General features: G+C 43.7%; 1 protein-coding gene across 1 annotated transcript; it reads right to left on the reverse strand.

Annotated features, from left to right (window-relative positions):
* Window positions 1-21,756: 21,756 nt before the first annotated feature.
* DIRAS2 (DIRAS family GTPase 2) lies at window positions 21,757-49,052 on the reverse strand. The gene is made up of 2 exons (XM_079995870.1): window positions 48,714-49,052; window positions 21,757-24,359 (listed from the first exon to the last, which is right to left on the reverse strand). The coding sequence occupies exon 2, from the start codon at window positions 24,317-24,319 to the stop codon at window positions 23,720-23,722; it is 600 nt and encodes a 199-aa protein (XP_079851996.1). The 5' UTR covers window positions 24,320-24,359; window positions 48,714-49,052; the 3' UTR covers window positions 21,757-23,719.
* Between the last annotated feature and the right edge of the window lie 23,037 nt (window positions 49,053-72,089).

The raw sequence follows: 72,089 nt of genomic DNA on the forward strand, positions 1-72,089 counted from the left end.
ATCGGTACATTTCTGCTATATGGGCTATGATCACTCTCTCGGGAGTAAGCCTCAAGTGAATTCAACGAACTTACTTTAGAGTAAGAATGCATATGAACGAGGCTCTTAATGCTGCTGCCTAACACTCATTGAGGCCATTATCGCAGCTTTTTAAAACCCTCTGACTCATATCTGTTCTTGGCCAAAAAAAAAAAAAAAGGATCCAAATAATTGATAGGAATACAGACATTATAAATACAAAATTGTGAATGTGTGTGTGTGTGTGTGTGTGTGTGTGCAATACATACAGTGCTATTAGGGAAGGAGGAAAAAAATGATCCAGTTTGCATTTAAAGGAGAATCTATCAAATCTACACTTTCCAAGACCATATTAGAATCGAAACATAGCCATCCTTCAGAATTCACCCTTCTTTGAATTTTGTCATATGGCTTTCCAACAAGTCTGTGTGTACAAAATGCATCTATTGCAGTAAAGTGAGCCTAAAATGCTTATATCTGTAGAAATAACATTGTGTGTTTGTTCCCCATTTTTATAATAATTTTTATTAAGTTTTCTGTTTTACATTTTCAAATAAACATTTTACAAACATTAAAATATCCAGTGACTTCCCATCTTCTCTTTCCGTGGTTCATTTTACATATCATACATCCTTGCGTATTTTACTATAACCATTCAAATCAATTTTCTGCATTTACATCCATCAAAAATTATTTACTCTGTTGAATTCATCTTAACGCTGCCAGCATTTTTAGCTGTATTCAGCTATTTCCCATATACTCAATAAATGTTTTCCAATCTTTTTAAAATATATGCTCTTCTTGCTCTCCTATTCTATACAGTGGTACCTCAGGTTGCGAACGGGAGCCGTTCCGGAGCCCCATTCACAACATGAAGGGAACGCAATCCACATCTGCGGATCGCGATTCGCCGCTTCTGCACATGCGCGTGACGTCATTTTGCGCATCTGTGCATGTGCAAGCGGTGAAACCCAGAAGTAAGCCTTTTCAGTACTTCCGGGTTGTCATGGGATGCAACCTGAAGTGAACTTAACAAGAGGTATGATTGTATGTTAAATCTGCAAGTTGTGCATATTCCATCAACTTAGTTTGCCAATCCTCTTTGGTTGGGACCTCGCTCACTTTCCATTTTGGGGCTAACAAAACACGGGCTACAGTCCATACCTAAATAACCTTTTCTGACACCTGGGAAATTCAGACTGGGCTATCCCCAACAAAAAGGTCTCTTTAAAAAAAAAAAAAATTCAATTCATTATAAATCATTTCCCAATACCCTTTTACTTTTTTACATTTCTACCACATGCTTGCTTGTTTCCTATACAGTGGTACCTCAGGTTAAGTACTTAATTCGTTCTGGAGGTCCGTTCTTAACCTGAAACTGTTCTTAACTTGAAGCACCATTTTGGCTAATGGGGCCTCCTGCTGCTGCTGCGCCACCGGAGCCCGATTTCTGTTCTCATCCTGAAGCAAAGTTCTTAACCTGAAGCACTATTTCTGGGTTAGCGGAGTCTGTAACCTGAGGCGTATGTAACCTGAAGCGTATGTAACCCAAGATACCACTGTACCACCCTTCATCAGAGGTTCACAGGGCAGTTTACAACATAAAAACACACAAAAAAAATGCCATAGTAACAAATAAAAACAATAACCCATACACACAGTTTAAAAGGCCATAGACAGTTTAATTAGACAAAGGCCTGGGAGAAGTGTCGTAAAGATATGCAATGAAGGTGCCAGGCGAGTCTCCCTGGGGAGAACATTCGACAAATGGGAAGCCACTGCAGAAATGACCTGTTCTCGTGTTGCCACACTCCGAACTTCTCAAGGAGGAAGCACATGAAGAAGGACCTCAGATGATAATCATAGGGTCTGGGTCGGTTCATATGAGGAAAGGCAGTCCTTGAGGTATTGCGGTTCTGAGACAAGGCTTTATAACATTAAACAATGCATTGCATTCTGGAAAATTGCTTTGAAAAACTGTGTATATTAAGAGAAAACACCTACCATATTTTTCGCTCTATAAGACGCACCAGACTATAAGACACACCTCATTTTTGGAGGAGGAAAACAAGAAAAATAATATTCTGAATCCCAGAAGCCAGAACAGCAAGAGGGATCTGGCTTCTGGGATAGCCTCTTGCTGTTCTGGCTTCTCAGATAGCCGCTTGAAGCCTCTTCAGGACAGCGGGATGAAGGCTCCCCCGAGAGCCACGCTCCCTTTAAAGGGAGCACTGAGCAGAACCTCCCGCCTGCATTCGCTCCATAAGACTCACACACATTTCCCCTTACTTTTTAGGAGGAAAAAAGTGCGTCTTATAGAGCGAAAAATACGTTATCTTCCAAACCTATTGTCAGGGAACTGACATCAGAGCGAGAGGCGGAGGCAGGGCTCCAGAGCGATGCCGGAGAGGGGACCAGCAGGGGGGAAGGAATTCAGCGTAACACCAGTAGAGAAGAGAGGGAGATGGAGGAATTGGAGACAGGTCTCCAGGACCCTTCACCAGAGACTAGTGGAGAGAGCTCTGACACGCCCCTGCCTTCCCCTTACTTGCGCAGACGAGTTCCGCGCAGGGAAAGTAGGAGGAGACTTGGCGTCAAACAGCTCTTATGCTGGAAGAGGTTCAAGAAACACCCACTGACGGATTCTGCAAGTGACTGACCGGCCACGGAGTGTGAGCTGTCAGCCAAAGCATGGTTGGCCAGGCAATAGAACTAAATCTGAAGGCAACTTACGCACAAGTAACCCCCCTTACAACTATTACACCTATCTATTTTGCTCTTTTCTCAGCAAGGTTTGTGTCCAGCAGGTGTATCAGTGGTGGTGAGCAGAGCCCCCCAAACATGTGAGGGTGGTCACTGGGACGCCCCCCGTTGTTGCCATGCAACAATACTACAAAACCTGGAAAAGAAATTGGACAGGAAAATCCACATTGCACTCGACAGGGTGTATTTAATATTAGCTTTGTAAATGAGGAGATGGAAGGATGCTGAAACCCAGGGAGTTCTTTCCCTCCCCCCTTCTTCTAGCCAAAAGGAAGCCAGAGAATGCAAATGCCATCTAACAGCAAAGGAGCCTAGAGAGATAACATATTGTAACACTGCAGGGGGCTTTGGTAATTTTCCTAGAACTGGGGAGGAATATTCGTTCACTCTTAATTATCTGTCTCTTTCAACAGCCACCCTAGAGTTTGGTATGAAAAGTAGTTCATAAAGCATGAGGTGTGAAAACTATTTTGTTAAGAATAGGGTGCCTCATTTGTGCACTTTGAAAGGTACATCTTGACTTCATCTCTTTTTTTAAACTTACTTTTTGGTTAGTTACACACTTAAGCAAGTCTGCTTTTAAAAAAAATCATTTTTATTTGATTTTATAAATGAAAAATTAATTGCGATGCCAAATACATATCCATAAAACGAGATTTCTCTGAATCTCACCACCTCATCCCTACGGGTCCTATTGTCAACATTTCCAACTGCATATTATTTCAAAGCAAGTCCCCTTTTGTACAAGTTGTTTTCCATTGGTTTATATTGGTTTACAACCAGTATTTTTACATCGCGGGACTCAGTAAGCTGAAACTGCATTATCCAAAACCTTTAATGTAATTATTTTAGGGTAATTATAGACGCAATATGCATAATGTCATATGCAGTTAAATATACAGAGTTTGCAACATGGCATAGGCAGTTCCTAGTTTCAAACTAAACCCATGTATTTTTTCAGTGATGCACTAAATGGTCTTTGTATTATTATTATTATTATTATTATTATTATTATGTTTTAAGTGGTCTCATTTCAATGATCACAGGTTGTAGTGAGCACCAAAAATTAGCAGATTTTGCTCTAGAACTGCTATCTATATTTATAAGTCTTGGCTCTCATTATTATCAGGTTTTCTTATATGGCCTGAGATCTCTCGAGTGTATTTTCACAGGAGTAAAACACTCATCCCAAAACCCTTTAGCAGTTTAATTTGTTAATGTGTTGTTAAAGCAGAGCCTGGGAACCTGTACCCCCATGCCACCCCAAGGAGTTGTTGGTCAACAACTCTCATTGTTCTGCCCGGACACTGAGGTCCAGTGCTGGGCCTTCTTGCGGTTTCCTCGATGCGAGAAGCCAAGTTACAGGAAACCAGGCAGAGGGCCTTCTCGGTAGTGGCACCCTCCCTGTGGAACGCCCTCCCACCAGATGTCAAAGAGAAAAACAACTACCAGACTTTTAGAAGATATTTGAAGGCAGCCCTATTTAGGGAAGCTTTTAATGTTTAATAGATTATTGTATTTTAATATTCTGTTGGAAGCCGCGCAGAGTGGCTGGAGAAACCCATCCAGATGGGCGGGGTATAAATAAATAAATCATCATCATCATCATCATCATCATCATCATCATCATCATCAGAGAGCCAGTGTGGTGTAGTAGTTAAGAGCAGTAGACTCGTAATCTGGTGAACCGGGTTCGTGTCTCCGCTCCTCCCCATGCAGCTGCTGGGTGACCTTGGGCCAGTCACACTTCTTTGAAGTCTCTCAGCCCCACTCACCTCACAGAGTGTTTGTTGTGGGGGAGGAAGGGAAAGGAGAATGTTAGCCGCTTTGAGACTCATTCGGGTAGTGATAGCTTCGGGTAGGAAAGCTTTTCTTTTCTCCCTCATGTGACTTCGCCAGCAAACACTTTTGTCTCTGTTTGATTGTTCTCGCTGCTAGGAAAGCAACAAGAAATGAGTTTCATGCATTTCCCATTACATCTGAACCAAAGTCTAATTTTGAGAAACTTTGGCATGGCTTCAACACAACTGTTCAGCCCTGCTAAAACTGTAAGGATTATCAACCAGTCTGAAAACCTTTCTAAGACTTCCCTTTAGCTCAACTCATTTGTTAGAATAAACGGTTCTCCAAGCAAGTTGTTCCATTTATATGATGCTACTGAGCCATGACTAACTCTAATTTCAGAATAATGCTTGGAAAGAATAAATCATATTGCTGTCTCATATTTGTTTCTTCTCCTTAATCTTCTATTGAAAATTGTATCTAGTGTATCTTAGTCTTTACTGAATTGAATTAATCTTTAGCAGGAATCGCAGTCTATGAAGTTCTTCATTTCAATGTTTCTGAGATCTAACAATAAATCTTTCTCTTTCCTCATCCATCTGAATGACAGGTCACTGCATATTATGAGATCTTGTATAAAACTAATATTTACATATATGCTGTGGACAGCAATGGGTATCAGGACCTATTAATGTCATTTTTAATTCCAACTGGCCTTCCCAGAAGGATAATTTTGGTCTGGTCACTGTTAATTTCAGAATAATAATATCATGTTATTTTAATAGGTTTCTATATGATTATTAATATATCCTATTTCTGTTTTGAACATCATTCTGGTTCATCTGCATCAATATTTTGGAAAGTTGTTTGCATTTGGATTAAGATATCATCGCCAAATTTTGCATGAAGGTTCCTGAGATCAAGGAGTTGGTATTTGTCTGTTGGCTACCAATTAGACAGCAGACTGACCCTTTCAAAACTGTACTGATTTTACTCAAATTTTGCTCTTGCAGGGCGCCACCACTGAAAAGGCCCTCTTCCCTTGCAGCCACCCGCTTCCCTTTGTTAGATGAGGAAACCGGAAGAAAAGCTCAAGGTCTTGAGAATTCACATACATATCTAGCAACAAATCTGCCTGTTCAGGTTGTGGACTGGAATAAAGGTAAAGGGACCCCAGTTGTGGATGACTCTGGGGTTTCGTGTTCATCTCGCTCTATAGGGCGAGAGAGCCGGCGTTTGTCCGCAGACAGCTTCCGGGTCATGTTGCCAGCATGACTAAGCCACTTCTGGCAAACCAGAGCAGTGCACGGAAACGTCGTTTACCTTCCCGCCGGAGTGGTACCTATTTATCTACTTGCACTTTGACATGCCTTCGAACTGCTAGGTTGGCAGGAGCTGGGACTGAACAACGGAAGCTCACCCCATCGTGAGGATTTGAACCACCAACCTTCTGATCAACAAGCCCTAGGCGCAGTGGTTTAGACTGGAATGCCGCAAGTCAATTTGCTTGCACCAAGGCCTACTAGCCTACCACTTGAAAGACTTGTCCACAGCTTCAGCAAAAGAAGACTAAAAACCTTCTGACTGTAAGGACATCCTTTTCTATACCCCTTTTAATTTGTGCACTCCTGAAAGGGATTTAAAGAGTATGCCTTCTTTTAAATCCCATTCAGGATATGCTTAGCTTCTTTTAAATCCCATTCAGGATATGCTTACCTGGCAATGGATGTGACATTCAGCACTGCCCAGGTTTCTTCCACTTGGAGGAGGAAAAGTGGTGAATGGCAGGAGGCAATCCTCTGGCAGTGGGATGCTAGGGAGCGATAATAAGGCACGTTTGCTTGCTTGAAGGCTGCTGGTATCTGTGATTAGAAGCTGGCAGACATCTCATGATGGACCTAACAGTAGCTTCTGGCACAATGGGACACCGTGACGGAAACCTGAGCACACAGAAAGGCTGTTTACCTTCCCGCTACAGCGGTACCTGTTTATCTACTTGTACTGGCGTGCTTTCAAACTGCTAGGTTGGCAGGAGCTGGGACAGAGCCACGGGAGCTCACCCCATCGTGGGGATTCGAACCGCGAGCTTCTGGCAATTTTGTTGGAAGATCAGCATCTCCACATCTAAGTTCTTTAATGACTTTTGGGCAGATGCCATATGAACTCAATGATTGGTTATTTTTTAAGTTTGTCAGCAAGGCCTAGAACTTTGCTGTTGTCAACAGTATTTGCCTCAGTTCCTGAGAAAGTTACAGGCACAGGGATCTGTCCTACATCTTCCAAAACGAAGATCCAAAGAATTCACTCAGTGTCTCTGTGTCTCCTTTTGCTCCTTTAACACACGTTTGACTCCCTTGCCATCCCTGTAACTCAAGGGTGGGGATCTGTGTTGTGCCATTAACCTAGTGACTCTCCTCATTTGGGCAACACCTCCATTTTCTGAAATAAACCTTCTTACCACTAACAGCTTTCCTGATTCTGCTTGTTTGACTACACTGGAATCTCTCTTGGCTTTCTGGACCAGGCAAACTTTCAGACAGAGGACTCCTTCAAGAAAGAAAATGGCTTTCTTCTCTACAGTAAGACACAGGGGCAGCCAATAGAGTATGGCTTCTTATTCTTAGCACAATTTCTAGCATTGCATTGGGGGGGGGCTGTTTTCTAACTGGAATTTACAGTGGTACTTCAGGTTAAGTACTTAATTCGTTCCAGAGGTCCGCACTTAACCTGAAATTGTTCTTAACCTGAAGCACCACTTTAGCTAATGGGGCCTCCTGCTGCTGCCGCGCCACCGGAGCCCGATTTCTGTTCTCATCCTGAAGCAAAGTTCTTAACCTGAGGTAATATTTCTGGGTTAGCGGAGTCTGTAACCTGAAGCATATGTAACCTGAAGCGTGTGTAACCTGAGGTACCACTGTATTTAGACATAAGTTTTGTTTATGTGAGTTTTGTGGCGGTTGGGACTGGAATCGTCACATGGCAACAGTGGTTGTGATTGTGTCAGAGGTGGCACACTGTGCTGTTATGCCCGAGTTCATCACACACTAAGATCACCTTCCAAGCCTTTGTCTTAACTTGTTTCGTTGAAAGAAGGAGCAAGAAATAAGCTGCACATAGTTATTCCATATGAAATTGTTTCACACACACACACACACACACCAAGTGCATGCCCATTCATAGTTCTATTTCGAACAAAATAAGAAAGGAGCCATTTCTTAACTCAGACAGAGAAGATTTCTGCAAATGTGTGAAGAAGGTTTTCAAGAAGGCACAGCAACCAGATGGGGGCATTAAAGCAGAACTTATTCCAGACGGCAGGGAAAACAAAAACAAACTTAGGAAAACAGGGGCTTGCCACTCATCATTATTTCAGTCATGTTAGGAGATTGAGCTCCTCCAAAACTGGTCTGCCAGAAGCAAATGCGAGCTTGCACCCATTTAAATGATTGAACATATAAATTTGTTCAAGTTTTGTTTGCTGTTTAAAATATTATTTTTTGATTTGTTTGGTATTGTTTTCAGAGGTTACCAAGAGTAGATCAGGGCAAAGAGACTTCAGGCTTATAAGATCTGCTTTGTTTTGTTTTGTTTTTTTCTAGATCGCTGAGACCCTCCAACTGGAGCCAGGTACAGAACAGGGGCTGGGGTGGGGGAAAGCGAGATGCAAAATGGAGGCTCATGGGAAACAGCCTGCTACAGCGAAATGAACTTCATATACAAGTATAAATCTCTATAGATATTACTACAGGCCATGGCTTTTAATGGCATAATTTGAGTGTAGGAGGAATAAGCCCTTTACCATCTGTTTCTCTGGACGTGAGTCATATAGACTGAACCTATCTATCACACTGGAGCTCTTTGAGGCAGAAACCCAGAACTGGGACCACCAGATTCAGTAACCTCCAAACTTGCATTTTCTACAAAACCATCCCTTTCCACACCAGGAACCCTTTGCATTTCCATGCCATCTCATCACTCTACCTGTAAGGTGATACAATACAGTGGTACCTTGGTTTGCATACGTTTTGGATTACAAACACGTCAAACCCGGAAGTGCATGTCCTGGTTTGCAAACATTTCTTTTTATTGCAACCCATTATTATTATTTTTGGGGATTACGAACAATTTTTTTTTGGGAGGCCCCATTGGCGAAAGCGCGCCTTGGGTTACAACCTGTTTTGGTTTACAAACAGACCTCCGGAATGGATTATGGTTGTAAACCAAGGTACCACTGCACAAGAAAATGAGTATCAAGTGACAGGCATGGTGGCTGCTCCTTTAAGCAAGAAGTGGACCTTGAAGGGGTGCTATGACCCTGCAAAACTAATTTCCATTCCTAAGCATGTTGGAGCCAGTTGCTATTTCGGATCTCTCTGTGGTGCCCTATCTTTCTTCTTGAGCTTCTTGTCCAGGATGTGGAAAGATGTGTCTTAAGGTATTGCCCTTTGAGAATTACCTATACTTTGGTGCCGCAACCCCTGCACCTACCCCATTGCATCAACCACAACAGAGAGATACAGTACTTGGAAATTCAATATCCTTACTCCAAACCAACCCACCCAGGAAGAGGTAAGAGCTTAAGTCTGGAGAAAGGGCAAAAGCCACATTAAATGTCTGCAAGAAACAGTCAAGATTATTGATCCAAACAGAGGAGATACTCAAACAAAAGGCTGTTTATGTGGGCAGTCTAGTACCCAGCAATCTATGACACAGTTAACAATAAAGAAAATGGATTAACCTGAATACACTTCTCTGTATGCTCCATAGCACTTGGCTTTGTGCAGCTGGTCTACTGAAAGTCTTATTGTGCTATGTGCAGAATCTCATTTAACAATCCAGTTCCAAGAAGAACTTAAAGGGAACATGGCTCCTGGTTCATGCTATGATTTAGCAATATCAGCTGGGTGAAATTCATATACCAAACCAGGAAATTAGGAACATCAGTGACCCCCACCAGTTTTATTTCTGGTAACAGAAACCGAAGGTTTTTGATAATATGGTTGTTAATCTGTGTGCATTTTTCTCCTTGGTGAACACATTCACAAAGCATTGGCAACTGATCAGCAAAGTATGATTGCCCCCTCATTGGCATTGCTTGTTGCATTTTTGCAACTATAGGTGTAATTACCCCTATAATTACATGCATTATAAATAAACGTATACTGAGCATAAATCAACAGCACAACCCTATGTATGTTATGTCTATTCAGAAGTAGGTTCAGTAGGACTTACTACCAGGTAAGTAGTAGAAGAAGAAGAGTTTGGATTTGATATCCCGCCTTTCACTCCCTTTAAGGAGTCTCAAAGCGGCTAACATTCTCCTTTCCCTTCCTCCCCCACAACAAACACTCTGTGAGGTGAGTGGTGCTGAGAGACTTCAAAGAAGTGTGACTGGCCCAAGGTCACCCAGCAGCTGCATGTGGAGGAGCGGAGACGCGAACCTGGTTAACCAGATTACGAGACTACCGCTCTTAACCACTACACCACACTGGCTATACAGTATATATAGGATTAAATTTAGGGCACAGAAACCCTGAAAAGAAGTTTTTACAATAAGCACTTACTATTCTTTTAATACTAATAATTAACACTCTCAAAGTTCATGTGCAAACTTAGCATAATGGATGGAACCAAAGTTTCGTAACAGAATTCACCACTCTTTTCAATTAGCTGATTATTCCATCCACTCTCTGTTGCAAGACTGTTAATCATACTGGATGGCAGGACCTTGTATAAATTGAAGCATAATATTGGCACAGTCATCTCATTCTTTATTGCAGGTAAAGCTACCTCAAATGCTTATTACACAGAAAAGTAATAAATTGCCTCCCCCTCCTTTATGCGGCTAAAGCTGCTGATGAGATATTTGTAATACAGAAATTGCTAGTTCATAAGACATGCTCAGCCTAGGTGAAAATTCATCATTTCTAATCTTGCAGTATTTCAGAACAACTTAGTTTCTGCAACCTCTGGGAAGTGTCATCCTGATTTTGAAAAAGCCTCGGGGCTGCTGTTTTTCATTTTTCTTTTCCTTTTTAGGGATTGTCAGAAGAAATAAGAGCACATTCCACAAGCCCTTCTAAAAGGAACCAGCTTCCCTGTGCTACTCCCACTCATTTTGATGAGGCTGGTAGCCCAAAGCTGGTGAGGTAGCCAGAAATGCCATTTATTCTTTCCGCCACAGCGGTACCTATTTATCTACTTGCACTGGCATGCTTTTGAACTGCTAGGTTGGCAGGAGCTGGGACAGAGCAATGGGAGCTCACTCCATTGCAGGGATTTGAACCACCGACCTTCTGATTGGCAAGCCCAAGAGGCTCAGTGGTTTAGACCGCAGCGCCACCTGCATCTCTTAGCACTGGAAAGTGGCTAATGTAACACAAGGCTGCTACAGGCCCTGACTCCACATCACAACATAGTCCTGTCCCAAACAGAAGGAAACCATTCAAGATTGCACCACCATCTTGCAGGCCTATAATGGATTAGGCTCTTCATGCCGTTCAGAGAAGTCTCTCAGATGCCTACAAAACCTCAGGCTTACCAAGTTAGCATTTTAATCTCTTCCATAGAGGATCTTGCTAATGAAATCATGATGTCACTATCATTCTCTGAAGAGCACCAAACCATAGCTATCAACCGTCTCTTATTTGGAGGGAAACTCCCTTATCCCAGTGCCGTGTCCCCCTGCTGTCGCTTATTGATGATGTCCCTTAAATTTCCTGGGTTTCAAAGGAAGCAGCTCCTCTCCCTCCCTCCCTGCCGGCCAGGGAGGAGGGATGCTCCAACTGTGTTGCTTGGCTACGTTGCTCACCCAATAAGGAGTCTAAGAATGACTGGGGGGTGGAGCTTGCATGCCTTGTGCCGATCAAATTCGCCGCGTTGCCTGGGGACTCGCATTTGCTCAGCGCTTCCCAGCGGAGAGGTCACAGTGGTTTTCCTTGCTGCATCCTCTTTGCCAGGTTGCTGGGCTGTGGGAACCACCGCTTGAGGCTTTGTTTGGCTGCTGGCTGGGCTTTCTGCCTTTGGCTGGGAGGGGCTCAGAGGTTGAACATACCTGTGCCTGGAAAATCCCTTATTTTGGCTGCTGACCCCTTATTTTCGAAGCTGCTGGTCCCTTATTTTCAAATCTGTAAGTTGACAGCTATGCACCAAACTCTGTATGGTGAAGTGTTGGAGGCCTTCCTGATGGTTTCCCTGGGAAGAAAAATGTGATTTATGAGGAAGCCACTTTGAACCTCGGCAATCAAGGACACTCAGAACCGATAGGCAGCTTTATGACATCATTGTACACATCAGCAGAATTCCAGTGATTTCAGCATTCTTAGAGAAGACCTTATCAAATATTGTTTCATAGCAGGTCTTCCCATCTGAGCAGAAGATTGGCTGGTGCCCCACACCAAGATAGGTTGTGTCCATGTTCCCAGGATGCTGAATGTATGAAACACATTTTATTACACTGTAGTCTGTATAAACAGGTTAGACAGCATCTAATCAATCCAATATTAACAGAATAACCTGGAATTGCTGATTCTTTTGATGTCAAGGTTTTTCTTGAGGATAAGGTTGAGGATGAGATTGATACTGTTACACTGACTGTAGCAAAATTCCTCTCGGAGGAAGAAAAATCAGAAATCAGTATGTACAGGCCAAAGCTCCTCTGTAGGAAGGCCGATCTTACACCTTATTTTTTTTTTAAAAAAAATATTATTTACGCTTTTCAGATTTCTACATTTCACTAATTTTACAATCATTTTAACATTTCAAAACTTGACTTCCTTCCCCCTCTTTCCGTGGTTCCTTAAATTTATTTTTAATACCTTCTGCATATCCAAATTAACTTAATTTGCTCATTTATTCATCTACTTTAAATATATACTCTTATAAAACCGCAAGTTATTACAGTAAACCTGCCAATATTCTTATCTGTTTACAATTTATCTTTAAATATTCAATAAACCATTTCCATTCTTTTATAAAAAGTTTGCTGTCTTGTTTTTTTATTCTTCCAGTAAGTTTCGCCATTTCTTAATATTCCATAATTTTTTGTATCCATTCTTCTTTCACTGGGACTTCTCCTTCTTTCCATTTTTGGGCAAGAAACATTCTTGCCACTGTAGTAGCATACACAAATAAGTTTCTATACAGGTTAGGTAGTTCTGTCCCTATAATTCCTAAAAGAAAAGCTTCTGGGTTTGTTTTTTTACAAAGGTTATTTTAAACATCTTTTTCCATTCATTATATATCATTTCCCAGTAATCTATAACCTTACTACAAGACTACCACATATGATAAAAAAGAACCTCCTTTGTATTTCCATTTTCAACACTTATTTGATTTAGATTTACACATTTTTGCCAATTTACTTGGTATTAGATACCATCAATATATCATTTTCATATAATTTTCTCTTAGCGATCCTACACCTGAATAACTGTTGATGTATACTATTGCTGTACTGTGTATTTTGGGTCTATGGACCGCAACAAAGCTGTTTGTGTGTGAAAAACTGTTGCAACAAATACAACCAGATCCTGCTTTAGCTTTAAAAAGAGACATTGCCAGGCTGAGATGGTCAAGCGGCAATAACTCATTAGAATGCAATTGGATGCCGATTGCAAATAAATATTTGGCGAGCTTGGCAGTTTCCGTGTTTTTAGCTTTGTTTACTTAGTACAAGTAAGATGAAACATGTTAAAGTTAACCACTCTTATAATTTTATGGCATTGGCAATAAAAAATAAAAAAATCTCTGGCAGCAATGAAAGACAATTGCAGTCTACCGCTGTGCTATTCCATCCCACACTTAAATAATATGTTTTAGGATAAATGTTTGGTGTAGGTAGAGATGCTCCCTTAAACCCGGTGCTTCTGAGATTAAGCTGCTAACAGCACTTGTTGTTCAGTTGTAAAACACCACCTGTTACATTCTGGCACAGGCTACTTTGCAGCTTTAAATGTCTATGATTGAGCTAAATCATGGAAGAAACTATTTATATATAAAATGATCGAGATACTGCATTACATGCCTCCTGATCTAGCACACATTGGACTTACTGTATCAGCATGAAACTTAGTCAGATGGGCGGCATACAAATAAATTATTATTATTATTATTATTATTATTATTATTATTATAGAAAAAGAGGTGCCAGAACTCACCATGAATACTTCCTTTGTTCTCTTATAATGTCAATGGCACCCACCTGAGAGGTGCCAGAAGTGAGTTCTAGTGCGTTCCAGCTGAAACAAAAGCCAGCCTTGTACCTTCTAGTCTTCAAGAAGCAAAATGGCTGGTTTATGCTGAGGTGAGGAACAAATGGAAGGACAGGTATGGCAATACGGATTACCCATCAAAACACCATGGGTTGGCATTTTGATGACGATGTCATGCCGATAGTGCAGAAATCCACATGCATGAACAGCACCAATTCTGCAATAAGAAAACCTTCAGCTATCTGTTTTGCAAGTTAACCATAGCAGCATTTGTTTCTCTTTGCTATCATGTCAAAGTTGAGTGTGACAAATCATCAGAATTACTAATTGATCAAGCTCGTCTGAGTGATTAAGCTACAGCACAACCCTTTTATAAGAGATGCTTCATTCATAGACCTCTTGCCAGACAGGATGTTGTTGCCACGTCAGACTGTGCCTAGGTTGCTAAAAATAAGTGTCTGTCAACTTCTGATTTGTACTTTTTAAGGCACAAAATACACATTATTAGGAGACATACAAAAATACAAAAGGAGACTTAAATTCAGTTTTGTTTTTCCTCACTTCCTTGTATCTCCTAGCACATGTACAGTTGCTGCCACACGCTCTGTGGAACGATTCTTTCAACAACATTTGATCAGACACAGATTGGCAGTGCCCATCCACCAACCCTTAATATGTAACTTTGACCTTAGCAGATGGCTAACCTCTCCACTCCCAAGCCATTTTTTCAGCAGAGTAATGGGTACAAAGACGCATATAATATGGTGTGCATTAAAAATAATATATTCATGAAAATAACATACAAGCATGATGTATATGAGGGGAAATTGCTTTGGGGGAAAATGTGTGTGAGACAAAATTGCATACAAAGTGTCTGCATTAGGAGAAATTTGCACTAAGATTGTGACGAATTTTCATGAGAGCTTATTTTTTATTTTATTTTTTAAAAAAGCAAGGTGATGTGTAAATGAGAAGTAGAAAGAAACTGAAATGGACAGATCTTCACATCCCTAGCCAGGGGTGAGTCAGGCCAAGAAAATCTGTTTTGGTATGGATTGCCCCTAGCGATAGGGCAATGATCTAGTCTAATGCTTTTCCCAGCTGTTCTTTATTCAGAAGGAAAGCCAAGCTATTCACTTCCCTAGTGGTTTTCTGCCAGTATGGAGAGACCTTTGTTAGGAAGGTCATTGGTTTTCAGTGGCTTCATTAAAAAAAACAAAACAACCCCACTGATCTTATTGATTTATCTATTTCTCCTTTGTTGCTTGTTTCTTCTTTTAATAATGCTGCTTCCAGTGTTTTTTCATTGTATTCAGTCGAGTGGAGGCCTCCACTGATGAAAGAAAAGGGAGCTAATTTTTGCTAATCCACACACAAATGTCCCTGCACCCCTAGAAATCTGCTGCAAATGCTTGAGGAACCCTCTGGAACAGCTTGGAAGATGGTGTGCCTCTTCTTCCATTAATGGCAGCTCCTCTTGAATAAAATATTCTTCCACAGAATGTCAATGATGGGTGCAACACATTACGCTAAAATAATTCAGTGCTCAAATACTGTATAAATAAAAATTAAAACAGCAGAAGCAACTTTACTGAGCATTCAAACCCCGGTAGATGAAATATTTTGGGGTTGGCATTTTCAACTCATCAAGCCAGGGGCCTGGTGTGCAGCCATAGGAAGTGTATGCCTTATAGAGGCACTATGGCATGCCAAGGCCCCGTGACTCCATTGCTCCCTATGTAACAAATAACTATGCAAGATAGCAGCATATAGATTTGGGTTCAAATAGGCCACAACTTGATTTGTGTGGACAGGCGGAGTCCCCCAAACCCTGGGCGGCCCCCATGTCGAATAATGACTCAATACAATGTCGCAGGTGGCGCTGTGGGTTAAAGCCTCAGCGCCTAGGACTTGCCGATCGAAAGGTCGGCGGTTCGAATCCCTGCGGCGGGGTGCGCTCCCGCTGCTCGGTCCCAGCGCCTGCCAACCTAGCAGTTCGAAAGCACCTCCGGGTGCAAGTAGATAAATAGGGACCGCTTACCAGCGGGAAGGTAAACGGCGTTTCCGTGTGCGGCTCTGGCTCGCCAGAGCAGCGATGTCACGCTGGCCACGTGACCCGGAAGTGTCTCCGGACAGCGCTGGCCCCTGGCCTCTTAAGTGAGATGGGCGCACAACCCCAGAGTCTGTCAAGACTGGCCCGTACGGGCAGGGGTACCTTTACCTTTTTACAATGTGCTATGGGATTAAAATTGGCCACAACTTTATTACGTTTCAGATGTGGGTAGACCTTGGCTCAGGCACTGGATGTTTATCCCTCCCAGTCCCCCGCCGGGGATCTGGGGAACATTAGGGTTATCCAGAGTGTGGGGGGGATGGGCTGGCTCTGGAGAACATATGTTCAAGCAGAGAGAGCCCTCCCCCGTTACGCCGCCGTCGCAGGGGAGAGCAATGACAACCTCTAGGCATACGGCAAAAGCCTCCCCTCAAGACAACCCCTTTAATGGGGAACCCTGGTATTGCTGCCGCAAAGAGAAGGGGGGGGGGTGCGTCACCGCTGCACACCCTCCCCCATTTAGGGAAGATATACTAAAGGATTCCACCCAAGGCCTGATACCGCCAAAGTTGTGATGTTTTGCTACAGGAAAGGCAAACCTGCCAATGCAGGAGAATTCCTTTCCGGCCCTTCAACAGCGACCTTGACGTAGCAGCGCCCACGTACCTGTGGAGAAAGGTGGGTAGGCTGGGAGAAGCTCTGGATTCCCAGGTAAGATCCTCCCCCTATTGTGTGGGCATGGTGGTCCCTCCCCCTACCTGGCCTGATCACCTTGGCAACGCCTCCCCAGGCGGGATTGAGCAACTGGCTGAGGTAGGTGGAGTTCTCCAGGTATTCCACCTGGGGAAGGCAAAGCCCAGCCTGTACTAATGGTGCTGCATAGGGTCCAGGGGGCTGCGCGCGACCAGGCAAAGGGTGCCCCCCATTTAATGTGGGGAGCGGTCATTGTTACAGATGTGAAAGGTTGGGCATAGGTGTAATGGGGTTTGGGGTTGCTTGTGCGTAAAGCGCAAACTGCTCCAGGCTGAGTAGTTTGGACAAAACTTTCCCCCCAGGCTGGACAGTCAGTACACCATGACTGTCTCAATCACTGGAAGAATCCGTCAGTGGGCGTTTCCTGAATTTCTTCCAACATAAGAGTTCTTTCACACCCAATCGTCGTCTCCCTTCTCTGCGCGAAAGCTGTCTGCGCAGAGTGGGCGTCCCCAGAGGAGGTCCTGTGCTCTCCCCGCTGGCTTCACTGGAAGAGTCCTGGAGCCTTCTCTCCGCAGCTCCCTCGGACTCCCCTTTCTCCCTGGTGTCACCTCTATCTCCTTCCCCAGCGGAAGCGTCCTCTCTCCCTTTGCTGGTTCCCTCTCCAGCATCATCATTAGGGAGCCTCAGCGCCACCCTTGGCTCCGATGGCAGTTCCCTGACAATAGGCATTGAGTGAAGCCCTTTATTCAGCCCATCTGCTGGGAGTGTATCTAAGGGTAGAGCACATTTTGTGGGGAGCCCTATGGCTGACATCAAATAGGGGTACCCCCAAGGGGTCCGCTTTGATGAGTGCTATGGCCCTAGCCCTCGCCTGGATGTTGGACGGAAACAACTCCTCACAGATCCCTTTAACAGGATACCATTAACCAAGGAGGAGCAGACAGAGGCTACAACTTTCCCTCCAGCCAAGACTTAGGCTTACCGAATGCCTAACCACCAATCGAAACAGTCAAGGCTTGATGCCAACCCCTTCACATCCCTTTCTGCCCTCGACTAGATTGTCTAGCCAAATCTGGTTGCCTAACTCAGGTAGATGCACCCCACTGTTATGCTATAAGGTCTCCTGGTTAAACAGGGAGCGGGTGGCGCTGTGGTCTAAACCATGGAGCCTCTAGGGCTTGCTAATCGGTAGGTTGGTAGTTCGAGTCCACTCAATGGGGTGAGCTCCCGTTGCTCTGTCCCAGCTCCTGCCAACCTAGCAGTTCGAAAGCACACCAGTGGAAGTAGATAAATAGATACCGCTGTGGCGGGAAGGTCAACAGTGTTTCCATGTGCTTTGGTTTCTGTCACGGTGTTCTGTTGTGCCAGAAGCAGTTTAATCCTGCTGGCCACATGATCTGGAAAGCTGTCTGTGGACAAACACTGGCTCCCTTGGCCTGAAAGTGGAGATGAGCGCCACACCCCATAGTTGCCTTTGACTGGACTTAACCATCCAGGGGTCCTTTACCTTTTTTTTCACCGGGTCAAATGTAATGCAGGGGTGCCAAATCACCCTGCCATTCATGCACTGCTTTCTTTCTGGCCCGATTAATGCCTGCTGGGTATGGACTCTTATGCCATTTCTGCCTCTCAAGCAAATTGGACCAAACAATGGCCACATCCAGGAATATTGTGAGGATCGAGGGCTTGGGCCGTGGCCAGGCCATAACACCAGCTGCCCAGTGAAGGTTAGAGAACCTGTCAAGGAAGTCCTTATCCCAGCCATCAACTCTGCCACTTCAGATATTAGGATACCTGGGGATTGGCCTCTATTGATGCTCTCAGCAAAGGGGCAATACTGGTAGGAGCTTCTGATTATTTTGATGCCCATGTCCCCAACTACTCCAAATGTTCAAACAATTCAAAAGACAAAGGCTAATATTTGTAACTTAAAACGTTTATTTTGTATACCTTATATACATAATATCACGGGAAACATAGAAACTTGTAGGCACAAATTACATGTTAACTGTGGCTGAATAAAATATTAGATATAATGAAACTGCAACAATAAATACATCTGAATGATAACTATATAGCTTAGCTTATGCACTTATATAAAATCCATGCTTTGTGAATAGCATACGTGTCCATATTATGTTTTCATGATGCTGAAATTCCTTGAAAGTTTTAAACATGTCGTTGTGTGTGTGTGTGTGTGTGTGTACATTTTCAAATATCTCATGTCTATTAGCATCACACTTGGAAATAAACCAGAAACTGGAATAAAGCTGTACAACTAATTTCCCCCACTAAGAGTTTCTTCCATCTATCAAAAAAAAAGTCCACCCCACCTTATACCAGTTATAGCAAAACAAATATTTTGATAAACTCACATGTATGTAAAATCTATTATAAATTACAAGGACAACGGAAGGGTACAATATAAAATATATCCACTTTAGAATTACTGGTCCAGGAATAAATATTGCTTCTATACTAGCCCTGCACAGATAAATGCAAGGCAATAAAACATAGTCATGGCTTATTATATTGTTTGGAGAGTGGGGTCAACAAGGAACAAAAAGATATTATCCTTACATGTAACAGTGAATTGTTTGCCAGAGCCTTATGTGTCTGAAATAGCTTTTTACTAGGCAAGTTAGATGTCTAAATTTGATTCTTTAGGTTTCATGGGTGCAAATGGATTAGGACTGCAATCACTGGCTGCATTTAGGGATTAGGCAAACCTTCCTTCACATTATATAATATAAGCTGCAATGAAGTTAAGAAGGCTTTGTAACAGCTTTCTCTTTGGGGATTCTGTGCATTTGTAAAAGGTATATATTACTGGCTGTTCTGGGACAACGGTATCCTGCAGGCTTGCTCTTTGTTATATACTTTCCATCCTTTTGATACTGCAAACAGGGGCATGTTTCTAATGCCCTGACTCCCATGCCAAGGATCACTGTCCAAACACCCACCTTTAGTTCTTGTCCCAAACCACCTGCCTCCAGTAAATTTAAAACCAGGAAAGTGTATGTTCATTTGGTTCAAGATATAAGAGAAAAACACAATTGCCCTACAATAAATTATCAGAAGTTCCAAAGATACTTCTGTTGCTGCAGTAGATGAAATGGCAGGCTGTACACTGTGTGCTCCCTTAGTGTTCAGGTGCATTCATTGCCATTAGATGTTGTGCATATATTCCCACTTTCTTGGGGGTTTTTTTCTTAGTTGGTTGGTCTGTTGTTTCATTTGCATTGTTTTGTTACTGCACACCCTCCAACATTTATCTGATGATAAGATAGGGACGTCCTATTCAAATAATAATAATAATAATAATAATAATAATAATAAGCACAACCGTCTCTATATGAAACCCAACCAACTAAGAACAAAACTCCCAAGAAAATGCAAATAATAATAATAGCAGCAATAATAATAATAATTTATACCCCAGCCATCTGTCTGGGTTGCCCTGGCCACTCTAGGCAACTTCCAACATATATAAAAATATACTAAAACATTTAAAAATTTCCCTACACATGGCTGCCTTCAGATGTCTTCTGAAGGTTGTGTAGCTACTTATCTCCTTGGCTCAGAGTTCACATAACTCCATACCCTCCAACATTTCTCCAACAAAAATAAGGATGTCCTACCATACCCTCTAGTATTTCTCTCGTGAAAATAAGGACGTCCTAAGGAAAAGCAGAACATTCTGGGGTCAGATCTGAAACCAGGACTGTCCCTGGAAAATAGGGACACTTGGAGGGTCTGTTGGTGCCTCCAACTTTCTTAGGCAATTTAAATGGGCAGAAGGCTTTAAAATAAATAGTGAAGAAATAAAACAGAGATAAGAAGCTGAAACCTGGAAAAGGACCAGGAGAGCAATTCAAACTAAAGGCAGCCTCTAAATTCATAAGAGGGGCATTGATTTACCATGGGAGACTTTGGAGCCCATGCAGTTTCCAAAAGCCGCAGAGTGAGATGGAATAATTTATCCAACCAGCTGCAGAGTCAGATGGAATACTTTATCCAGCTAGCTGCCTCTCTGTGGAGATTTTCATGATTTTCTATTGCTTGGGATGGAGAAAGTAAATGCTAGCAAGGAAAGGCCTCAAATGGTTTGGAGCTGGACTATTTGGCTTCCATGGACCTCAGTTAAGAAACACATCAGGTCCGAGTGGATGGCCACAGCCAGCCACAAGTGAATTCCCCTGGAGTTTTGATGCTTTTCATAAGTTAGTCCTGAGATTCTTATTCAAGATGCCCATTCACTTCAAAAGCTGTATATAGCCTGTTATTTTTTAACATCCAGCTACATGATGTCTCACATAATACGTCTTTCTTTTGGTTTGTCACTTTTCTTAATCGAATCCCAAATGGAAAAGATGAAAACCTTTGCCAAAGCGCTGGCTTGAAGGCAGAACAGACCAATTATGTGGTTACGTATTGAATTATTGCCTGGCTCAATGCTGTTGGATTTTCTGACAGCTAGAAAGAAGACTCACTCAGCAGAAAATAAGACAAACGTCTTGCATGCAATCAGAAATGGTTTTAAAATGCCTGCTTCTAGGAAATCAAGAGGGGGGGAGGGAAAAGGGGAAAGAAATTTGCTTTTGGGTACATTCTTTGGGTGAAGACACCCAAATGGATCTAGTAGTTTGCTTCCTCTGGAGAAGGAAACTCGTTGGATTCAACCCATCTATTCTACATGTGAAGGAAGCCATTTCAATAGACTGAAAACTGAAAGCAAATGCTTCAGATCCCACTGAATGGGTGTCAAAACCATTTGCATAACTCTTCAGAACCTAAAATTAATCTCCTGAAGACATTTAATCTGGAGCAAATACTGTACACAATGTACTTTGTGTTTATGTGAACATCAGCAAAGAGGCTGCACACCTACATGTGTATACTCTCGACAGATGTTCAGATTAAGACTGAGCTGACATTTCTCCCAGATTCCTGAAAATATTCCCGCCATTAAAACAGGGGCTAATTTTCTGCCACTGTCCAGGGGGAAAGTGGGAAAAAAGAGGATTTCCTCCAGACCTTTTGAGAGATAGCTGTCCCTTACCTTGCCGGCAAGATATTGTGGAGAAAGCCTTAGGCAGTTTCCCTCGGGCCACATTTCCCAGAATGCCCTGGGAGCGACAGGTTGTGACATGGCCTTGTTCCCAAGGCATTCTGGGAAACTGCAGAGAGAAACTGCACTTCTGTGAGTGGCACAGGGTTGGGGTCTTGTTTGGTTTGAAATTGATTCCATTGCCACCCAACAAACGATCGAAAAGAAATTTCTAAATTTTGGGGCACAGCTCTAGTTCAAATGGATGTGTGGCAGTCAGGTGGGGCCTGCTGATGTAATGCCACACCCTCTAAATGCACATTTGTTCCATAAGGGTCAAATGTCCATAAAGGGATTCTGTATTCACCCTTGGTGCATCAGGCCTTGTTAAGTCTCTCCTACCTATTTCTCCTTGGACCATGGAAGGTAAACGGGCATAAACTGTGCACTCATATTGCAGGCATCTGCTTGTCTGCAATTCTCTTTGTATTCAGGCAAGGGGGTGCAAGGATTAAAGGGTTCACAGCATTAAAGTATTTGTGAGCAATGCGTATTCCAATGCGAAGGATGCCTTTAAGTAGCTTTTGGGTGACATTTGAAATGTAACGTGCGTGCTATTTTTATAGACACTTAATTGCATTTTCCAGCTTTTGATACACACACTTGCCAAAATGTTAATATGTTCTGCTTCAAAGTAGCTCAATCTCTTCACGATGCAGCTTTTAGTTTAAAAACAACAGCAGCAACATCTTGCTTTGACTCATGTACGGTGGTACCTCTGGTTACGAACTTAATTCGTTCCGGAGGTCTGTTCTTAACCTGAAACCGTTCTTAAGCTGAGGTACCACTTTAGCTAATGGGGCCTCCTGCTGCCGCCAGCACGCAATTTCTGTTCTCATTCTGAGGTAAAGTTCTTAACCTGAGGTACTACTTCCAGGTTAGCGGAGTCTGTAACCCGAAATGATTGTAACCCGAGGTACCACTGTACTGTAATGAAAATGTCATTTGGCACAGAGGTTTTGCCCTGTCCCTTCAAGATTCGCAACCATACTAAGTCCATCAGTTGCCCTTCCTGAACCCACACCTGTCAGCATATGAGATGCAGGTAATTCTGTGCTACTCCCTGATGCCACAACTGACATGTGGGAAGGCTGGATTTGGAAACCTGTGTCTTATCATATATCCCCACCCCTCAGGGACTGTCCCCAGCCCTCCAGCTTAAAGGAGCAGGGCTGAGTGCTGAGATCAATTTTTTTCTGTCCTCACAGGAAATACCTGATTTCTCCTAGCCAATTTGCTAAAATATTTTTTTTTTGGGGGGGGGCTGTTTACAGGTGCATGCGACTAATTCAACTGATACCCATATCAACTATGAATCCTTTGGAGAGTCGAATGTAATGAGTCTACTTCAGTATTATAAGATAAAAATAAAGAAATATCTGGCAAGTTGAGTGTTACAGATTTCACCCCTGGGTCAAAAACATTTCCTCTCCCTTTGCATCCTCATACCAGATAATTCTCATGCTACCCAGAACAGCTAATCGATAATGTTAGATCTATTCTCAAAGGCCTTGATATTTCATCAGGGGCATTAGGAAAATTACAAAGGTGGGGGGGGGGACATCTTAGTTCAGTGTTCATCAGTATCATAAATGATGTGAAGAATAGAGCACAATTCAGTGTAGGAGAATAAACTTGCAATCCAGGAAAGCTATGTTAACTTAACCCTAAATTGAGTTCTACTTCCAAATATATATTTTTGTAGATAAATACATCTTTCATTAATTCTACATATAGCATTAGCATAAAATTTTAAACTAACAACTCCTCATCTTTACATAGTGGCAACGATACCGGCGGGAGTACTTAGTTGTGGATATTTCATTTTCTATTCTCTCGAAAAGAGATATCGCTCTTCTTCTGGTAACTGCTTTGCTGCCGCTGCTGTCAAATGTCTAATTTATAAAAGGGTTGAGAGGTTGGTGGTGCTTTCACCTCACACAACTGTTTACTTCTGGTATATTTTGAAAACAGCTATTAATAAAACAGTCTCACATGTTTGTTTGTTTTCCATTGTGTACAGGTCTGAAACATGGTACAGTCAGAAGAAGGAGTCTAGATGGCAGCTCCGAGATAGTGCTATTTTCACATAATGACACATTTGCCTTTCAGCTTCTCTTTCCTTTTCTGTTGCTTGCTTTTTTTGCCGTCAATCTGTAAGCTCACAGTCCTGCGTTTCTCCAAGTTCAGCAGCTCCTGGAACAACTCCTTCACGTTGTGGTTCATCTTGGCAGAGGTCTCCATGAAGGCACACTTCCACTTTTTGGCCAGGGCTTCTCCATCGTTGGTCTGTACCTCTCGGTTGTGGTCCTCGTCGTTCTTGTTCCCCACCAGCATGATTGGGATGCTGTCTATATCCCCTTTGATTTGGCAGATCTGTTCGTAGATAGGCTTGAGTTCCTCCAAGGACTGCCGGCTGGTGACGGAGTAGACCAAAATGAAAGCATGTCCTTTGGAAATAGACAAACGCTGCATGGCAGGAAACTGATGACTCCCCGTTGTGTCAGTGATCTGCAACGTGCATATGCTCTTATCGCAGCTGATCACCTGCCTGTAGGTGTCTTCAATTGTAGGGATGTAACTGTCTCTGAAGGTGCCTTTAACAAATCTCAGGACCAAGGAACTCTTGCCAACTCCTCCTGCTCCAAACACCACCACCCTGTAATCATTGCTTTGTTCAGGCATGGTTTTTCAAGCTTTGCGCTGCTCAACGAGGAAAAGAAACCTGCATGTGGGAAGAAATAGGAATCATCTATTAACAATTTGTGGGGGGAGATAGTTCAAAATAAATCCAGGACGCTAGAAATGGGAAACATGAGCTATGTTATCACACAGTGTGAAAGATGAGGCTCTTCCTTCTCAATTTTAGACGCCCATCTTTCAGTACAAAGCAGATCCGTAAATTTATATAACTCACTGTCTTTCTATGATTTTGAGACTCATGCAAAGAGGAAGTGTTCGCTATTGGTAAATTGCCACAGAGAGCAGCAGACACTGGAGGATAACACTCGCTCTACCTTTTCAAATGGAAATGGAGAAACCCTGCCCCAAATTTGGCCTGCCAAGCAGTTTCCCCCAAACCACACCCACCTGCCTCATGTCTGGCATCATTTGTGACATCAGGTGTGGAGTAAGAAGAGACATGGCACTAAGCTCCCCATTGCTTCCCCGTGTTGGTAATAAGCAGCAGCACTTAGTGTTGAGCAACGCCACGCCACCAACTTCTATCTGTTTACACCAACCACACATCTTTGGGTTTGCTGAAATGCAGGGGTGGCTCATAAATAAGGGTGAGCCTTCTAATTACATATACAGTGGTACCTCAGGTTAAGTCCTTAATTCATTCCGGAGGTCCATTCTTAACCTGAAACTGTTCTTAACCTGAAGCACCACTTTAGCTAATGGGGCCTCCCGCTGCTGCCGCGCCGCCGGAGCACGATTTCTGTTCTCATCATGAAGCAAAGTTCTTAACCCGAGGTACCATTTCTGAGTTAGCGGAGTCTGTAACCTGAAGCGTCTGTAACCTGAGGTACCACTGTAGAAAGTTCTCCAAGAGAAGCCAGCCAGCTCCTGCTAAGATGACAGTCAACACTAGACCACTTTTCTATGTGTAAGGGAGAATTCAATGCCATGCTTCCCATTGAAATGATTGCCCCTATCGTACCCCTGTAGAGTATTCTGGGGGGACAGGTTCTCCCGACACACACCCCCAAGCCAGTTTTGGGGAAGGGATCATGGAGACAAGGGGAGCAGAGAGCCCTGCTGCATTTCCACAGGGTTTTTGCAGATGGGATTCATTCGTGTCCATTCCTAGGCCTGTAAATATGGGTTTTAAAGTGCTGAAGTGGATTGGGTGCCTTCTCCTGCTAATCTTCTGCCCCCACCCCCTCAAAAAAGCACTGCAAAAAAGCCTCTGTGCATCCACAACCAAAAAGCACATTTGATAGGGTTGTATTTACAGTTGTATCAATATTATTTTGTAGCCCCTGTGGAGCTGGCTACGTAGAGACTGTGTCACACGTTCTCTTGTCTTGCTCCCTATATAAAGATCTCAGGGACGAGACCATCACGCCGCTCCTATCTGCCATCCCGGGCCGCTCTTGTGAAGCCAAATTGTTCTCACTCCTGGCCGACCAGAACAGCTCAACAACAGAGAAGGTTGCCAAATTTATCGAGAGAGCAATGAGACTGAGAGCTGCTATCTGAATGACATCAGTGTCGTTACCCGGATTCCTCGCCTAGGATCTTATTATTATAATAATTACGTTTTATGATTATTATTTATTACCTCTGCCAAGTTTTAAGTACTGAGATTATTAATTTATCTGCATCTGGTTATTATTATCTTTCTCCCTCTCCTGACCATCCCTCCGAGGTTATATTTATATTTATAATCTTTCAATTTGGCTGGTCTGTTTACTTAACCGAACTGGAACAATCTATCAGAGAAAAGGCCACCACCCATGGGACAGAGGGTCGTGGATGAATGATAATCCAGCTTCTACCTAGGGTTTTAATAGGTCATAAGATTTTATGGTAACTATATTCGTAATGTATTTTTGTCAGTGTTTGTCCTTTGATGCTATGGCCTGTCGGCTACGCAAATAAAGTCTATTCTATTCTATTCTATTATTTTGTAGTGTTAAGCCAATGCACAAGAACACAAGTATGCCTCAGTAAATCATCACCACGCAAAATGTGATACAGCCTAGGACTCACGTCCCTATGGGACCGCCTCTCCTGGTATGCCCCGCGGAGGACCTTAAGGTCCACAAATGACAACACTTTGGAGATCCCAAGTCGCAAGGTGGTTAGATTGGTCTCAACTAGGGCCAGGGCCTTTTCAGTACTGGCCCCGTACTGGTGGAACGCTCTGTCACAAGAGACTAGGGCCCTGCGGGACTTGACATCTTTCCACAGGGCCTGCAAGACAGAGCTGTTCCACCTGGCCTTTGGGTTGGACTCAGTCTGACCCTGATGTTTCCCTCCCCTTATGGTTTTGATCTATGGGCTACTATTAAAATGAGGCTACATTTTAAATTGTATTTTAACCTGCATTTTAAATTGGGTTTTTTTTTCTTTCTCTTCTCCCCCCGCCCCTTATGTTTTTATTGTAATTTTACTGGTGTTAGCCACCCTGAGCCCAACTTTGGCCAGGGAGGGCGGGGTATAAATTATTAATTTTATTATTATTATTATTATTATTATTATTATTATTATTATTATATATGGGCATGCATTTTGTGTGCCTTTTGTGTGCGTGCAGCATTTTGTCCACACACACTTGCAGACGAGGACGGAAAGAGTGGGGCAGAGAACATGCGAATAAAATGAAGGAGCAGGAAGTGCTTGCACGTTGCACATGCTCCAATCCTGTACAGTAGTACCTCGGGTTAAGTACATAATTCGTTCCGGAGGTCCGTACTTAACCTGAAGACCACTTTAGCTAATGGGGCCTCCTCCTGCTGCTGCGCTGCGCCGCCGCACGATTTGTTCTCATCCTGAAGCAAAGTTCTTAACCTGAAGCACTATTTCTGGGTTAGCAGAGTCTGTAACCTGAAGCGTATGTAACCTGAAGCGTATGTAACCCCAGGTACCACTGTACAGTGGTACCCTGGGTTACATATGCTTCAGGTTACAGACTCCGCTAACCCAGAAATAGTACCTCAGGTTAAGAACTTTGATTCAGGATGAGAGCAGAAATTGTGTGGTGGCGGCAGTGGTCCCATTAGCTAAAGTGGTACCTCAGGTGAAGAGCAGACTTCCGGAACGAATTAAGTACTTAACCCGAGGTACCACTGTAATTAATTTTAGAAAGTAAAATCAGAGAGAAGCCATGGAGGAACTAAGTAACGAAAGGAGAAAAACTCTTTCACCCCAATTTCCAAATTAAAATATTTCCCTCTGTCTCTAGCCTAATGCAGAAAAGCTGGAAGTGTTCTGGGCCTGATTCAAAATGTATCGTAAATGCCAAGATTCTGCCTCGTTGAGCCGTTAGAATGGGACTATATCTCAGCACAATATGGAGAAACAGGGATGGCATTACAGTTTCTCATATCCAATCGAAGTGTGAACTCCCCAGAGTATAATGTTAAAGACAAGTGGGCTGAGAAAATGCTAAGAGAAAGGATAAGAAAAGGCTCTAGAAGGCAAAGAGAAAGTAGGCGTCTAGTTCGTGTCACAATCCAGCCTACAGGAAGAAACAAGAGCGGAGGCAGTTAGAAGGAATTCCCCCCCCCCCCCAGAGGATAACACTGATTAAATCTATGAGACAGCTGCTAACTAGGGCTATGGCTTAGGCAGAGCAGTAAAGAAGAGCCGTGACGACGAATAATGTCGCAATCGTGATTACAGCTAAAAGGACAAGGCAGATGGGACAATGCATCTTCAGAGCTTGCCAGAGCAGGGTACGAATAGCACAGAGCCAAGGGGATGACGGTGTTGTGGTGATTCTCTGCATAGCTGTCAACTTTTCCCTTTTTTTGCGAGGAATCCTATTTGGGATAAGGGGATTTCCCTTTAAAAAAGGGAAACATTAACAGCTATGGTTCTCTGTGTTGAGCATTTTTGCTGGTCGATCTGCCCTTGCCCTAAAAAGGGGGGGGGGGCGTGCAATTATGCAATGATGTCCTCCAAGTCAACAGGAAACTTATTATTGCCATTAATAAATTAATTAAATGTAATGTAATTAAATTTATATACCACCCTTCGTCCAAAGATCTCAGGGCAGCCGACATGATGAAAATGTAAGGTAAAAACACAAATAAATAGAACAAAAACAAAACAAAACAATAACCCCCCTTCCCACAGATACATTCAAAAGGCTGTGGAATATTAAACAGCCAAAGGCCTGGTTGAAGAGGAACGTTTTCACCTGACCCCTGAAAATATATAATAAAGGCACCAGCCGAACCTCTCTGAGGAAGCCATTCCATTTGGAATTTGAAATCCCTCCCTCACCCCCGGTTTACTCTCATGTAAGAGTTTTGCCGTGGTCCTTGGCTTTTTATTATTCCGAATAAACTTAAGAGCAACATGCTGCCATTTATTTAATCGTTGACCATTTATTTTAATTGGCAAGTGCTGGAACAGAAAATTGATTCTGGTACCCATCTTAATCACTGATATTTTTGCCTGGGGAAAATAAATAAATAAGGAAAGTGAGGCTGCAAGATTTGTCAATTAATTGATTACATGAATTCATTAAAAATGCATTTAACTAAAAAAAAATTATATGGGAGGGGCATTTTTATTTTTAAAATTTTAACTATTTCTACAAACCACAGGCAGCATGTGCCATTTTTGGAGAGACATTGTACCTTCTCTCTAACACCCCGTTTATAGTGCTACTGCTGAACTACAGTACATACTGTACATGCATCATCTAAAAACAGAGGATGGGGTTCACCTAGTGAAGTCTGTCAGCGGAAGCCTTGCACAAAGAAAGAGGGTCACAATGTGGTTCCCCCTGATGCTCCCCCAAGATTGGCTCTGGAGTATGGTTGCCATTTTTCACACAATGAAAGTCTGGAGAAAAAGGTTGTTGAGCTTTTTCTGGCAAAGTTGTTGAGGAAAAACACCAAAAACGATACTGCCAACATGGGTTGCCATACATCCAAATTTTCCCAGACTCCCTCCCCCACCCGCAGTGGCGTAGCGTGGGGGGTGCAGGGGGGGGCCGGCCGCACCGGGCGCAACATCTGGGGGGGCGCTCGCCGCCTCCAGAGTCGCCGAAGAGCCTCGGGTGCAGGCTGTAGCAGAGCCCCATGTCTCGCAGAACCGACGAGCTGTGCGCGCGTCCGGGCTGAAGGCAGCGGCAGGCAGCGGCTCTCAGCGCTCACCGCAGTCCCCGCGCATCAGGGAGCCCCTCCTCACAGCCCCGCCGCCGTCACTGCTGCTGCAGCTGCTGGGCCATGTTGCATTTTCCTCGCCTCTCTGCCCTCCTCTTCCTCCGGGCAAGTGGCGTCGTTCGGGTGGCAGCGCCAGCGGCAACTCGCCTCAGATCACCTGACACGGACCCGCCGCCGCCGCCGTGGCTATCTTACCGTAAATACCCCAGCCCAGGCAGCAGCAAGAAGAAGCTGGCAGCGGCGGCAGGTTAGGGGTTAGGGGCGCAAATTACTTGCCTTGCCCCGGGTTAGGGGGCGCAAATTACTTGCCTTGCCCCGGGTGCTGACAACCCACGCAACACCGCTGCCCACCCATGATTTCCAACCGGACACTGCTTCCAACTGCAGTATTCCAGATATGTCTACTTTGGAAGTCAGTATAACTCCCCAGAACAGTTTGTCTGGAAAGCAGAGGACACATCTATCTGGCAAGCTACAATACTTGTGGAGATGAAACATTTGTAATAGCGAAGTTGAATTGCACTCATAGTATACTCTTTTTTTGCATCCAAATAGATGCAGATACAAGGGACGCGGGTGGCGCTGTGGGTTAAACCACAGAGCCTAGGACTTGTCGATCAGAAGGTCGCTGGTTCGAATCCCCACGACGGGGTGAGCTCCCATTGCTCGGTCCCTGCTCCTGCCAACCTAGCAGTTTGAAAGCACGTCAAAGAGCAAGTAGATAAATAGGTACCGGCGGGGAGGTAAATGGCGTTTCTGTGCGCTGCTCTGGTTCGCCAGAAGCGGCTTAGTCATGCTGGCCACATGACCCGGAAGCTGTACACCGGCTCCCTCGGCCAATAAAGCGAGATGAGTGCTTCAACCCCAGAGTCAGTAACGACTGGACCTAATGGTCAGGGGTCCCTTTACCTTTACCTTTAGATGCAGATACAATTGATATTTTCAAACTCACAGTCACACAGTTGGAAGGGAACTCAAAGATCCTTTAGTTCAAGGTAAAGGTAAAGGTAAAGGTAAAGGTAAAGGTAAAGGTAAAGGTAAAGTCCAGTCAAAGGTGACTATGAGGTGTGGGGTGGCACTCATCTCACTTTCAGGCCGAGCGTTTGTCCACAGACAGCTTTCCAGGTCATGTGGGCAGCATAACTAAACTGCTTCTGGTTTCTTGTGATGTCACAAAAGCACTTGGCAACTGAGTGGATATAAAGGCAGGCCAAGGGGAAAGCCCTTTTCTGTTTCCAGCAGGACACACCTGGCAATGGGTGTGACATTCAGCACTGCCCAGGTTTCTTCCACTTGAAGGAGGCAAACTGGTGAACAGAAGGAGGCAATCCTCTGGCAGTGGGATGCTAGGGAGCAATAATAAGGTAAGTTTGCTTGCTTGAAGGCTGCTGGTATTTGTGGTTGGAAGCTGGCTGACATCTTATGATGGTCCTAACAGTAGCTTCTAGGACAACGGGACACCGTGACGGAAACCAGAGTGCACGGAAATGCCATTTACCTTCCTGCCACAGTGGTATCTATTTATCTACTTGCGCTGGTGTGCTTTCAAACTGCTAGGTTGGCAAGAGCTGGGCCAGAGCAATAGGAGCTCACCCGTTGTGCGGATTCAAACCGCCGACCTCTTGATCAGCAAGCCCAAGAGGCTCCATGGTTTAGACCACAGCACCACCCATGTTCAACCCCCTGCTGACACAGGAAACACTCAACTACAACATCCATCCTTGACAGGTGGTCGCTGTAAAAAAACCTCCAGCGAACTTCACTACCACATGAGACAATCTGTTCCACTGTCAATCAGCTTGTATCTTCAGAATGTTCTTCCTAATCTTTCGTTGAACGTGATTAAACAACTAAGATTTCTTTAATTGGGTGAAAGCCGTAAGAAGAACATAAAATCCCTTGGTGCCATCAGACTGAAGGTCCACCTTGTTCAGCTTTTTGCCCCTATCACTTACAGTGGTACCTCGGGTTAAGTACTTAATTCGTTCCGGAGGTCCGTTCTTAACCTGAAACTGTTCTTAACCTGAAGCACCACTTTAGCTAATGGGGCCTCCTGCTGCCACCGCACCGCCAGAGCACGATTTCTGTTCTTATCCTGAAGCAAAGTTCTTAACCTGAAGCACTATTTCTGGGTTAGCGGAGTCTGTAACCTGAAGCGTATGTAACCCGAGGTACCACTGTACTACTGCACCAAGAAGCTTCCTTAAGAGTGGTTAACAGAAGATGTGTTGAATTGAAATTGGCAGAGCATTTTACAAAGGAGTTCAAACCTGGGTGGGGTAAGCTTGCTGCACTGACTTCCTCTTTGCCTCAGTATGACTGGATTGAAGATCTGCTGCTTCTTGTTGGTGGCCACTGGTCAGCAATATGCCCAGGATCAGCAGAATTGAAACAGCCATTCCCTGTGCCCAAGGATCTAGTATTAACATTATGATAGTGCCATTTCTATTTTTTGCTCTTATGGCTAATTAGGCTTAACTGTCTTCAACTCTGTCTGATCCTTTATGAAATTTATCAACTAGTTATCAGCATCAGGACGTACTGCAGCAACTCTAGAAATTTGTGTGTATATTTTTTTTTATTAAATGTTCTGTTTTACTATTTAAATTTTTAAATTTTTATATCCTTAAAATATCAATGACTTCCCTTCTTCTCTTTCCCTGGCTCATTTTACATATCATAAATCTCTGCATATTTTACAAAAACTATACCATTCAGTATTCCATTATTACTTCCATCAGAACTTATTTACATGGTTGAATTTACCTTAATGCTGCCAGCATTTTCAGCTGTACACAATTATTTCCCATATATTTAATAAACGTTTTCCAATCTTCTCTAAACGTTATGTTCTTCTTGTTTTCTTATTCTCTATGTTAAGTCTGCAAGCTGCGCATATTCTGTCAACTTAATTTGCCATTCTTCTTTGGTTGGGACCTCGCTCATTTTTCATTTTTGGGCTAACAAAACATGGGCCACAGTTGTTGCATACATTTTGTTGTTGTTGTTGTTGTTTAGTCGTTTAGTCCTGTCCGACTCTTCGTGACCCCCTGGACCAGAGCACGCCAGACACTTCTGTCTTCCACTGCCTCCCGCAGTTTGGTCAGACTCATGTTTGTGGCTTCGAGAACACTGTCCAACCATCTTGTCCTCTGTCGTCCCCTTCTCCTTGTGCCCTCAATCTTTCCCAACATCAGGGTCTTTTCCAGGGAGTCTTCTCTTCTCATGAGGTGGCCAAAGTATTGGAGTTGCATACATAAATAACCTTTTCTGACACCTGGGAATTTCAGTCTGAGCATCAACTCCATAAATTAACTGGATGTTGCATGAAGAAATATTTTGGGGTTTTTTTATTTCAGGTTAAATACCAATTTCCTTGTGAAAAAGCAGAAAGATAATTCCTTTGGGCTATATTGTTATATGCCATGTCCATAGCTGTCAACTTTTCCCTTTTCTTGCGAGGAATCCTATTCAGAATATGGGAATTTCCCTTTAAAAAAGGGAAATGTTGACAGCAATGCATGTGTCTAAATGAATCTCCTAGTTGCTGGTAAGCGTGTGCATTCATAAGGTTTTGCATTTGTTCCATGAAAGAGTCACTTTTAGTTTAACCTAATATATACTCTTGACTTGACGTGTAATGTGGATTAAGACTCACAGTGTATATATAGCCTCTGCTACTTAGGAACTCTTTTCACATTAACTGACTCTGATAGGGAAAGTCCTAATTTATTAACTAGGTTTCTCTTTTTTAAAAAAAAATATCGCTATAATATAAAATTATCGTAAGTGAGCATAAGTAATGATTAAAGAATCTCTCTAACGAAATGTTTAATTACAGGCCCTGAGCAGGCTGATTTAAAAGAAATCATTGCATTCCTCTCACTGACTTATGCTATTTTTTCATTCAAGAAGTAACTGCAGAGCATTAGATTTTGGGAGCATGATCAACCTACGAAAACACTTGGGATACTCTGTAGGATCAGTTTTTCCCTTCCTTTATGGCTAGTAGAGATAACAAGGCAATATCCAATTCAGTCATACTCAGAGCAAGACCATTACTGAAGTCGATACTTTTCCATGGATCTGAGTATGGCTATCACCCATTGTTTATTTATGTGGTGTCTGGCCTGTTTTTCACACTTTTATACACTGCGCTGGAATCTTCTGATTACACTTATTAGGAAGAAGAAAAAGGCTGATTGACTGTAAAAATAGTGCTGGAATAAATGCAAGGACCAGGGAACCAGGACTAAAAAGTTATGTCTTTTATTTTGGACTCCCTAAAAAGCCCTATTCATAACCCAAATGCTCTCTGTAGAGCAGGGGTTGAGAAGCTTTCCCAGTCCAAGACCCACATTCCTTTGCAGGGAGATGCGGGGGGAAGGGAGTTGTGCAGGGCCAGAGGCAAAGGTTGCCCAAGGAATGGATGCAATCCTTACCTTTATATAGTAGTAAAAAAGGTAAAGGACCCCTGGATAATTAAGTCCGGTCAAAGGTGATTATGGGGTTGCAATGCTCATCTCGCTTTCAGGCGAGGGAACCGGGGTTTGTCCACAGACAGCTTTTCAGGTCATGTGGCCAGCAGGACTAAACCGCTCCTGGCACAACGGGACACCGTGATGGAAACCAGAGCGCACAGAAATGCCGTTTACCTTCCTGCCACAGCGGGAATTATTTATCTATTTGCACTGGGGTACTTCTGAACTGCTAGGTTGGCAGGAGCTGGGACAGAGCAACAGGAGCTCACCCCGTTGCAGGGATTTGAACCACCAACCTGCTAATCGGCAAGCCCAAGAGGCTCAGTGGTTTAGACCACAGCGCCACCCACATCCCTAGATAAGTATTATCCCTACCCCACAGCGGTACCTATTTATCTACTTGCACTGGTGTGCTTTCGAACTGCTAGGTTGGCAGGAGCTGGGACAGAGCAACAGGAGCTCACCCGTTGCAAGCCCAAGAGGTTCAGTGGTTTAGAACAAAGTGCCACCTGCTCCCCTACTCTACAGTAGGCTACATTCTAGCCATACAAAAGGCAGAGTGTTATGTACTGAAGTTCTCACCCTGGGCCAGCAGGGGGATACTGTAGATAGTTTTCACTCAGGTCCACATATGCAAATAAGGGATTGAAAGTGATGTTCAGTGATTGGATAGTTACAGAAAATGGTTACTGTTGTGTTCTAGTGGAGCTCTATATAAGCAGGCTGGCTGAACGCTTCAGTTCAGTTCTGTTCTGGCCTGTGAATAAACAAGAGCTGTTTGAAGAATCGCTGTGTCGTCCGATAGGTTCTCCCACAACTTAACACAGAGGTTTCTACGCCCGCCCCCCACAGGCACACATTTGTCTATCTGGGAAAATAAGATCCATTATCAAGGACATATTCCAGCCAGGCAAAAACACTGGGATGACAGGAAGTACAGCCATCAAGGGCTGTGACCTGGGGACATGTGGACTGGAGCCAGGCTGCCTTCAGTCTCCAGATCCGAAGTTCCCCATCCCCACTCGAGAGAATTTGCACACTGTCCTAGGTTTTCAGAAACCAAGAATAAAGGACATGTATCGAGGGGACAGTCACCTTTGGGTGGACTTCAAATAGTTGCCCACCCCAAGGATAAAATATAGAGGATGGGGGTTGGTAAATAATAAGCAAAGCATAGTTTTTTCTAAGTGTGTATATTCTGTAAGTGTGAGATATTCTGCCTTGCGGGTCTTTTCATCTGGAAGATGGGCTCTGAGTGTTCATGCAGAATTTCAATCGGGACGATTAATAATTCACAAAGAATTTTGTGAAGCATTTTAAGTACAGGACTGCAGACCAAGCCAAGTCACACCGAATTTAGCTGTAAAGCACAAGCTGACTGATGTAATGAAAAGTCTCCATTTGAGGTTTTTTCCCTGAGCAAACAAAAATTGGTACTCCCTTTCTGTCCAACACTGCGGCATCCTCGATAAGATCCTAAAACTAGTTTCTTCAGAGAGGCTTTTTTTTGCTAGTTGTCTGTTGGTAGAGGAGATGATTTCGTAAGCAATTTAATGAACATCAGCGTTTACCAATCTTCTCCAAATTTTCTAAGTACCCTGAACTGATGGACAATTGACACTAGAGAATACGAGTGATTGTAATACGGCAGAAGTGATGATCTCATGCCATGTAGCACAGAGAATAGAAACATCTGTTGCATCACATACTCAGATAAGGGTTCTTAAAACAACAGGATTCTTTTGCTTTGGCAATCGTTGAAGTGGTGCTAAATAGTAAGTTTATTTGATATTTCTATGGACAGCTCCGATGTATGGAAGTGAAAGCTGGACCATAAAGAAGGCTGATCACCGAAGAATTGATACTTTTGAATTATGGTGCTGGAGGAGACTCTTGAGAGTCCCATGGACTGCAAGAAGATCAAACCTATCCATTCTTAAGGAAATCAACCCTGAGTGCTCACTGGAAGGACAGATCCTGAAGCTGAGATTCCAATACTTTGGCCACCTCATGAGAAGAGAAGACTCCCTGGAAAAGGCCCTGATGTTGGGAAAGATGGAGGGCACAAGGAGAAGGGGATGACAGAGGACGAGATGGTTGGACAGTGTTCTTGAAGCTACCAGCATGAGTTTGACCAAACTGTGGGAGGCAGCGGAAGACTGCCTGGCGTGCTCTGGTCCATGGGGTCACGAAGAGTCAGACACGACTAAACAACTAAACAACAACAATGGACAGCTCCTAATGGACTTTGCACACTGTTGCTTAAGAGAACACACATTCCCTCTTCTTAGTGCATCAGTGGTGCCATTATTGTAGTGGCACGATAATCAGGCCAGTCTTTGCTTTTGAATTTTAGGAGCCTTGCTAAGTAATCTCAATAAGTTGATGGAAACTCATTACAGACTACCCTCAAGTGCCATAAAGAAGAAGGTCATCGTTAATAGTTTGCTTTCCTAAAGGTGTGTCTAAACAGCAGCTTCCTGCATTTAGGGGTGGGCACCATTAGGCTTCTGTTCAAAATTAGAATTGTCTGGAAATGCACTTAAGAGTCCCTGCAGAAATGCTGCACGTTAGGAGATGTTAGTGTTTCATGTATCATTTTAGAATAAAGAACCAAACCCATGAGGCCTCATTCAGAAACCTTGAGACACCAGAGTGCAAGACAGATGCATGCAATTGTGCCCAAAGTGGTATGTTAATTAAAAACATGGCTTTGGACCACTGTATAATAATGATGATAATGATGATGGTGATGATGATAATAATAATAATAATAATAATAATAATAATAATAATAATATATTTATACCCCGCCCATCTGCCTGGAATACCCCAGCCACTCTGGGTGGCTTACAGCACATAAAAAATTGTAAACATTAGACATTAAAAATTCCAGATACAGGGTTGCCTTCAGATGTCTTCTAAAAGTTGTTTCCCTGACATCTGATGGAAGGGCAACCCGCAGGGCAGGCGCCACTGCAGAGAAGGCCCTCTGCCTGGTTCCCTGTAACCTCACTTTTCGGAGGGAGTGAACCGCCAGAAGGCCCTCAGAGCTGGACCTCAGTGTCCAGGCTGAACGATGGGGGTGGAGATGCTCCTTCAGGTATACTGGGCCAAGGCCATTTTGGGATTTAAAGGTCAGCACCAACACTTTGACTTGTGCTCAGAAACATACTGGGAGCCAATGTAGGTCTTTCAGGACAGGTGTTATATGAGCAGGTAGGGTCTCAGCCTGTGTACCAGATGGAGCTGATAAACAGCTGCCCTGGACACAGAATTGACCTGCACTTCCATGAAAAGCTGTGAGTCCAAAATGACTCCCAGGCTGCGCACCTGGTCCTTCAGGGGCACAGTTATCCCATTCTGGACCAGGGAGTCCTCCACACCTGTCTGCCCCCAGTCCCCCAAAAACCATCCTTCTGTCTTGTCAGGATTCAACCTCAATCTTCAGATGCTATGATGATCACTCGTGGCTGGTTATGAGATCAGGACATAAACATATTTTCATAAAAAGTCAAGGTTTCATAAGAGAAAGCATTTTAAAGTAAAATTATACAGTAGTGCCACCTTGCTAGGGCTGCTAATTTTTTTAATAGTCCTCCCATACCAGTTCATAACCAATTCCTGCATTTATTTTCTTCTCCCTTGCAGTGGGGCTTAAATCAGATTATTTTAGCTTACTACATGTTCTGGCACTCAGTGGTTGCCTGTTCTGACTGTCTGTTCTGCTTCTGAAGTGCTCGTAGTGTCCTCAAAGAATAGGTCAAGGACATTTAAACAGGAGGGATAGAGATTTAAGATTACAAGGAACATTGAAGTATAAGGGGATGGTTTGACAGTGCAACTAAGCACTTAGAGACCTTGTGGGATCTGCTGCCACAGGGTCAAGCTAGATGTGATGTTAAGCACATAAATATAGTTCTGTGGTTTTTGTTATGCACACCCAGGTGCAATGAAGCACAGACAATCCTAGAATAAGTCACAGAGTAGCAATATTGGGATGAAATTGGGCCACAGCTTTGTTGATTACAAATGCCAGAACTTTTCGGCATATGCAGATTAATGGTTGGTAGGGGATGACCAAGGTTAAGGGTCACCCTACAACATTTATCATATCCAGGAACCTCATGTGATTATTGGCAGAGGGCTCTAAGATCTGCCAGCTCCTGAGTTGGGTGTCTGGACATAAAACACCCCTCTGGGTTTGGGGATACTTCTGTGCTTTCAGACTCCATAATAATAATAGTAGTAATAATAATTTATTATTTATACCCCGCCCATCTGCCTGGGTTTCCCCAGCCACTCTGGGCGGCTTCCAACTGAATATTAAAAACAATACAGCATCAAACATTAAAAACTTCCCTAAAGAGGGCTGCCTTCAGTTGTCTTTTAAAAGTAAAATATGGTAGTTGTTTATTGCCTTGACATCTGCTGGGAGGGCGTTCCACAGGGCAGGCGCCACTACCGAGAAGGCCCTCTGCCTGGTTCCCTGTACCCTTACTTCTCACAATGAGGGAACTGCCAGAAGGCCCTCGGCGCTGGATCTCAGTGTCCGGGCTGAATGATGGGAGTGGAGACGCTCCTTCAGGTATACAGGACTGAGGCCGTTTAGGGCTTTAAAGGTCAGCACCAACACTTTGAATTGTGCTTGGAAACGTACTGGGAGCCAATGCAGATCTCTCAGAACCAGTGTTACGTGGTCCCGGCAGCCGCTCCCAGTCACCAGTCTAGCTGCCACATTCTGGATTAATTGCAGTTTCCGGGTCACCTTCAAAGGTGGCATGAATGAGGAGGGGACCATGGTCAGGAGAACTTTCTGGAGTCCACCACTGGGCAGGGTCTAGGCCAGGGAGAGGCAAGGTTATACCCTTGCCCAACTGGTCAGTTTTAAAGAATCTCACACATACCTTAAAGGCACATCAATGTTGAATGCATTCACACCATTAATTTCACATCTACTTTGGCCATTGGGGGCTTCTGAAGAGGATCTGGACAGGCATCTGTTGGGCAGGGGCGCTGAGATATAAGGCTATCCTGATACAAAGAATCTGATTATCTGTTTAGGGCCACTTATTAGATGCTGTGAAATATATCACAATTGTGCCAGTAAGTACTGACAGCAGCATTCTCAGAGGCCAAACAACTCTACATTGTGTCTTCACACACAAATGGCAGAGAGGAATAGCCCCACCAGTCCATCATTCATTGATCACAGGGCTTCATTTCTGATTAAGCAAAGCAGCTGGCATGTTTTCAATGAGCAGTCATTAATACTGCTATTTTGAAGGCCTAAGTAGCAAGAGAACAATCAGTTCTGGTGTTCCATATTTCCAGCTGAGCTAAGTTTAATCACAGAGGATGAAGTATTCATACCAGTAGCTGACAACATCCAGCCAAACCATCTTCTAAAAACCATATGAATTCTGTGTGGGCATACAGGGGAAATGCATTTGATGCTTAATAATAATAATAATAATAATAATAATAATAATAATAATAATTTATTTGTACCCCGCCCACTCTGGGCGGCTTCCAACAAAGATGAAAGATACACTAAAATGTCACATATTAAAAACTTCCCTGAACAGGGCTGCCTTCAGATGTCTTCTGAATGTCAGGTAGATGTTTATCGCTTTGACATCTGATGGGAGGGCGTTCCACAGGGCGGGCGCAACTACCGAGAAGGCCCTCTGCCTGGTTCCCTGTAACTTGGCCTCTCGCAGTGAGGGAACCGCCAGAAGGCCCTCGGAGCTGGACCTCAGTCCCAGAACGATGGGAGAGGAGACGCTCCTTCAGATATACTGGACCGAGGCCGTTTAGGGCTTTAAAGGTCAGCACCAACACTTTGAATTGTGCTCGGAAACGTACTGGGAGCCAATGTAAAAAATATCGAGTAAATTTCAGTATAATTTAGATGTTGCATTTGCCATAAAATATAGTCTAGTTACAAATGAGATGCCCTTTTCTCTTCCCAAAACAAGCTGAAAATTCCGTTGCAAGGAAGCCACTTCCAGAGAAAAATGCTTGCTGCACTTGTCAATCATTTTAATACTGTGGTGAACACATCAAAACCAAAATACTACAAATTCAGCACCAGTTGTTATGCAGTGCATTTTGGGAACTGGCCAAGTCTATGGAGTTCCTCTTGAACTATGTTCAGAGTTTCAGATGCATCCATTAAATGTGGGCGGGGCATCTGCAAATATTACATGGTTTATATTAATTTTCTTTTGGTCTCCTCACACACTTCAATACAAGACTAAGTTGGTCTATCATACCAATTTGTCACACCATGATCAACCAAGATATTAAGATTCTCCTCAGAGACAATTCTCTAGATACCTCCACTGTTATGTACTGAATTGAATAGGATCCAAAATGCAGCAGTCTGATTGGTCCTAGAACAACAGGATTCAGAATGCAGCAGTCTGATTGGTCCTAGAACAATAGGATCCAGAATGCAGCAGTCTGATTGGTCCACAGGAGCCACCCAATCCAGCTCCAGGTGGAAGTTAATCCGCAACCTGATTGGCCTACAGGAGAATCCCGGAATTAGCCAATCGCGTGGGGCCCATTGTATAAATAATGTATATAAAGCAGACATTCTGGGGGAACTTCCATTCCTCCTCACCACTACGAGCTGAATAAAGAGCATGAAATCCACTCTCAACTCTGAGTATATTTCATCCACCAACAGAAAAGAAACAGGTGATTATGTCAGACAGTGTCAGAGACTGTGCTGAGGAGGGGTGCACTAAGGAGGAATGGTGGGAGCCACCCCCCCAACCCCTACCCGAATCCTGATGCTGATCCTGAATCTTCCCAGGAGCAGGAGGACGGTATAGATTTGGAACAATGGTTTGCAGGGGGGCATAGTGCAGAAGGAGGAAGCTTGGAAATATTGGATGGGGAACAGCTAGCAGAAGATGCACTGGGAGAGAGAGAGTTAACAGATTCACAGTCTCTGGACAGCATTCGCCCCCTTCTCCAAAGACACAGAGAGCTCAGAAAGTGTTAGAACAGAAAGCAAAGAGGGTACAAGCTCAGATTACAAAATGTAGGAGTGATGTACATTAATAGGGATGGAATGGGGAAGTGAGCCTTAATTGGGAGCAGCACCATTTCTAGTAGACGTGTTCTTTTTTCTCTCTCCCTGTGATTAAGGAAGAATCTAACTGGTAAGACGTTCCTTTCATTTGATCTCTTCTTATTTACTGCTACGGGGAAGGAAGCCGATTCCCTGAAGCCTGACAGACAGGGCCTTTGTGGTGGTGGCACCCGGCCTTAGAATTCTCGCTTTGACTGGTACAGAGTATTACAGTCTTTACTTTCAGTGCCAGACTGAACAAGGACAGTCAGATGCAAAAAGCATTCAGGGCTCTTGCACCTTTAATATATATGCAGAATTTGTGTCAGCGCGGGTGGCGCTGTGGGTAAAACCTCAGTGCCTAGGACTTGCCGATCGTATGGTCAGCGGTTCAAATCCCCGCGGCGGGGTGAGCTCCCGTCTTTCGGTCCCAGCTCCTGTCCACCTAGCAGTTCGAAAGCACCCTTAAGTGCAAGTAGATAAATAGGTACCGCTTTATAGCGGGAAGGTAAACGGTGTTTCCGTGTGCTGCGCTGGTGCTGGCTCGCCAGAGCAGCTTCATCACGCTGGCCACATGACCCGGAAGTGTCTCCGGACAGCGCTGGCCCCTGGCCTCTTAAGTGAGATGGGTGCACAACCCCAGAGTCGGACACGACTGGTGCGTACGGGCAGGGGTACCTTTACCTTTACCTTTACAGCACACTACAGGAATCTAGTCTAGATGTAACCAAGGCATGTGTTGACTGTAGCCAAGTCCGTTCTCTCTAGAAATGGACCCATTTGCCACACCAGCCTAAGCTGAGCAAAAGTTCTCGTAATCTCAGCCACCACTTGTCTCGACCATCTAGGAACAGTGCCAGTTCAGTACACTCCCAAAATGTAAACTTCATATTTCAAGAAGAGTGGAATCTTTTCCAGAACAAGTGGATATTCTATCACTGGACCAGCTGTCTTCATAATCAAGGACAATTAAGTTTCTGTTTGTTCACCCCCATCCATCCCATCAATGGTATCAGAGAATGGCTGAGAACTTCCACAGCCTCTATGGGCTGAGAATAAAGGGAGATTATGGATCTACATGTCACCTGCATGTTGCTGACAACCAACTCCAAATCTCCAGACAATCCCATCCCCCTTAGTGGTTTCTTTTAGATGCTGCTTTATCTTTTTTTTTTTTTAATACATTTTTATTCAAGATATACAATTACACACATCGAAAAACAAAAAACAAAATACACTTATTAATAAACATATTGATTCTAAATAATTTACATAATACATTATATTCTCTCCCCGTTTATACAAAACACAAACAAAAACAAAACACCAACATAAAATTCTCTATATTTGGGCTCTGTTTAAAAGCCCTGGACTCCCTTCCACCCTTTTGGTAAGTATCAAATAAATTCCACGATCACGTATTTTCTTTTTAATCTTAAATATTAGTTTTTCTCTGTAAGTGTTAATCCAAAAACCGCCAGTGCTTTCTACAATTCGTTTCCAATATATTTCCAATATTTACTCCAATTTTTTTGAAATTTCTGTTCATCATGATCTCGTATTCTGTCTGTTAATCTAGCAAGTTCAGCATAGTTTACCATTTTAACCTTCCAGTCACTTATGCTAGGTATAATTTCCGTTTTCCAGTTTTGCGCCAACATAGTTCTTGCAGCTGTGGTGGCATAGAGGAATAGCATTTTGTCCTCTTTTTGGATTTCTTTACCTGGCATAGCCAGCAAGAAGGCTTCAGGTTTTTTGGGAAAAGTGTATTTAAAGATTTTTTTAAGTTCGTTATAAATTAATTCCCAAAAAACTTTCACTTTGTTAGATGCTGCTTTATCATTGTCCTAAATACTGAGTTGTCTTTGTCTTTGTCCATGACAAAGGTCCGTATAGTAAAAGCTATGGTTTTCCCAGTAGTGATGTATGGAAGTGAAAGCTGGACCATAAAGAAGGCTGATCGCCGAAGAATTGATGCTTTTAAATTATGGTGCTGGAGGAGACTCTTGAGAGTCCCATGGACTGCAAGAAGATCAAACCTATCCATTCTGAAGGAAATCAGCCCTGAGTGCTCACTGGAAGGACAGATCCTGAAGCTGAGACTCCAATACTTTGGCCACCTCATGGGAAGAGAAGACTCCCTGGAAAAGACCCTGATGTTGGGAAAGATGGAGGGCACAAAAAGAAGGGGATGACAGAGGACAAGATGGTTGGACAGTGTTCTCGAAGCTACCAGCATGAGTTTGACCAAACTGCGGGAGGCAGTGGAAGACAGGAGTGCCTGGCATGCTCTGGTCCATGGGGTCACGAAGAGTCGGACACGACTAAACGACTAAACAACAACAAAATACTGAGTGGTTTATAAATACTCATCAATCAATCAAACTAGTAGAGAGGACAAGAAGGAATTTTGCAGGATCTCAAGCAGGTGTTCCCCTAGGACCACCTTCAGGAATCTCCTCTTCCCAAACGGCAAGATCTATTGTGTGCCAAGGCCCCATGACCCGCAGTTCCTAAATTGATAATAAACACACGGACACGAGTATTTTGGTTTATGGTTTCAAATAGGCCATCATCATCATCATCATCATTATCATTTATTATTTATTCTCCGCCCATCTGACTGGGTCTCCCCAGCCACTCTGGGCAGCTCCCAACAAAATATTAAAAACATGATAAAACATCAAACATTAAAAACTTCCCTAAATAGGGCTGCCTTCAGATGTCTTCTAAAAGTCAGGTATTTATAAAAGTCAATTTATAAAAAATTATTTTATAAACTGCAATTATAATATAGTCACCCTAATGTTCAAAATTAATCTTGGGAGTCTTTTGTCCTTTTTATGACAACTTGTGAAAGTTAATGTCCTGGCTAGTGCCTGTTAATAGCAATGGAGTCGCCTGAAGAATTCAGAACAGGGCTGACGCTATGAGGTTTAATCCCTGAAATTATCATCATTTTCCAGTGACAAGATTTAAGTTCAATTCAAAAGGGGGAAAGTAAAGAAACAATCGTGCGATTCAGCGAGTCTCATTACTGCCTAGCATTGATTTTCAGTCAGAGCCGCTGAGCATTAGTGGAAAGAACCTTATGCAACCTGGAAATTGATGTGCTTTCACCCATGCTGTTGCTTTATGGAACATCCATCTTAAAAAGGGGGAAGGATGCTAGCACTGTAGTATTCACTAGTCATTCTGACACAAAATCTCTCTCCCTGCTGCTTTAATGCAACGTCTATTGGATTACCGGGGTTTCCAGAATGTGCTGACAGCATCTCAGTTAAGGAATGTAGAAGATGGAATCTAGCTTCCCTTTTTTCCACATTTCACTAACTCTTTATATTCCTTGGCTCCTGGCTGATGCGTATCAGCAAGTAAATGAAAAGCAATATCCTCATTTAAATTATGACATTCTTGTTTCCAGGTTAAATTTATTATTATATGTTGGAGGGCTCAATTTAGATGAAACGTTCACTGTTTCTCGCCATCAGAATAAGATAATTTCAATCAGCCTTGCACCAAAGGAAACTATATTGTGGTGCTAGAATGTATCTAATTGTTTTTCCAAATTATTTTAAATTGCCTGGGTGACTCAGTTGACTGCCATAGATTTTATAATGGGCATCTTTAGCTGAAATGTGTATTTTGGAAGCTAGGGAAATTGTTTGGGCATCCAAGTAGACACTATTAGTGTGACTGCGACTCATTTCACCACTGGAACAAGACCACAGTATCTTGCACTGCCTATCAAACTGCCCCACATATTTTTCATGCCATCCAGAAATTCTGCCTTGAATTCAATGGCCATAGTACCTGGTGGGTTTGCATTTTGAACTGTTGTCCAAGCACTACCCGTGCAATAAAGAATTGTATTGGAAATATATGTGGTTTTATTTTCTTTTGCAACACACAGGGAAAAAAAATACAGTGTTCTCTGAGGCATGGTTTAAAAGAAAACAAATAGAATTCCAGAAATGGAAATTAAATGTCATAAATGATATTTCTGCAACACACCTGCCTGAACCAGGAGAAAAAAAAATGCTTTAGGGAATAGAATAAAATAAATGGACTTCCAGTGGAAAGCAGGTTCTATACCTTATGACCCACCAGTGCTGGAGAGGGGGATGCAATAGGAAGCTAGGAAACTGTTTAAGAGCAGGTCATATTGTTTGCCCATTTATGCAGTGGGCTCCAGAGTCTCCAACTGTCAGGGACTGAGCAGAGGAGGAGGCATGGCGGAGACTGCCTTCCCCTCCTGACCCTTCCAGGGAGGAGGAAGAGGAAGACAATACAGTGGTACCTCAGGTTACATACGCTTCAGGTTACAGACTCTGCTAACCCAGAAACAGTGCTTCAGGTTAAGAACTGTGCTTCAGGATGAGAACAGCGGTGCGGCAGCAGCGGGAGGCCCCATTAGCTAAAGTGGTGCTTCAGGTTAAGAACAGTTTCAGGTTAAGAACAGACCTCCAGAACGAATTAAGTACTTAACCCAAGGTACCACTGTATAGATTTACAGCAGAGATTTGAGGGAGGTCACAGCTCAGAGGCAGATGAGACGAAAAGTTGGGAAATAATGGGAGAAGAGGAGGCAGAACCGGAGCGGCAACTGGCTGACATGTTGTCACGAGAAAGCATTCTAGACCCAACATCTCCCAGAACCTGGCAAGCCTTAAAAGTAGGAGAGCAAAGAGCTTGTAGACAGAGGGCACGTAGGAGCACCCGTAGAGGAGATGGTGATGACGAATGAGGAAGTGGGAGAGACAGGGGTTGGAGATTAATTTGGGACAATGCCATTATCCAAGAGGCTGGGGTCTATAGCCTCTCTCTGTAAAGTTTGAAATAAAAATGGACTGTAAGAAACTTTTCTTTGTCTTTATACTTTCCTGGGCAACCAGCCGGGAGCTGCTGACAGTATCCTAACATCAACAGAGGTCTTTCACATCACCTATGACCTGATAATTTAAACTGGGGGTTCGAGGGAATGAGCCTGGGATGTCCCCCATGCAGATCAGGTGCTTTACCCCTGAGCTAAAGACCTTCTGCCAATAAATGCAGTTCTGAAACCTTTAACAGTGGTTCTCAACCTGTGGGTCTCCAGAGGTTGTTGGACTACAACTCCCATCATCCTTGAGCTCTGGCCTTGCTAGCTAGGGATAATGGGAGTTGTAGTCCAACAACATCTGGGGACCCATAGATTGAGAACCGCTGCTTTAACACCTTATCAGTCTCTACAGCCACAGCAGGCGCTGTAACTCTCCAATGGTTTGACTTCCCCCACAAAGGCACACTCCTCCATTGTCTCCTGAGACAGATGCCAACAACAAAATATGATGTATCTGAGCACATGATGCACAGAAAGAACTCAAATGGAGCTAAGGCCAAACATGCGCCAAGATCTTTCATCCTCACGTGTACAGAATCACAAAGTTGGGTGGATCTCCCAGGCTTCTCCAGCCTAGCACCCTGCAAGAAGATCCTTCCACATACCAGAAGAGAGAGTTCTCCCATTTTTAAATACATCTCAACTCCAAATGCTGGATATACACAACACAGGAAAGCCACTAATGTCATATTCTGAGCACAGCTGGCTGCTTAATGATGGAAGCAGAACAGAGCCATGGCCTGACCCACCTTACTTACGTTGTTTTTGTGAAAGTTTCCATGAAAGAAGATGTCACAACCACCCCAAGTCTATGCTGGAATGCTCTTGTATTTAGGAAGTTTTTCTAACTCATCTGCCGGCGGTTGAGTGAACCAATTTTCCCTGTTCTTTTTTCTGACTTCATTTGAAAACTAAATATTGACTCCACCTTCAATTAAGAAGTAGCAACGGCTGTCATGGGAATTAGAGGAGTTCTGCAGACTAAATCTGCGGTGTCAGGAGATGAAATCCAGCCGATTAAATGTCCACAGATAATTGTGTTTCAGTTCGGTTGGGCTGGATTTTTTTTTTTTTTTAATCTGGGAAAGATTTCCTTTCTTAAATGAGCATAAGAACCTAAGAGGATTCCCATTAGATCAGCCCAACAGCCCATCTAATTCCTGTTTCCCAATGGTCAAGGAGATTCCCACGGGAAGCCAACTAAGCAGGATATGAGGGAAAGAGCTAGGATTCTGTAGCTGGAATTTAGACTAGTATCCATTTAGAGACATTTAGACTCGCCTTAACTTCTATTAAATTGACTAACCCCTTTTTAAAGCTGTCCGTGTCAGTGGGAAGTAATTTCATAGGTTAACAATGCAATGTGGAAATAAATATTTCCTTTTATCGGTCATTAAGCTTCCAGAAGTTATCTTCATTGAATGACCGTAGGTTTCTGGTATTATGAAAGGGGGTGGGGAGTATTTCTGGCCACTTTCGCTACACCATCCGTGGCTCAGTTTGTAGAGCATGCAGCTCTTGATCTCCAGATCATGGGTTTGAGCCCCACGTTGGGTTGGACTAGATGACTCTCTGGGTCCCTTCCAAGGCTCCAAATCTATGGAATCTATGAACCATGCATCATTCTGTCATTTCTCCCTTACTTGCCTTACAGCTGCAGTTTCTTGAACCACAACAAGCACAGCTTTCTGGGCAAATCTATTTAATAATTATTCACAACTTGTGTGGGGTTAAATGTTACAGGAAAAGGTGCCAGTATGTGCTAAATTCAGCTGGATAATGGTGAAGCACTTTCTAGATCTGCAATACTTCCAGTGGGAACATTTTTTCGTATGTTTTATAGGGCTATAACATGGCCCCTGTACAACACCAGGAATCCATACTCCACACACATAACTAAATTCTGGCTGCAATTCCGTACAAACTTGGGAGTAAATCTCTTTGAATTTAGAGGAGCCTGCATTGCAGGGGGTTAGACTAAATGACCCATAGGGTTCCTTCAAACCCTACAAGTCTATGATTCTATTCTTCAAAAATAAAATAAAATAAAATAAAGCAAGCTTAATTCCAAAAATTCAACCTTGCAAACTATATGGTTATATGGGAAACAAGCATAAATGCATATTTGCATAAGCATGTGCATTCCTATTAAAAATAACTACATAGGCATGCAAAAGTACAAAGAAAACACTTTGTGAATCTTCACTCCTTAACGTATTTTGCTTTAAGATAATGAAGGAAGTCTAGATAAAATAACTAATTTTCTTAAACAGTTCTTTGTTTTGATTTCTTTAGGGGCTAACGATTGATCAAGCTGTTCAAAGCAGGAGAACCAACCCATCTCTGTTCAAAACATGTCAGGGACTATTTGTTTAAAACTTACCAACCTGCACTGCCTTACTCTTTGGCTTCGAAAATATTCAGATCCATTTGCCAGGGCTCTCTCTCTCTTTTTTCAGAAACAGAAATGGTCCACGAGAATCTAACCCCGAAATGTATCACCTGCACATTTTGAAAGATGCAGAGCTATGAACTTCTCCCTTACTAGCATTCCTCCCTTTTGCATTTCGAAATGTTTCCATTCACTAAGTTTCCCCTCTGGTTTTTTTTTTTTTTTAAAGAAAATAATCTTGTATTACTTCCACCCCTTTTCCAGCAGGCAGATGGGTCAAAACATTCCTCACATTTCATTCGGGTGAAAATTGTAGCCAGTCTTGTAATGTGCATCCTGACCATTCTAGAGAGAGTTTATTAAAAAATAAAAAATGAGGAGACTTACCTGAGAAGAAGACGTCTGATAAATATGCTTCAGTTTTTGCCTGTCATAGTAGCTGAGGTAGAGGCTTTCTGCTGAGGCTGGGAGCTGGCTGTTTTTTAGTTCTCCCAATCTGTATCCCTCCTCCTTCCCTCTTCCGCTTTACGTCCAATTGGTGGCTGTTCTTTGGTGCTCCTGGCGTTTCTTGTGCTTTAGTCACGGAGATGCCAGCTCCCTCTCTTCATCTCCGGGTCTCTGGGCCGTGGTTAATGCTTGTGTCCCTCCAGTTACTCCCTCTCCTCTCTGTGGCAGAACAGCTCTGGCTCCGGCTGCTGCATCATCTGCTACTAATACCTAAATGGCGCCTGCAAATCTCATCTAAGCTTCTAACTGCCACCTACTGAATAAATGTGGAATTCACATCTTTGGGATGGGCTGGGTTTGGTCTTATTAAAAAAAAAAGAAATTCAACACTCGGGCAAAGGCGGTCATCTCTGTCGTGCAATTGGGCTCACATCCTTCAAAACTGCATTTTATTTCTTTTTTTTCCCCTTCGCCTCTCCAAATGCAGCAGCAGCCCTGCTCCTTGAGCCTGACAGAGCTCACATAGGCAATTTCATGGCTGAAGTTGTGCACAGAATGGCCTCACAAAATTCTCCGCTTCATTTGCGAGCTCACAAATTGGTGGGAACTATTTCGCAGAGTTTTTCCATGGAGAGAAGTGTTTTTCCCCCAAGTTTTAGTTCCAGTGGAGCAGCTTTCTTGTTTCAGAAGGGTTTTGGAATGGGTTGTTCGTTTCTTTGTTATTGCTGCCACTGCAAGTGGCACCAGTAGGAGCTGTAGCAGAAAACTGGCCGCCATTTTGCATCCTCCATGCTGCCCTTGATCTTATACAGTGGTACCTCTGGTTACGTACTTAATTCGTTCCAATGCTCTGTTCTTAACCTGAAACTGTTCTTAACCTGAAGCACCACTTTAGCTAATGGGACCTCCCTCTGCCACCGCGCCACCAGAGCACAATTTCTGTTCTCACCCTGAAGCAAAGTTCTTAACCCGAGGTAATATTTCTGGGTTAGCGGAGTCTGTAACCTGAAGCATATGTAACCTGAAGCGTATGTAACCCAAGGTACCACTGTACAGTTCCAGGCCACTGTGGGAAAGAAAACAATACGTGCCCTCATGTACACACATAGCAATGGAAAAAAATTGGAGAAAATGCTGCAATGTGGTCTTTTTACAGTGTGTGTGGGAGAGAGAGAGTCAATATCTCAACATTTTAATCAGGAAAAAAATGTCCTCCAATAACTTTTGGCTCAATTCCTCTAGCGATTACATGGAACGTGATTGTGGTTGATACAGTGTTGAAGGAATGCTGCTGTCAACTCCCTACCTTTCAGACCTTTTAAATTTAATAAATTTAATAAATAAATACATTTAGTGGATCAGAAGAAAGATTATTGTTATTATTATTAGTACTATTAATTGAATTTATATACCGCCCTATACCCAGGACAGTTCACAGAATAAAATCAAGATATAAAACCACAAAATACATAATAAAAATAAAAACGACAACCCAATAATCTCCCCCCAACAAAACCACATTTTAAAAGGGCATAGGGTGTCAATCAAATCAACCAAAGGCCTGCTTAAAAAGGAACATTTTTGCTTGGCACCTACGGGTATACTACTTTTTTAATTGTTCTGGAATTTCTGTGCAGTGAAGTGTGGGTAAGACATGTTTTAAATAAATTTTTATAAAGTAATTATCTGTTATCCAGGTCTTAAAAAAGAGAGACAGAGTCAGCTAGAGCTGCAGCCTGTGTTGAAAGGATGCACTCTGACCTGGAAATCCATCTCCCTAACCACAGGTGTATGGAGCCTGACTCCACTTGCCTGAGGAAAAACACTCTGTATATGCTTAAGGATAGCCTGTTTTGTTATTACATTTCGTCCAAAAGACACATGCTGCCATTGTTATAGTGAAGTGTTAGAACTAAGGGTTGTGTTCAGGTGTGTAGATGTTACCTTATTTCTGGTTACCTTTCTAGGTAATGCCCCCATCTGAGAAACCTGTGACACACACACAAACACACATACACAAACAAACAAACATCTCTCTCTGAGCAAGCGCCTTCCCACTCACACACAAAATGCTACCAAACGAGTACTGCAAGTGGCACCAGTAGGAGTTGTAGCAGAAAACTGGCCGCCATTTTGCATCCTCCATCCTCCATGCTGCCCTTGATCTTAAACAGTGGTACCTCGGGTTACATACTTAATTCGTTCTGAAGGTCCGTTCTTAACCTGAAACTGTTCTTAACTTGAAGTACCACTTTAGCTAATGGGGCCTCCTGCTGCCGCGCTGCCGCCACATGATTCCTGTTCTCATCCTGAAGCAAAGTTCTTAACCTGAAGCACTATTTCTGGGTTAGCGGAGTGTGTAACCTGAAGCATATGTAACCTGAAGCATATGTACCCCGAGGTACCACTATATACTTATTACTCAAGTACGAATTACGTATTTGGAAAAATAACCTGGCTGCTTTGTCAGACATAAGCAATGGTACCCCTCAACTCTGAGGAAGTTCGGCCCCAAAAGTTTTCGATTCATCATTGATAACGGATGACTTTGAGATCTATTCCTCGTTCTCCTGGGCACAGTTGCTGCCAAATGTCCTACCCGCCTCATTTCTGGGCTGGCCTCCAAGCTGTGAGTGTTGCTTTTGGCAGGATGCAGTTGGACCAGCACATGGGACTTGCTCCTCAGCAACCTTCAGATATGGAGAGGAGGGATGGTCCCACGGGGAAGCTATCTCAGCAAAGCTGCTGTGTAAGACAGAGCCAGGTGTAGTAGATTCAAATCAGAGTGGTGATTTCAACTCAGGAACTTGGCTCAAACTGTGATTTGGCCAAGATGCCATCAGATTGTTAAATCTCTGTTCTGTAGTCGGCTCAGGCAAACGATTGGCAAAGACGTCTCCTTCTCTCTCTTTCTTCACAGCGCCATGTCATTCCTTTAACAGTTCTGGTCTCATGCTGCTGCCACCCTAGAGAACTCTGTAAAATAATCTCTCCCCTTTCATTCAGATTCTCTTCAGAATGGCGATGTTGCCAAAATTAACGATGACCCAGTTTAGCATCTGAGTTGGCACTGTTCAAAGCGCTCGGCTGCGCTATGGATAGGAATAGGCTGGCATTCAAACGTGAACTTATCAAAGTCACACTTTTCAAAATGATACACAAACATCCTTTGAAATGGGTGTTTCTCCCCATTTTGCAACACTGAGTAATGCATGCAAATAATAATAATAATAATAAAATCCTTGTGAAAGTTCATCGGCATTTTTATTTGCACTTTGGCCCATATCTAATGCACTTTAGATGAAAATATTTATTTATTTATTGTTTATTTTTATTATATTATATTAAATTTTTTTAAAAGGTGAAGGTAAATGACCCCTGGACGGTTAAGTCCAGTCAAAGGCAACTATGGGGTTGTAGCACTCATCTTGCTTTCAGGCTCAGGGAGCCGGCATTTTTCCACAGACAGCTTTCCAGGTCATGTGGCCAGCATGACTAAACACCTTTGGGCACAACAGGACACCGTGACGGAAACCAGAGCTCACAGAAATGCCGCTTACCTTCCCACTGCAGCGGGACCTCTTTATCTAGTTGCCCTGGTGTGTTTTCAAATTGCTAGGTTGGCAGGAGCTGGGACAGAGCAATGGGAACTCCCTCCGTCGTGGGGATTCGAACCGCCAACCTTCCAATCGGCAACCCAAGAGGCTCAGTGGTTTAGACCACAGCACCACCCATGTCCCTGTATAATTTTTTATGCCGCTCTTCATCCAAGGATTACAGCAGGTCCGGATTTAGGACGTTGTAGGCAGTTCTCCTGGGATGCAGGTGGCGCTGTGGGTTAAAGCCTCAGCGCCTAGGGCTTGCCGATCGAAAGGTCGCGGTTCGAATCCCTGTGGCGGGGTGCGCTCCCGCTGCTCGGTCCCAGCGCCTGCCAACCTAGCAGTTCGAAAGCACCTCCGGGTGCAAGTAGATAAATAGGGACCACTTACCAGTGGGAAGGTAAACGGCGTTTCCGTGTGCGGCTCTGGCTTGCCAGAGCAGCGATGTCACGCTGGCCACGTGACCCGGAAGTGTCTCCGGACAGCGCTGGCCCCTGGCCTCTTAAGTGAGATGGGCGCACAACCCCAGAGTCTGTCAAGACTGGCCCGTACGGGCAGGGGTACCTTTACCTTTACCTTTAGGCAGTTCTCCTGCACAGGGTGCAAAGCTGAGGGGAACAACAACAACCTATATTTATATTTATATGGGTACTGACTGAGGAGATCCATTTAAAAAGCAACTGTAACAAAAAGAATTATTGTGGAAATAAAAACTATTGGGGGGGGGTAAATTTTGTCCTGGCTCAGGGCACCAAAGTTCACCCCTGATTGCAGGGCCGTTTACAGCATAAAAGCACAAAAATGAATAAGATAACAATAGCAAACAAAAATACCCACCCACCCCTCTTTAAAATGCTATAAATACTTTAATTTGCTAACAGCCTGGCACTTAAAGCAGAACTGTGTGGTCACTGGGCAAGGGGGACTGGGCTAGTCCCCTAAATGTTCTACTGGCATCTGCTTCTCAAACCCCAGGAAGTTTCTGCCCAACTCAGGAAGAGAGGAATGATGCTCTGATGGCTCCAATAGCCCTCCTGCCACCTTCCCAAAATTCACTTAGCTTTAGGAAGGAGGCAGAAGGGCTCCACCATTCTGACAGAGGCCTGGTGCCTCCTTCCCCAAGCTCAGGAAGCTTCTGCCCAGATTAGGGAAGAAGACATGGTGCTCACAAGCACGACATCTCTCTCTCTCTCTCTCTCTCTCTCTCTCTCTCTCTGTCACACACACACATACACACACAGCTTGCCGCCATGGTCCTTGCAAACTGGTGCCTCTGGCCCTAACTGTTTCTGTTATGTACTGAAGTTCTCACCCTGGGCCAGCAGGGGGATACTGTAGATAGTTTTTACTCAGGTCCACATATGCAAATAAGGGATTGAAAGTGATGTTCAATGATTGGATAGTTACAGAAAGTTGTTACAGTTGCGTTGTAGTGGAGCTCTATATAAGTAGGCTGGCTGAACCCTTCAGTTCAGTTCTGTTCTGGCCTCTGAATAAAGAAGAGCTGTTTGAAGAATCACTGTGTCGTCTGATATGTTCACACACAACTTAACAGTTTCCCTATGAAAAAAGTTCAACGCACAGCACTGACTTAAACATATGTAAGGAAGGCACCAAGCAAGCCTCTCTGAGGAAAGCAGATTTTTCTTTTACCATCATTCATTGTTTTGGTGGTCTTGTATTAAGGTTAAAGCGTACTGGGAAATGATATACAATGATTTGAAAAGGATGTTCAGAATAAACTTAAAAAACAACAACAACCCAGAGGCTTTTCTTTTGGAAATTATAGGGACAGAACTACCTAAACTGTATAGAAACTTGTATGTATGCTACTACAGCAGCAGGAGTTTTACTTTCCCAAAAGTGGAAAGAAACAGAAGTCCCAGCAAAGGAAGAATGGATACAAAAACTTACGGAATATGCAGAAATGGCGAAACTTACCGGTAGAATAAGAAATCAAGATAACAAACTTTTTATAAAAGAATGGAAGTGGTTTATTGAATATTTACAGATAAATTGCAAACAGATAAAAACATTAGCAGGATTATTGTAATAACCTGCTGCTTCATAAGAATATATATTTAAAGTAGATAATTAAATGCGCAAATTAAATTAATTTGGATATGCGGAAGATATTTAAAAAAATAAATTTAAGGAACCACAGAAAGAGAGGGAAGGAAATAAAATTTTGAAATGTTACATTGATTGTAAAACTAATGAAAAGTATAAACTTGAAAAGTATAAATAAATACTTTTTAAAAATACTCATCATTCATGGTTTGATTCTTCCCCAGTCTAAGAAGCCCTTTTCTTCATTCTATGGTTGGAGACACAAGACAACTGTCCAAAAACCTTCAAAGCCCTTGTGTCCTTCTCACGCACTGACAACAAACATCTTCTTGTCAAGAGGCTCATGAAGTACCCTGGGGTGGAGAAAACCTCACGCCAACAATCATGTGCCGTGTCTGGGGGACACAAAGGTAAAAAAAAAGGTAAAAGACCCGTGGATGGTTAAGTCCAGTCAAAGGTGGCTATGGGGTTGTGTCTCGCTTTTCAGGCCGAGGAAGCCAGCGTTTGTCCACAGACAGCTTTCCAGTTCATGTGGCCAGCATGACTAAACCGCTTCTAGAGCAACAGGACACTGTGACGGAAACCAGAAAACATGGAAACACTGTTTACCTTCCCACCGCAGCGGTACCTATTTATCTACTTGCACTGGCGTGCTTTCGAACTGCTAGGTTGGCAGGAGCAGGGACAGAGCAACGGGAGCTCACTCTGTCATGGGGATTCAAACCACCAACCTTCTGATCGGCAAGCCCAAGAGGATCAGGGGTTTAGACCAAAGCGCCACCCGTGTCCTGGATAAACAAGCACACAATCACTGATAGGTGCACCTGCCATTGTGAGGCTCAAAGCAATGAAGATGATGCCTCCCCAGCTGTTGCCATTGGCTGTGGGTTTCTTGTGATGTCACAAAAGCACTTGGCAACTGAGTGGATATAAAGGCAAGCCAAGGGGAAAGCCCTTTTCTGTTTCCAGCAGGACACACCTGGCAGTGGATGTGACATTCAGCTCTGCCCAGGTTTCTTCCACTTGGAGGAGGCAAACTGGTGAATGGAAGGAGGCAATCCTCTGGCAGTGGGATGCTAGGGAGCGATAATAAGGCAAGTTTGCTTGCTTGAAGGCTGCTGGTACCTGTGATTAGAAGCTGGCAGACGTCTCATGATGGATCTAATAGTAGCTTCTGGCACAATGGGACACTGGGGCAGAAACCAGAGCGCACAGAAACACTGTTTACCTTCCTGCCACAGTGGTACCAATTTATCTTCTTGCACTGATATGCTTTCGAACTGCTAGGTTGGCAGAAGCTGGGACAGAGCAACGGGAGCTCACCCCGTTGTGTGCATTTGAACTGCCAGCCTTCTGACTGGCAAGCCCAAGAGGCTCAGTGGTTTAGACCACAGCTCAACCCGTGTCCCAAATAAACAATCAAACAATCACTGATAGGTCCACCCGCCATTGTGAGACTCAAAGCAATGAAGATGATGCCTCCCCAGCTGTTGCCATTGGCTGTGGGTTTCTTGTGATGTCACAAAAGCACTTGGCAACTGAGTGGACATAAAGGCAGGCCCAGGGGAAAGCCCTTTTCTGTTTCCAGCAGGACACACCTGGCAATGGATGTGACATTCAGCACTGCCCAGGTTTCTTCCACTTGGAGGAGGCAAACAGGTGAATGGAAGGAGGCGATATTCTGCCATGAGCCCCATTGCCAGATCTATCACACCCACAAAAGGCAGCATTGGGAGAAGTGAGAATTTCAAAGGCTGGCTGTGTTGTGGTTTAGATCTTGCCTTGGATGGTGGGAATTAGCAAGTTTGCTTTTAAATAAGGACTAAATTGAATTTGTCTCCCCAGCCCTTGATGTAGGTTAACTGCTCCATCTGCTGTTTAGAAGCATTCGGGGGGGGGGGGTCCTGCTTTGCCAGAGAGGCCATTTTTTAGGGTTACAGAAGTCAGGAAACTGGGTTTTAATGCTGCTTTAGAAATTATTTTGGTTTATCATGACAGCATGGCTCTTGAAATGAACATCTGTCATCTTTAAGCTAAAACTGTGTGTTTTTAAAAAGCCACGCTTCACGGCTTTGGGTGGTGCTGACCTAGTTTTGTGGCACACTCCTAAAAGGCAGCAAACTCTATTTGAGTGAAATCTTTAAATATATATATATCTCAACATGTCTTTGTTTCACAAGAGGGCTTGTAAGTGAGGGTGATGGTTTGCCATCTGGCAAAAGCCCAGCACATAAAGCAACGCTCTGTGTTGTCAGCATCTTGCTAAAAGTAAGAGACATTTTTCCTTTCTCTTTTCAGGTCAGTCTCCCCAGTAAATTCTCTCCTTCTCTTGCTGCTTCCAGTTGCCTTGTTAAAAATGCCTTAGAGCTTAGAGTGCATTGTTTGTGCAGTTCTTTAGAATTCAGCTCCCTCAGGAAAGGTGTAGCTGTGGCCTACTAGATATTATTACACATCAATTCTCCTCGGGCTTAGCCATCATGGTCGTTTGTTAGGGACGAAGAGAGATGGAGCCCAGTAACATCCAAAGGGCCACAGCTCTCCCCCTTCCCAATTGCTCTGCAAATCCCTTCAGGGGTAAATGGACACATCTTTCCTTTAGCAATGGAAATGCCTGTGTGTGAACACAAAAGGAGAAAGCAGCACTCAGCCTAGAATTTCATTTCCTGCCGTTCCTGAGGTGTGCTTTGAACTGCTGGTAGCGTATTTCAGGACATTTGTCACTAGCATATTGTTTTAAAGGGAACTAACATTCTCCTCCTTTAAATTGGTGGAAGTCGGTTCTTTTTGGTGTAAATAAACACAGGCAAGCATGTGGAAGGGAGGCTGAGGCAGCAGAATGAAACCAGTCTGAGGAAAGCTCTTCCCTATCACACAGTAATGCTGAAGCAAGAGACCCAGCTGCTTCTTCACTCTCTGTGAGGAAGGTAGTGCTGTTGGAGGCTGGGGAGACACGTTGGCATAGCTGTCAACTGTCCCTTATTTGGCGGGAAAGTCCCTTATCCCAGCGCCGTGTCCCGCTGCTGTCCCTTATTGATGATGTCCCTTAAATTTCCTGGGTTTCAAAGGAAGCAGCTCCTCTCCCTCCCTCCCTGCCGGCCAGGAAGGAGGGAGGCTCCAACTGTGTTGCTTGGCTGCATTGCTCACCCAATAAGGAGTCTAAGAATGACTGGGGGGTGGAGCTTGCATGCCTTGTGCCGATCAAATCGGCCATGTTGCCTGGGGACTCGCCTTTGCTCAGCGCTTCCCAGCGGAGAGGTGACGGTGGTTTTCCTTGCTGCGTCCCCTTTGCCGGGTTGCTGCGCTGTGGGAACCACCGCTTGAGGCTTTGTTTGGCTGCTGGCTGGGCTTTCTGCCTTTGGCTTGGAGGGGCTCAGAAGCTGAACATACCTGTGCCAGGAAAATCCCTTATTTTGGCTGCTGATCCCTTATTTTCGAGGCTGCTGGTCGCTTATTTTCAAATCTGTAAGTTGACAGCTATGCACCTTGGCCAAACAGGATTCAGAGGAGGAGGTGGGTACAATATTTTTTCCCAGGCCCAAGCATTGCCTCTGCCCATGGGAAGAAGAAATCTGTCCCAACAGAGCACATACCTGCTGGCTAGACCTTCTCACAAGGCTAATTCTCATAAGTAAGGCATATGCCCCGTCTTGACTATAAAGTTTGCCGGATGGGTGGGAAAACTTGTTGGGATAACTTCACTGCTCCTGTACAGTTTTCAACTTCACGCCCTCAGATTCAACTTGGGAATTCTTTTTTTAAAAATAATAGTTTTTATTAATTTTCAATTACAGCAATCCAATAATAGCCTCATTATAACGATGCCAAATTATAACACGATTAATAATACCAATCATTAAGATGCCAAATTATACAATTTAGGTGACCAACCCCCAACCCCCCCATGTGCTAGAATTAATGGTTTGATGATTTACTTTATTTTTGCCTTCTAAAATCATATAAATTTCCATTATGCTCCAGTCAAAATACCAATCCCTTATATCACAACTGCAGTTTTAATGACTTCCATTTGTATTAACACATTAAATGATTTATACACCTACAGGTGAAGCATTCAAAGTTAGTAATTACTGGGCTAATGTGGACTAGATCCCACTATAGTGTGCCCTGAGTTCCCAGCAGACAAATATTTGACACACGGGCTGCCATCACAGTCATCTTCTGTTGCAAAATGAACAAAAGTTTGAATTGCAATTACATAACTAAGGGACACCACAATTAAGGGATCTGAAAGTAGAAAGTAGCTGCATACAGACACCACATTTAAAGCACATTTAAAGTGTAACCCCCCCTTCGACCAAAAACAATAATCCTGGTAACAGTAGTTTACCCTTCACAGAACTACAATTCTCAGCACCTGTAATGATCTCCAGTTTCTGGGATTCTTTGTGTTGTTTGTGCTTTGCCTGTGCTACCAGAAGAGGTGGAAAAGGCCCCGTATCCCAGGCACTGTGAGAATGGCGTCAGACTTTGTGGCCCTGTCTTCAAAATAACCACTTGGTGTATTCATTGCATGGAAGTGTGAAGCCACCTGATTAACAAATGTGGACAAACTGGTTATAACTAGTGCTATTGTGGCAAAAAATTCTCCCCCTTTCCTCCCATCCATTCTCCACCAGTTAATTAGTAAAGAAAGGGTTTCAAAAATTATTGAAGGGGAAAGTACATCTAAAGTGTTTGCTTTGCAGTCAACTTGTTTTGGAGGTGGTCAAGGGGTATTTGTGTCATTTATTTCATTCTATAAATAATCTCACTAGTGGCCTGCATTCTTGCTGGGCACCCACACTTCAGGGGAAGATAACTTGAGGTATCATGGTGACGTCCCCCCCCCCCAAGATCTGGAAGTGTGGACAGATCAGGAAGTATGAACCAGATTGGATGGAAGGAGAGATAAAAAATTGTTCATACCAGAGAACATCCTCTAAATATCTAGTAGGTCACTGTGTTCTGCGGGATAATTTCTGCTTAAAGTTCCCACAAATATCAAATGCCCACTTTACAGTAACTTGGTGTTCTGTACCATAGACCCAACAGTGGGGTAGTGGGAGTGGTTAGGATGCGGGTGGCGCTGTGGTCTAAACCACTGAGCCTCTCAGAAGGTTCAAATCCCTGTGATGGGGTGAGCTCTGTGCCAGCTCCTGCTAACCTAGCAGTTCGAAAGCACACCAGTGCAAGTAGATAAGTAGGTACCACTGCAGCAGGAAACTAAACGGCATTTCCGTGCACTCTGGTTTCCGTCACGGTGTTCCGTTGTGCCAGAAGCGGTTTGGTTATGCTGGCCACGACCCAGAAAGCTGTCTGTGACAAACGCCGGCTCCCTTGGTCTGAAAGTGAGATGAGCCCCACAACCCCATAGTCGCCTTAACCGTCCACAGGTCCTTTACCTTTTTTACCTACCAAAGAAGGATCACTCCACCAAAGAAGGATGCCAAAGACGGCAGAGGGATCAGTTCTAGTGCTCTATTAAGAAAGGTCCAGCGTGCCAGGTCTCCTAGCCTTATCTTACAAAGACGCAGGACAGAGACCGCAGCCACCAGATGGCTTGTCCCTATTCTTTATACACAAAGCATCATGCTGCCTAGGAGTTCCCATCGCTCAACCTGCCTTAATGAGGGCATAGGTAGAAAATACCCAAATCTTACTGATAGTTCCCTTTTCTGGGCTCAGAGCCCAGCACCCCAAATCCAAGGATAAGGATAACCTCAAAGCAAGCCAATTGGTTTCTATCAGAGTAAGTGAATATAATCATATATGAGCTTATTGCTGCAACAACTACAAATTAATTTTATTTTGACTACTGAGATGGCATCAGGAAAGCCTCCAGAACAGTTCACCTTTGGTTCTGCACACTTGGAGCACTGTTTTCATGTCTCCTGGTTTTGTAGAGAAGCACTCCTGCTGAGATACAACCAGGACATACTGTTCATAAACCACTGAAGTCATTTTGGTCACTTTAAATTTCCCCAGCTGGATGAATAGGTCCCTGCCTTTAGTGTTCATTCTGCATGCTTAAACCTATCTTCAGTAGTTTTTTTTTTTTGAAAATAATTTTTATTAAATTTCATATTTCCAAATTAAACACATCAAATCAATTAGTCCAAATTATAACAATACATATCATATAATCCAATTGTTTTCCAAATTGTAAATTTTTGTGGGGGGTACCCAAGCTTCTTGATTGGCAGGAGTCCAATCCTCGAATATTTGTTCTGCTTCCATATTAAGAATGATGTTTCCAGTCTCTTCTTCTCAATACTTGTCATTACTCATTTTCCTTTCCATTTTCCTCCGATATGCTCCGCAAGTGGGTTGAAAAAGACAGTCTTATTTGTATTTCTGTGTGGGCTTTGTGCTGCTCTCTCGTAAATCACTCTCCTCCAACAGTCCTTTCCGCTCGAGCAAGTAATCACCATTTTTGTCGTTCCGATGAAATACAGTCTAGAAACTCGCTCTTTAGCTTTTCCGACCTGTTGCATCGTAAATTAGTCTTTTTGCAGGAGGGCTGCCTCTTCCAGTTCGCAATCTCCTCGAAAATAATATATCTTCGGCTCGCCCTCCCCAAGACCAACTCCAACAACACAGGTCTCTTATCAAGTTTCCATTCTTACTGCGTCACAAGAGAGAGCCCTTCTTCTTTCCAAATCCTTCACAGAGTAAAACCTTTAAGTTCATAATTATTCCCACACAATTCATTTTTAGTCCCATTTGCAATTTATTTCTGTGACAGATCTTCAGAGGGCGGGTTATTAATAATCACATAGAGCAAAAAAAATAAAAAGTCATTTCCCCCCCTTAGTTCCGGCATTCCAATCCACATACCATATTTGTAGTACTTTGATGTAATCTTCCTTCTCAGTCCGTCTCAAACTTCTTCCTTTCAGTGGTAAAATTGTTAGCAGATCAAAACCTCCTGCCTCTCTTGAAGCATGTGCATTATCTTTCCCAATTTTTTTCTCCTTTTAAGTAACGCAACTAGTTTCGCTCCTGGAAGCAGCTTCGGAGGAGTTCCGAGGCCCGCTGAGGGTTGTGCACCCAGTGCCTCACCCCCTCCTTCTTCCGAACTCGGGGGTGATTTATGGCAACAGCGGGTGAAAACGGCATCTCTCCCCCCTGGAGAGATGAAGGGAGACTGATATACTCCCCATAACCAGCCTCTAATTACCTCGTGCGAGTTGGATAGATGTTAATATCCGCCATCTTCCAAGGCGCGCCCTAGCGGCCCCCCTATCTTCAGTAGTTTAGTATTGTTCTAAAAACTATTTTAACTGCTTTCGTGGTATGTCTGTAAATCACTTTGCGACATATGTAAAATATGGTTCCTAAATTAAATGAGCTCACTGGAAGGACAGATCGTGAAGCTGAGGCTCCAATACTTTGGTTGCCTCATGAGAAGAGAAGACTCCCTGGAAAAGACCCTGATGTTGGGAAATATGGAGGGCACAAGGAGAAGGGGATGACAGAGGACGAGATGGTTGGATAGTGTTCTCAAAGCTACCAGCATGAGTTTGACCAAACTGTGGGAGGCAGTGGAAGACAGGAGTGCCTGGCGTGCTCTGGTCCATGGGGTCACGAAGAGTCGGACATGACTAAACGACTAAACAACAACAACAAATTAAATGATGGTGACGATGTTAGACATTGTTTCCATTGTATTCTGGTCTGTTCCCCCTTTCCCTCTGCCACCATCACCGAGCCCTCAGGCCATCTGTAGCAGCTGCTGCTACCCAGGGAGCTACCGCTGCCATTTTGTGGAAGCCCTCCACACAACCCCCCCCCCAAAAAAAAATCCTGTATCTGGCATTGGGCATGAAGATTGTGCTGTGTGACTAACTCCTTCTCCTTTAAAGTGACTGGACAGACCTTTGAAGGAGGCAATCTGCAACGTTATCTTCTCTACTCTTTGCAAAGAGAAAGTGAGGCGCACCAGGCAGATATTTCTGTGGAGTTAGAGATGGCAATCACCAGCACTAGAGGCGTTGTGATACTTCCTCCCCCAACTGCCAAAGCATTTGCTAAGGGAGGGTGGGACTGTACTGCAAATTACAGTTGCCATTTTTAAGAAGATTAACATTGTCAATAATGGTCTCATGTTCTCTCCCCCAACCCAAAGGCTGCTAAAATTGAGAGGGGCGGGAAGACTTTTCACTAGTGTTATTTGTTCACTAGTGTTATTTGTTTATATATGCAAGAAATGCAAGAAAGCAAAGTGGCTGTCCAACGAGGCCTTACAAATAGCGGGGGAGAGAAAGCAAGCAAAATGCGAGGGAGATAGAGAAAGATACAGGAAATTGAAGGCAGATTTCCAAAAAATAGCAAGGAGAGATAAGAAGGCCTTCTTAAATGAGCAATGCAAAGAAATAGAGGAAAACAACAGAATGGGAAGAACCAGAGATCTGTTCAAGAAAATTGGAGATATGAAAGGAACATTTCGTCCAAAGATTACCATAATAAAGGACAAAAGTGGTAAGGACCTAACAGAAGCAGAAGACATCAAGAAGAGGTGGCAAGAATACACAGAGGAATTATACCAGAAAGATATGGATGTCTCGTACACCCCAGGTAGTGGGGTTGCTGACCTTGAGCCAGACATCCTGGAGAGTGAAGTTAAATGGGCCTTAGAAAGCACTGCAAATAACAAGGCCAGTGGAAGTGATGGTATTCCAGCTGAACTATTTAAAATTTTAAAAGATGATGCTGTTAAGGTGCTACACTCAATATGCCAGCAAGTTTGGAAAACTCAGCAGTGGCCAGAGGATTGGAGAAGATCAGTCTACATCCCAATCCCAAAGAAGGGCAGTGCCAAAGAATGCTCCAACTACCGCACAATTTCACTCATTTCACACGCTAGCAAGGTTATGCTTAAAATTCTACAAGGAAGGCTCAAGCAGTATGTGGACCGAGAACTCCCAGAAGTGCAAGCAGGATTTAGAAGAGGCAGAGGAACCAGAGACCAAATTGCAAACATGCGCTGGATTATGGAGAAAGCTAGAGAGTTCCAGAAAGACATCTACTTCTGCTTCATTGACTATGCAAAAGCCTTTGACTGTGTCGACCACAGCAAACTATGGCAAGCTCTTAAAGAAATGGGAGTGCCTGATCACCTCATCTGTCTCCTGAGAAATCTCTATGTGGGACAAGAAGCTACAGTTAGAACTGGATATGGAACAACTGATTGGTTCAAAATTGGGAAAGGAGTACGACAAGGCTGTATATTGTCTCCTTGCTTATTTAACTTATATGCAGAATTCATCATGCGAAAAGCTGGGCTGGATGAATCCGAAGCTGGAATTAAGATTGCCGGAAGAAATATCAACAACCTCAGATATGCAGATGACACAACCTTGATGGCAGAAAGTGAGGAGGAATTAAAGAAGCTTTTATTGAGGGTGAAAGAGGAGAGCGCAAAATATGGTCTGAAGCTCAACATCAAAAAAACGAAGATCATGGCCACTGGTCCCATCACCTCCTGGCAAATAGAAGGAGAAGAAATGGAGGCAGTGAGAGATTTTACTTTCTTGGGCTCCATGATCACTGCAGATGGTGACAGCAGCCACGAAATTAAGAGACGCCTGCTTCTTGGGAGGAAAGCAATGACAAACCTAGACAGCATCTTAAAAAGTAGAGACATCACCTTGCCAACAAAGGTCCGTATAGTAAAAGCTATGGTTTTCCCAGTAGTGATGTATGGAAGCGAGAGCTGGACCATAAAGAAGGCAGATCGCCGAAGAATTGATTCCTTTGAATTATGGTGCTGGAGGAGACTCTTGAGAGTCCCATGGACTGCAAGAAGAACAAACCAATCCATTCTTAAGGAAATCAGCCCTGAGTGCTCACTGGAAGGACAGATCGTGAAGCTGAGGCTCCAGTACTTTGGCCACCTCATGAGAAGAGAAGACTCCCTGGAAAAGACCCTGATGTTGGGAAAGATGGAGGGCACAAGGAGAAGGGGACGACAGAGGACGAGATGGTTGGATAGTGTCTTCGAAGCTACAAACATGAGTCTGACCAAACTGCGGGAGGCAGTGGAAGACAGGAGGGCCTGGCGTGCTCTGGTCCATGGGGTCACGAAGAGTCGGACACGACTAAACGACTAAACAACAACAACATTTGTTTATTTGCAAGACAAACTCAGCTTAAAATGCCTAGAGTGCTTGCAGATAGCTAATGCATTCTCTTCTGCCATTTAAACCTTCTTTGCAAAGACAGAGATGAAGTGCTAATGAGCTTTTTAAAAATCTTCATGGGAAAAGGGGGGGGGGGAATAAGTGTTAAATCCTTGGTTATTCATTGCACTTCTTAAAATATTTCCAGGGTGTGAAGAATGTATAACTGTAAAAATGCTAATAAAAGACATGAAGAGAGGGAGGAAAATGCTGGCATAGTGGACTGCAACTGGGTGTAGGTGCCCAATTAACAATCAACTCTTGTTTCTTTAATTCCTTTCCGTTTATGGAAGGCTTCACAATCTTTATTTGCTGATCCTCATGACAACTCTTTTGTGTGCTAAAAATTAGTGATTTGTCAGGTCTGCAACCCAATTTGCCTGGTCTGGATAGAAGGACCCACTTTGCAGAGTCCTTTGTGATGTCCCCTTTTAGCTTCAGCTAGATCTTTACCTTCCCATGGGTAGGCAAACTAAGGCCCGGAGGCCAGATCGGGCCCAATCGCCTTCTAAATCCGGCTGGCGTATGGTCCAGGAATCAGCGTGTTTTTACAGGAGTAGAATGTGTCCTTTAATTTTAAATGCATCTCTGGGTTATTTGTGGGGCCTGCCTGGTGTTTTTACATGAGTAGAATATGTGCTTTTATTTAAAATGCATCTCTGGGTTATTTGTGGGGCATAGGAATTCATTCATATATTTTTTTCAAATATAGTCCGCCGCCCCCAAGGTCTGAGGAACAGCGGACAGGCCCCCTGCTGAAAAAGTTTGCTGACCCCTGACCTTCCCCAAGCCTAACACTGTGTATCAGGGGTAGGGAACCTCTTCTGGCCAGTGAGGTGGAGCCTTATCTCTCCACCCCTGGAGGACCAAATTTGGCAGGTGAGCAGCAACCACCTAACCTCATAGTGACAGTGGGTGATGCTGAGCTCTGAAACCCTGGCTGTTGGGACTTCAAAAAGAAGCAAATGGCTGCTTGAAAGCCTTTTTGCAAACAACCCCATGTTGCTCTTTAACATCTGCTTTGAAACAACCTGCCCCGCTCTTTGAAATTCCAGTTTTCAGAGGTTCGGAGAATAGTACTAGGCAGTTTGAAAGCCTAGTACAACAGCCCCACTTTGAACCTCTGAAAACTGGAGGTTCAAAGAGCAAGATGTGATGGTTCGCAAAAGGGCTTTCAAACAACCCTGCACTGTACATTGGCTGTATGCAACCAAATTGGACACGAGTATCCCCTCAGAGGGTTTCAGATAGGTTTATGATGGTACATGTGTGCAGGTAGGGTGGATTATACCTCTTCATAAGATTTCTGGAAGTTTAGATAAAGTTTTAAATTCTTCATAACAAATAAAAGCAAAAGAGTCAAGTGTTTGCATTATGCAAAGTTATGGTGAAGCACATAACGAATTTAAACTGTGTGGTGGAAATGCACCTATACTTTCTGCATGACTAGCACAGTATGTCTAGTATCTTTCTGCAAAACTGTTCTTGGTGATGAATCATCTGGTTAACCCAGACTCTCTCCATCCAGCATTTCAGAGGCATGTTGTGCTCCAGTTGTGCAACCTGCATAATGAGTTTGCAGAAATTTTAATATATAGTATTTGCACTAGTCTGTGATCGTACTGTTTTCATTGGCAGTTTCTCAAGGTTCCAAAGGCAGGGGCAGGGAAAGGTTGCTGTGAACCTGGAAAAAGAGACAAGACATGTACTTTTGTAAACCAAGAAAATCTTTAATAAAAATAAATTTAGAAAAAGAAAACAGCGTGATGATTTGGAGACTGCCCCACTCCGTGTGTGTGTGTGTGTGTGTGTGCGCGCGCGCTTTCCAAACCCCAACTTGAATATGACAAATGATTTGTACTAACAATGTCTTCACAAGAGAAACAGGAATGTCTATCATGTAAAAAGTTATCAATTAGCCTCACACCACTTTTGAAAGATGTGCCTTTTTAATGGACAATTTGCAAATATTTATGCACAAGAAACTGCCTGAATTGTACCTAAATAATCCATACGAATATGAAGTTTAAAAATATTATCTGAATTGTTAAATGTAACCTGGATATGTATCCAACAAGTCGTAGAAATGGGTAGAGAATTATGGGTAGAACGGCAACAGGTGTTTCTGGTCAAAGAAAGTTTCTAGTTTCTCAGCATACATGGATGAAACTTCCTTTTTAAAACCACCTTTGCCACTATTTATAGCTACTTGTGTTGATGTTGGACTTCGGGTTTATATCACCTGTGGATTTTTAAAATGGGCTCAATATTGAAAACCACCAAGAAGCTTTGATATTCCACTATTTTACCATGTAATAAAGTTCAATTATTATAATACAGTGCATTCAAGAGGTTATATAATTACTCAAGCAATATTTTTCTGAGAACTGATTATGAAGTCATTGATGAGCCATTTGAACCAGAGTTTGTTTGTTTGTTTGTTTGTTTTGCTGTTTAAACTTAAGCAAGTTCCCTTTTTGCCATTCACTCTTCATTACAGTTGCAGGGAGGGACACGAGTGGCGCTGTGGTCTAAACCACTGAGCCTCTTGGGCTTGCCAATCGGAAGGTTGGTGATTCGAATCCCTGCAACAGAGTGAGCTCCCATCGCTCTGTCCCAGCTCCTGCCAACCTAGCAGTTCAAAAGTATACCAGTGAAAGTAGATAAATAGATACCGCTGTGGCGGGAAGGTCAACAGTGTTTCCATGTGCTTTGGTTTCTGTCACAGTGTTCTGTTGTGCCAGAAGCTACTGTTAGGTCCATCATGAGACGTCCGTCAGTTTCCAACCCAGCAGCCTTCAAGCAAGCAAACTTGCCTTATTATCGCTCCCTAGCATCCCACTGCCAGAGGATTGCCTCATTCCAATTCACCACCACAATTCATTCCTCCAAGTGGGAGAAACCTGGGCAGTGTTGAATGTCACTTCCCTTGCCAGGTGTGTACTGCTGGAAACAGAAAAGGCCTTTCCCTTGGCCTGCCTTTATATCCACTTAGCTGCCAAGGGCTTTTGTGACATCACAAGAAACCCACCGCCAATGGCAACAGCTGGAGAGGCATCATCTTCATTCCTTTGAGCCTCACAATGGTGGGTGGACCTATCAGTGATTGAGTGCTTGTTTATTCAGGAAGCAGGTGGAGCTCTGGTCTAAACCACTGAGCCTCTTGGACTTGCCAATCAGAAGGTCAGCGGTTTAAATCCCCGCGACGGGGTGAGCTCCCATTGCTCTGTCCTAGCTCCTGGCAATGTAGCAGTTTGAAAGCATGCCAGTGCAAGTAGATAAATAGGTACCACTGTTGCAGGAAGGTAAACAACATTTCCGTGCACTCTGGTTTCCGTCACAGTGTCCCGTTGCACCAGAAGCAGTTTAGTCATGCTGGCCACATGACTCAGAAAGTTGTCTGTGGACAAACATTAGCTCCCTTGGCCTGAAAGCGAGATGAGCGCTGCAACCCCATAGTCGCCTTTGACTGGACTTAACCATCCAGGGGTCCTTTACCTTTTGCAGTTTCAGGGGCAGGATATTGCTTTGGTTTATTTCTACTTCATATTTTTTTCCCCTGACAGGGACTTAATGCAGCTTACAAATGAATTAGAACAGTTAAAAATGTAGGGTGGAAATCATTTTTTTTTAAATTATACATTAATGGAATTAAAAATATGTGTTGATAGATAGATTCTATTAAAAACATACTGTCACACTTATTGTCAAGTAAGTATGTATAAGATTGCAGCCATAGTGACATCACTTTTTAAGTCTGGGTGATCCATTACAGTCCAGTACAAAGCCAGGATTCCTTCCCACATACCTTTTGCTGCCCATCAGGCCTCACTGTCTCTGAGTTGGATCTACCGTATTTTTCGTCCTATAGGACGCACTTTTTCCCCTCCAAAAATGAAGGGGAAATGTGTGTGCGTCCTATGGGGCAAATGCAGGCTTTTGCTGAAGCCTGGAGAGCGAGAGGGGTCAGTGCGCACCGACCCCTCTCGCTCTCCAGGCTTCAGGAAGCTCTGCGCAACCCTCGGGAGACCGGCTCCGAGGGTTGCGCAGAGCTGCCTGCAGTCCCGGGCTCAGCGCAGCTCTGCGCGGCGATCGGGAGCGGGGCGTGAAGTCCCGCCCAGCGCCCGATGGCTGCGCAGAGCTGCCTGCAGTCCCGGGCTCAGCGCACTTCTCCCCATCACCAGCCCCAGAAGCTCGGGGGACAGCGGGGAGGCGGAGCGCGCCTTCCCGCTGTTCCCCGACCTGGTTCTTCCAGTGCTGCACCTGGGGGGGGGAAATAAAAAAAAATTATTTCCCCCCCAAAAAACTAGGTGCGTCCTATGGGCCGGTGCGTCCTATGGTGCGCAAAATACGGTAATTTTGCTGTGCAGTTAATTCAGTGCTTCAGTTCAAGTGGTCAGTGCACTAATGGCTAACTAGCGCAGTTCAGCATTTTGTAGATTTATGCCTTAGGATTCTACGTGACTAAGCCCTTGCATCATTGTGAAACCGCAGCAAAAAATAAGGTGTGAGTTGATATCATTTTATGCTGGCTTTGCAGTTACTAAACCTGAAGAAAGTTAGGTTCCACAGCCCTCTTTGTGTTTTCTAAGGGAAATGTGTGGGCACCTTGCCAGAGGTGTGAGACACTGGCGAAAAACTCTCAACCTGGAGCCCTTGTGCCTTTGAGCAGAGAAAGAGCTCAGTACACCCCTCCAAAGGAACTATGAAAAGGAGCCATCTTAAATACACCATGTGGAGAAACGGCATCATGGGCAATCTGGTTCTTTTTAGGAAATTGTTGCCCTGCCTCTCTGAAAACAGTTTAGAATATATCAACATTTTTGAGGGCGAGAAAGAAGTTGGGAATCAAAACAATGGGAAAATTTGCAGCCTGGGATTGTGCTGCTGCACAGGGTGAAAAAACCAGAGAGGGTATGTCACCTGGCAGGGATCCGGGTGGTGCTATGGCCTAAACCACTGATCCTCTTGGGCTTACAAATTGGAAGGTCGGCAGTTCAAATCCCCGCGATGGATTCAGCTCCTTTTTTTTACCTATGTCAACTGGCACTGGGCTGCAGTTCAGCTGCTATTTCTGAATCGTTACAAATATGCATTGAAATGTATTAAATTATCATATAATTATAGAATTGTGGAGTTGGAAGGGACCTTGAGTGTCATCTAGTCCAAACCCCTGCAATGCGGGAATCTCAACTCAAGCATCCATGGCAGATGGCCATCCAACCTCTGCTTAAAAACCTCCAAGGAAGGAGTCCACAACCTCCCAAGGGAGACTGTTCCACTGTCAAACATCTCTTACCATCAGAAAGTTTTTCCTGACGCTTAGTTGGAATCTCCTTCCTTGTAACTTGAAGCTATCGGTTCAAGTCCTACCCTCCAGAGCAGGAGAAAACAAGCTTTTTCTCTTCCATGTGACAGCCCTTGAGATATTTGAATATAGCTATCTCCTCTCAGTCTCCTCACAAGTCCTGGTTTCCAGACCCTTGATCATCTTGGTTGCCCTCCTCCGCACATGTTCCAGCTTGTCAACATCCTCCTTAAATTGTGGTGCCCCAAACTGGACACAGCAAACAACTGTTTGCTGTTGCATCATTCACATGGCATCGTGTTCTTTATTGCTGATTTTTATTGCTGTTGTGATTAAGGTAAAGGTAAAGGGACCCCTGACCATTAGGTCCAGTCGTGGCCGACTCTGGGGTTGCAGTGCTCATCTCGCTTTACTGGCCGAGGGAGCCAGCATACAGCTTCCGGGTCATGTGGCCAGCATGACTAAGCTGCTTCTGGCGAACCAGAGCAGCGCACGGAAATGCTGTTTACCTTCCCGCCGGAGCGGTACCTATTTATCTACTTGCACTTTGATGTGCTTTCGAACTGCTAGGTTGGCAGGAGCAGGGACCGAGCAACGGGAGCTCACCCCGTCATGGGGATTCGAACCGCCGACCTTCTGATCAGCAAGTCCTAGGCTCAGTGGTTTAACCCACAGCGCCACCTGCGTCCTGCTGTTGTGATTACTGTGCTGCAAAAGTGGAATGCAAATGCTAAATCAAATCAAGGGTGTGGCAGTTGTGGGCTGATGTTGACACAGCACCCCAGCCACCGTTTTGTTCTCGGTCCTGTCCGCTCCGTCCCCAACCTTCCCATATTGAGTGGGAAAGACTGAAGAGGGCTTCCCAGAGCATATGGTTGAATGCTCTTATAAACCTCCCTGCAATTGGGTACCCTGTATCCTGAGACTTCTCAGCGTGCTGGGGGCTGGGCCTCAGGGCTGGAGTGCCTGTTTTGCATTCAACAGTCCCCACGTTCAATTCCTGACATTTCCAAGTAGGACCAGGAAAGATTGTTGGCTGAAACCCTGGAGAACCACTGCCAGGAAATGTATATATTACTGAGACAGAGGGACTAGTGATCAATATAGGGCAGCTTCCTAGCTGGAAAATAGAACACACTTTGGGTTGCTGACACCTTTGTCCCTGAGATCACCATTCTTAAGCAGAGTTTTATACCCTAAAGTGCACACATTATTTCTGCATTTATTGACTGCAGTACTCTAATAATTTCTAGGTTAACTTGAAAATGACCGTTGATGGGAAATTCATAATTTTGAGGTGGTTTGTCTATGGTTTCATTTGAAATGTTATCTGCCAAAGTACAGCTCTTGGCGGCCTCAGTCCATGCCTCTGTGCATCTTCTGGGTTTGCATATGGTTCTTGGTTGCCTTAGCAACCATTAGCTCCATGATTGACAGGCCAGCATTTCCAAGCACTCTTTATCTTCCTAATTTATTCCTTTGTATTCCATTCAATCACATTTGCAGTGATAACATTTGAAGAAATGTTTTCTTTTCTGTCATTAGCTGCGTTCAATGTGTTTTGCGCACAGCGTTAACAGTTTAGCATGAGATTTCTCCATCCAGTAACCCTGATGAAATCCAGTAACGAGAATGAATGCTGGTATTTGCTACTTGAATCAATTGTGTTGGCAGAGACAGAGAGGCTGAACTTTCATTAACTGCTGCCACTTCCTCATCCTGTGAGTAACATGATATCACAAAGTGTAGCAAATGTTCTTCCTCTCCTCAATTTGCTGAAGTTTCACAGATAAAACTGACAGGCACAATCCATTTTGGCACGGCTGCTAAATGTTTCCTTTCATGAAATGCTCTCCTTATAAATGCAGATGCCACTAAGAACTCTGTTGATGTGTAAAACATTTTTTGAAAAGCAGGCAAGAGTTTTATTGAATTGTATGTAATGACTAGGAAGCATTCTGTTAAGAATTTTCTGGCTTGCCCGGAAATATTTCAAAGGCTATACAGGGGGGAGAAAAGAAGGAATGTACAATATCTATGATATCAAAGCTGACAAGAAAAAAAAAATCTGCTTCTGTGCCAGTTCTTCCCCTGTCCCTACTTTTATTTCCCTTCTCAAGAATTCTTATCTCATGCTTTTTGCCACCTCTTATAGCAA

The sequence above is a fragment of the Podarcis cretensis genome, assembly GCF_951804945.1.
Source record: "Podarcis cretensis genome assembly, chromosome: 11".
Classification (NCBI taxonomy): Eukaryota; Metazoa; Chordata; class Lepidosauria; order Squamata; family Lacertidae; genus Podarcis; species Podarcis cretensis.

What these genes read in the sequence shown, in the direction of transcription:
- DIRAS2 (XM_079995870.1), bottom strand. Translation starts at nt 24,319, where the DNA reads ATGCCTGAACAAAGCAATGATTACAGGGTGGTGGTGTTTGGAGCAGGA.